Source organism: Garra rufa, chromosome 13 (assembly GCF_049309525.1).
Source record: "Garra rufa chromosome 13, GarRuf1.0, whole genome shotgun sequence".
Taxonomy (NCBI): domain Eukaryota; kingdom Metazoa; phylum Chordata; class Actinopteri; order Cypriniformes; family Cyprinidae; genus Garra; species Garra rufa.
Genome location: NC_133373.1, coordinates 22496450 through 22568538, shown reverse-complemented (window position 1 = coordinate 22568538; position 72089 = coordinate 22496450). Strand labels below are relative to the sequence as shown.

The following is a 72089-nucleotide window of genomic DNA, read 5'->3' as shown; positions in this document are numbered from 1 at the left end:
ACAATAACCAAATTAAAGCAATGGTAACATGATGTGATCATGTAAATTACAATGCAAGGAAAATTTGGCAGTTTTGTATGTTTATTCAGAGTTGGCTTCATCTGAAGTCCTCTCAAGGGATGGCATCATCTCTTCACAGGTGCTGGTCATCTGAAGTCTTCATAAGAGGCTGGATATATGCCGCGTTCCAGACAACCCATAACCCGTGTTTTTCCAACCTTCTACCAGTGAAAGTGCACTGGAACGGCAGTCAAACCCATGACTTCGGACTCGTGAACTCGTACTAGATCGATGTACTCCCAGTTCCGAGTTCTGATGTAACATATCCCGCGACACAACAATGTTGACTTGACTTGAGTCGTGGTTTGAAGTGGTGATTTACCAGTTAAAAAACCTGCCTGGAACACAGCAATAGTCAGCAAGAGCGATCTATAGATTACATCAACAAAATGTTTAATATACTTGGGAACTGGCACTTTTTCACAAAGACACAAAGAACAGGGAAAGACTTGCCAAACCCAGTGAAGAGATTCATTGTGAGGGAGCTGTCTCATTACAGGGAGTCTTCAGGTGGTTCTTGTTCTGAAAGCAGGATGAAGAAGGAGAAAACAGGAAAAATGGTTAAGTGATGCTCCATCACATTTCAGTCCTGTGACATCACTGCTCCTTCAACAGTAGTTCTATAGGCTTTTAGCTAAGACGTTTAAGTATAAAATACAGTAATAATGTATTCTATGATTCTAAATTCATGATTCTAAAATGAAATCTGCTCGCCAATTTCAAACTTTTCATTCTCACCTAGGTCAATCGGTCAATAAATTCAAGTCTATTATATAATTCCCCACCAGCAAAAATCACATTTAAAAGCCCTTATTACACAACGATGGATGAAACTGCATGAAGAGAATGAATAACATCCTGTAAATCTACTAATTAAGTGTGAAATCATCTAATAATAATCTGTTTTAATGCACACTGTAATTTGATTAGCTGTGCTGATAATGTACAATTTCATCACACAATATCCTGACACCTACTTGCAGGGAAGAAAGAAAAGGTCGCTGTGTATTAAGTCCAGAGCTGTACAGTTCTGACAAACTTTCTTAATTGGCAGCAAACAACATTCTAGTGTACTCTGATGCAAAAGTGCATGACGTCACTTCAGACACACCAATGCTGTGGGAGATCTCAAATTATGTGTAAAATAAATTAACAGACATGCAGAAAACTATTCAAGCAAGCTAATTATGAGTGATGGGGTATTTGTGGACTTTTACCCTACTAGTCCATAAAGACATTGAACATTGAAGACATTGAAACATAAATCTGTACATATTTACAGTTTTTATTAGTCGCTTTGGTAAATTTCTTAAATCATCCTTAAAGGGTTACTCCACCCCAAAATGAAAATTTTGTCATTAATCACTTACCCTCATGTCGTTCCAAACCCGTAAAAGCTTGGTTTGTGTTCGGAACACAATTTAAGGTATTTTGGATGAAAACCTGGGAGATTTGTGACTGTCCCATTGACTGCCAAGTAAATACCACTGTAAGGCCCAGTATATAAGACATTGTCAAAATAGTCCATCTGCCATCAATGGTTCAAGCATGATTTTACGAAGCTATGAGAATACTTTTTGTACACAAAGAAAACAAAAATAACAACTTTATTCAACAATTTGTCTCCTCCGTGTCACCGTAACGCCATTTTGAAGAGTTTCACTGGACGCAAACAGCGTACGCTGTTCTGTGTCAGCCACAACATGGATCCATTTTCTATGTTTATTTACACTTTGTTTCAAACGAAAACAGTGTAACCGCGTGACACAGCTGACAGAGAACAGCGTATGCTGTTTGCATCCAGCGGATACTCTCCAAAATGGTGCTGCGGTGACGTGGAGAAGACGAATTGTTACATTGGTTTACTCTGCATAGTTACAACAACATTTGAAATAAAATGTGTGTGTGTGTGTGTGGGGGGGGGGTGATAAACAAATGATAAACAAATAGCCTGCATGGACTGAAATCTTGGATGTATGCCAAATTCTTGTGCAGGCAGAGATATAGTTACTGATATAGTGACTACTGTGCACTTCCTGTCTCATCTGACGCTTCAGTAGTAAACTACTTTAATAAAATACTCCTCATCTCCAACCCAGACTCACTGTTTCTTTATTCTTAGTTGATCTAACACAAATATACTGAACAGATTTAAATGAAAGGTATTTTGGGTTTATGTTAATGATGTTACCGGTTTGTGTCACAGACGTCATATGTGCCACGTCATCAATCGAGACGGAATTTGAAGAGCAGGTCACTTGTCAAGTCGCCATTTTGCAAAACCAAAGTAATACGGACTCTTAAACATTAAGGATGGGAACCCAGGTATTCAGGTAAATATAAATAACACTTTTTTGAAAAGTCAGTGTATAAATAGATTCTTACAATATATCCTACATAATAAGCTAAAGTTTTATTTTTGTGATTACGCAAATTTGCTTAGGTCATGTTGATCCATGTGCGTTCAGCATGCTTGGTGTTTAGAGAGCTCGGTTTTACATTCAAAACAAGTAAAAAGTGCAGTTAATCAAAAACAAATCAAACTAAAGTCAAACAGTCTTTTCATTTCTGAAGCAAATAAAGATTCGAGGAAAGTTTTACTGACATTTTATTAATTTACCCAAAAAATACTCTGACACTCTAACCCTTTCTTCTCGTAGCAATGATGTGTTTTCACGGATGGAGCAAGAGAATGGCCAGCTTTTAAAAGAGGTATTTTCACATCAACATTTTAGGTTTTACAGATTTAATTTTAATTTACATTTTAAAACAGTCTTTCATTAACTGATGTTATGGTAATATACCAGAAGTTCTAAATTCAATTGTAAATACAACCCTAATGAATATAACTGGTAAGAAAAAACTAAGAGTAAACAGTGAAATGTAATGCCAGGAATTCTTGGAATGTCAATTTATGGTTTTACACTATAAACTGCACTTTGTTTTTTTCACTTCTAAAAACTGTATTTTCACCGGCGGTGACATCAGACCAGGAAGCTTATAAAAGCACATGGGCACAAGCGATAGCAAGCTTCTGTCTTTCAGCAGCGCTCTATGTGTGTCTTGTCTCTCTGTTTTTTGGTGCTAGTTCGCACAGCTTTATTTTGAGAGAGACATGTCTTCCAAAGGGGAAAAAAGTTTGAGCGGTGATAAGCAGCAGTACAGGTTGTGTGTGCCTCCCTGCCCTCGTTTCATCACGAGGGGGGACACACTCAAAATGTGTGTTGCATGCCTGGAGCGAAGCATGCAGAGTCAGCCCTCGAGGGGGCTGATTGCCCGCATTGCTTCGCTCCCGGAGGGCTTTCTTTGTGGAGGGAGCCCTCGCCACCCTTCCCAGTGGTTTTGGTCCCGCTTCTGCTGAGGCAGGGCAACGGCTGAGATCATGGGAGGAGGGAATGGAGACTGGCTCGTCCCTTCCTCCTTCCTCAGCCTCCAGATCCAGCCTTCAATCTGGGTCGGAAGCCCGCAGTGTGGTTCCTTTCCCCCAGAGAGAAGGCTCGGCACTTCATCTCTCTTCCTCTGAGGCAACCTCACCCAGTCTGCCCTGTATGAAGAGCTGGTGGAGGTGGTGACTCGTGCTGTGGCCAAATTGAAGATCGCTTGGCCAGATTAGAAAGTACATGAAGACATCGACGAGCTTCATCGTGTCTCTGACCTGGTTCTGCGAGCCACCAAAGAGACCGCCAAAGCTATCGGGCAGACTATGTCAGCGATAGTGGTCGCAGAGAGGCATTTTTGGGGGACCCTGTCGGAGATACGTGAGCGAGACAGGGTGTTCCTGCTGGACGCCCCGCTCAAGCCTTCTGGCCTATTCAGCGACGCCGTCAACTCGGTTGTCATTAGGTTTCAGGAGGCTCGTAAGCAGGCGGCAGCTTTCCAGCGCTATAATGCTAGCGACAGATGCGTCCCCCACAGGCTCTGAAGCACTTCATGTGAGAGATCACCATGTGCCAGTGCGCACCGACAGTACAGCGGTGGTTTCTTACATCAACCACCAAGGAGATCTGAGTTTGTGCCCCTTATACAAGTGCATCAGATCCTTTTGTGGTCCCAGGGGAAACTTCTCTCGCTGTGAGCAGTTCATATTCCTGGGTATGTGGGAGCAGACGTCCTGTCGAGGCAGGGGCTGAGGCCCAGGGAATGGAGACTCCACCCAGAGGTGGTGGAGCTCATATGGACCAAGTTTGGGCAAGCCCAAGTGGATCTTTTTGCGATGCAGGAGATGACGCAATGTCCCCTTTGGTTCTCTCTGAGTCATCCAGCTCCCCTGGGGATGGGAGATTCCAGTCAGGAGGGAACTTCTCTCTCAAGCGGGAGGTGCAATCTTTCACCCCCGTCTGGAGTTGTGGAAGCTGTGGGTGTGTCCTCTGAGGGGGCACAACTTGTAGATTCAGGTCTCTCAACTGAGGTTGTGGAGACCAACTCCAATCCACAGCTCCATCTACGAGGAAACTCTACGCCTTGAAGTGGAGACTTTTCACTTCCTGGTGCAGTAAATACCAGCTCGACCCAGTTCACTGCCCAGTTGGTCCAGTGCTGGGGTTTTTACAGTAGCGGTTGACTGCTGGGTTAGCCTACTCGACCCTGAAGGTTTACGTGGCGGCTATATCGGCTTTCCATACCCCTTTCGGGGATCGTTCTTTGGGCAGAGACCCGCTAGTAGTTCGTTTCCTCCGAGGTGCGCTGAGGCTGAGGCCTACAGCTTGATCTTGGTTTCCCCCTTGGGACCTGGCCATGGTTCTGGAGGCTATGTGCAAACCTCCCTTCGAGCCTCTCAAAGAGCTTTCTCCAAGAGTGCTGACACTAAAGACTGTTTTCCTCTTAGCTATTACCTCACTAAAAAGAGTGGGTGACCTTCAGGCCCTTTCAGTGACCCCCTCTTTCCTTGATTTTGCGCGTGGTATGGCCAAAGCTTTTATTTACCCCAGACCGGGGTATGTGGCTAAAGTCCCCTCCTCTGTGCCATGGCCTCGAAGCCTTCTGTCCTCCCCCTTTTAGGAAGTCAGACCAAGAGAAGCTTAACCATTAAAATCACGATAATGTTTTTTGTAAATATATATAAAATTAGTACATTAAATATTTACTCATGCTTCATTTTCTAACACAGCCGAAGAATTGAAACAACAAGAAATCCTGAGGTATGGAAAACTTATGCTTACAGTGTCTTGTGAAACTATTCATACTTCTTCATTTGTTTTGTTATGTTGCAGCCTTTTGTTAAACTGCTTTAAATCAAGTTTTTTCTGCCCAAGATCAATCTACATTTCATACATCTACAGATTTGTGACAAACTTGCAAATTTATTAAAAAAAAAAAAAAAAACTAATAACATAATTATTCACACCATAATTCAGTACTTAGTTGAAGCACCTTTACAGTCTCAAGTATTTTTGGGGCATGATGCGGCAAGTTTTACACATCTGCATTTGCCAGTAATCCGCCATTCTTCTCATCACCTCTTCACTTCTCAAACTCTGTCAGCTTGGATGGGGGCTGGCAAACATTTTCAGTTTTCTCCAGAAATATTTGATGGGGTTCAAGCCCAGGCTGTGGCTGGGCCACTCAGGGACATTCACAAAGTTATCTATAAGCCACTCTTGCTTTGTGCTTGGTTTTTGATATGATTTCAGCTGTTAGACCTTTTATTGAAAGGTGTGTGCCTTTTCATATCATACTCATTCAAATGAATTTGCCACAGGTTAACTCCACTCGCAATGTATGTTCCTGGGCTAAATTCCAAAGTTGTTACAAACCTGTTTTGTGCTTTGTCATTATGGTGTATGGAATGTAGATTTATGTGGGGGGAGGGGGTATTATTAGTAATTTAAAGCAGTTTAACATAAGGCTGCAACAAAACAAAACATGAAAAAATAAAGGGGTATGCATACTTTAGCAAGGCACTTTATATTAATAGTCATTTTTATATTATTACCTGTACTAAAATTTGTCTGTTTGCCCTTGTAGTTCTGATAATTTGCTCAAGGACTCAATCGATGACATCTTGTTGAATGCTGGTGGTCAATTTGGGTCATTCAAGTTTACAAACACATGTGTAACTGATTCATTCCTAATGGCCTTATATTTTTGCAGTACGCAGCATGAAGATATTGCCTCTCTTTTCGATTCTTTTGAAAAGATTAGAGCACCTATGGTCTTCTTAAGAGCTAGAATGTACAATGAGGCCAAAGCATCTTGGCTCTATGGGGGACTTAATTGTATGTGGGCCACATTTACAGTGACCAAGGTTAATGCTGAAAACCAAATGTGGGAAATAAATGCTCAGAGTAAGCCAAAGGATCACTTACACATGTTTAGTGATCTTGTTTTGCCCAAATATGACAACACTCCAGTTTCTCAAGACATGATCAAGAACACACTTGGGTAATTTCATTTGAAGCTCATAATTTTTTCTTTATAAAGATTTGTAAACTTTTGTAATTTTAGGTTTTTGATGCTTTTAAGAAACACAGCCCTGGTCTGTGAAGTGTAAAACTAATGCTAAAATTAGATTAAAAATGACTAAATTAGATTATACAAAATTACAGATTATAAAATTGACCTTTCTGTTGATCCAAATGTGTGCAGAGGTACATCATTTAGCATTGTTCTGTACTCTATGCCAGAAAATTTGAACATCTTGGAACAGCACATGGATTGGGTTTGAGCAGTCGTACGGTTTCACTCATTGTGGTTGACATAAATCAGCACATGGATAAAGCTCCACCGATGTATGTTGATGATGACTATAACAGGTAAAGGCAATATACAGCAGTTCTTAAATTTATTACAATAAGGGCCACCTCTGATCAAATCCAGGTATCATCCTGATCCCTTGTAAATCCCTTGTCATAGAAAATCATACTTCTATATATTTAAAAGTAGGGGAGACCGGGGGCAATTGTAACAGGGGGCAATTATAACACACTAGAGTGTTAACAAGCTAGAGTGATGGCAGTTGATCTGCACAGGCCCAGTAGGATTCTCTCTCTGCCTGTGAAAAAGCAGCACGATCATTCCACTTCAGCAGAATTTTTCAACAAAATACTGATATTGAAGTATAAAACTTTTTGGATGTACAGTATTTTTCTTTTGTTGTCTAAAGCTTAGATGATTGCAAATTTAAGAGATTTAATATAAAAGAAATTTTAGATTTTATCTCTAGGTTATGGATAAATAATTAACATGAATTATCTATGCTAATATAGGTAATATAGGTATTTTATCATGGCTGCAACATCGGGTGCAATTGTCACATTGCCCCCAAGCCACATGGTAAGTTTGTTTGTCTGTACTTTTCTGTTGGAAAATGAACATATTTGAATGTAAAACTACATTTAAAAATGATTCGTGTTACACATTAAACAATGTGTTGCTTTTAAATCTTTTAAAAAATATACTGAATATTATCTCCACATGATTTCATTGAGTTAATATGTTAATATGTCTATCTTGTACCATTTCATGAAAGTTTGATTAAAGATTGTTCTAGACTCATCAGCTGATTAATGTATTTGAGTAAAAAATATATTTAAATAATTAAACTCTAGTTAACACTAGAATAGTTACCTAGTCTTTTGAAAATATAAAAATAGATTTTTGCTCTTAAAGCATATGCGTCTTACATCTAAAATAATATGAATCATATAAAAATTGCTGCCAAGGGACAATTGTAACACTCTGACTTCTTGCATTTAATTTAATATTATAGTCTTGTCCTTATTAGTAAAAATATACAAATTGTATTATTACTTAGTGCACCTATAGTTGTTTCTTTTATCAAAAGATGGCTGGTATATTTCAAGTACACTATTAAAAATAAAGGTGCTTCACGATGCCATAGAAGAACCTTTTTATCTAAATGGTTCCATAAAGAACCTTTAACATCTGAAGAACCTTTCTGTTTCACAAAATGCTCTTTGTGGCAAATAAGGTTCTTCAGATTGTAAAAAGGTAAGCAAGAAATGGTTCTTTAAAGAACCTTTTAACTGAATGGTTCTTTGTGGAACCAAAAATGGTTCTTCTATAGCAATGCTTGAAGAACCTTTTGAAGCACTTTTATTTTTAAGAGTGTAGTCTGTGTCACACCCTCTACACGTTCCCTCAGCCCCAATCACCACGATCCTCCACCAACCAGCCAATCACCACCACAGCACACCCGTGAACCATCACCAGAATACTAATCACCGTCACCTGCACCAGCAATCACCACACCCTTTATATACCTACCTCTGCCACTCACTCATCGGCTGGTATCGAAGTTGCATGGATGCTTCTCTGTGGATCTTCTCCCCCTCCTGTTGTCTCTCCTGTGCTCCTCGTGGATTCTTCCGATGTTCTCCTGTGCTCCTCGTGGATTCTTCCGATGTTCTCCTGTGCTCCTCGTGGATTGCTCTGATGTTCTCCTGTGATACACGTTAATCGTGTTAAAGGGAAGTGACTATTGCTAATGCTATGATCCTTATGAACTTGAACTCACCTGTTGTGTTTGTTTGAAGATTTGACCACAGAGACCTTAATTCACCCGATTGCACGTGTGTTGTGCTGTGCACGTTTGTTAATAAATACCTTGAAAGATACTCACCTTCTCCCTTTGTGTGTGGTCGTGACAGGATACCAGCCCAAAAGTAATAACACACCACGTCACTCATGGAGGCGAGCGCCGCTATCACAGAAGATACCCCCGACTCCTTTTCGGATATGGTAAACGTCCTTCGTCAATCTCTACCGGCTGCTCCAACGACGATTTCCAACACGCCCCTCTCTCGCCCCATGAACTATTCCGGAGACCCGGGTGGTTGCAATGGTTTCCTCCTGCAATGTTCCCTCTATATCGAAGCCAACGCACACCAGTTTCCGAACGAAATTTCTAAAATATATTTTATGATTTCCCTCCTCACTGGGCAGGCACTTCAATGGGCGGTTGCACTCTGGAATTCACGGAGTGATGCGTTGATCTCCTATAATGCTTTCGCTGCCCACTTCAAGGACGTGTTTGGAGCTGCTCTCACTCCCCTTTCCGTGCACGACGAGCTGATCACTCTGAATCAAGGTGCGTCCAATATCCATGAATACACCCTGCGCTTCCGCTCCCTAGCGGCCACCAGTGGTTGGAACCAAGTAGCTCTCCTAGCAGCCTACCGTAAGGGGCTTAAACCCCAGATCCGCAAGCATATGGTTATTTACGATGACAACGTACCGCTGGAAACCTTTATTAAGAAGGCAGTAGGCATTTCTCAACATCTCTCAGCGTGTCCTTCTACAAAGTCTGTACCCAGCTTCCCTCCACTCCGAACACCGTCACCCCAACGAGACGCGGAGGAGCCTATGATTACTGACTCCTATCGCCTGGATCCTGCGGAGAGGAAACGACGAATTAATAATCATCTGTGCCTATATTGTGGAGAAGCCTCTCACTTCATCAGTGCCTGTCCAGTCCGCCCGCCTCGCCCAATGGTGAGTACCGTATCTATTACTCCGGCCATGTCTCTATTACCCCATATTACCGCTGAACTAATAGTAAACTCTCGTACTCTCCCCATCTATGTGCTCGTGGATTCCGGAGCGGCTGGCAATTTTGTTTCATCACACTTCATTGCTAAACATCGCATTCCCACCGTTCAAAATGAGGTCACATACCAAATTACCACAATCCAAAACTCACCATTGGGCGATGGTAAGATATCTCGCCGGACCAGAAAAGTGACCCTCGTCTCCCAACACAACCACCGGGAACATCTGACCCTCCTAGTACTCCCGCGAGCCAACGTGGATGTCATCCTGGGCAGACCATGGCTCATTAAGCACCAACCCCGCATAGATTGGAGCACAGGAGAGGTCCTGGAGTGGGGCGCAACGTGTGAGGACCACGGCTACCATCCTTCCTCGTCAGATACAGAGTCTCCATACCGTCCTATCCCTCTGCACGCCACCACCATAGAGAGCCCTGCCACTCAATCCGCCACCGCCATTCCCCCCGTCTATCAGTCTTTCACCGATGTCTTCAGCAAGGAACGGGCCACACAACTACCACCGCACCGGCCCTGGGACTGTAGTATCGACCTGCTGCCAGGCGCCAAACTACCCCACGGGAAGATCTACCCCCTCTCACGTCCTGAGCAGGAAGCCATGGAGAATTACATCCAGGAGGCTCTCCAACAGGGGTTCATCAGACCTTCCACGTCCCCAGCAGCATCCAGTTTCTTCTTCGTCCCCAAGAAGGATGGTGGGCTCAGACCTTGCATTGACTACCGGGTGCTCAACGACGCCACGGTGAAATTCGCCTATCCACTTCCTCTAGTGCCAGCTGCCTTGGAGGAACTACGGGAAGCCCGCGTCTTCACCAAACTCGACCTCCGCAGTGCATACAACCTGATCCGTATCCGAGAAGGAGATGAGTGGAAGACCGCCTTCATCACCCCCACCGGTCACTATGAATATCAGGTGATGCCCTATGGCCTGGCTAACAGTCCTTCCGTATTTCAGAATTTCATGAACGAAATCTTCCGCGACTACCTCCATCGATTCGTAATCATCTACATTGACGATATCCTCATTTACTCACGTAACCTAAAAGAACATCAAGACCACGTCCGTCAGGTTCTCCAACGCCTCCGTGAGTACCAACTCTATCTAAAATTAGAAAAATGTGAATTCCATCAGCCCTCCATCTCCTTTCTCGGATACGTGATCACTGCGGAGGGAGTTCGCATGGAAGCCGGCAAGGTGGACGCAGTGGCCAAGTGGGCGGAGCCCAGGACGGTGAAGGAGCTTCAGCGTTTCTTAGGCTTCGCTAACTTCTACCGACGCTTTATAAAGAACTATAGCCTCCTATCGGCTCCACTCACTTCCCTCTTAAAGGGAGGACGCCGGGTACTACAGTGGACTCCAGAGGCTCAGCAAGCCTTCGACCGTCTAAGGCTAATGTTCACCACCGCTCCCATCCTCAGGCACCCCGACCCTTCAAGGCCCTTCGTGGTGGAGGTAGATGCGGCGGACGTGGGCGTAGGAGCTGTGCTGTCCCAGTGGTCTGATGAACCCCGATCCCTCCATCCGTGTGCGTACTATTCCAAAAAACTCACCCCAGCTGAGCAGAATTATGGGATTGGAGACCGCGAACTGCTGGCCATAAAGCTCGCCCTCGAAGAGTGGCGGCACTGGTTGGAAGGAGCCCAGTTCCCCTTCACCGTAATAACCGACCACAAGAACCTCCAGTACATTCAGAACGCCAAGAGACTAAATGCCCGCCAAGCTCGCTGGTCATTATTCTTTGCCCGATTCAATTTCCACATTACTTACCAACCCGGCCACAAAAACACCAAAGCAGACGCCCTATCACGTATGCACTCACCTGAACCTACCTCTGACGATCCTGATCCAATTCTACCCCCATCTGTCTTTCTCGCACCCATACTATGGCAGCTGGATGAAGATATACGGGCCGCCACCTTCGAGGAACCTGCACCACCGGAGCTTCCCCCGGGTCGTGTCTATGTCCCAAGCCGTCTCAGACCCCTTCTGCTGGATAGTACGCACACGTCCCCCGGCTCAGGACATCCTGGCAGCAGGCGAACCCTCTCGCTCCTCCAGCAGAAATATTGGTGGCCCAACATGAGCAGGGAAGTGGAACGGTACGTCCAAGGATGTTCGGTCTGCGCCGTCAACACAACCCCACGCCGCTTACCCGAAGGTAAATTACAACCGTTACCTATTCCCCGCCGACCCTGGACACACTTGGGCATTGACTTCGCCACAGACCTGCCCCCCTCTCAGGGTTACACCACAATTTTAGTGGTAGTCGATCGATTCTCGAAAGCTTGCAAATTAATACCTCTCAAAGGTCTCCCCACAGCACTAGAAACCGCAGAGGCACTATTCCACAATGTATTCCGGAACTTCGGACTCCCAGAAGACATCGTGTCCGATCGGGGACCCCAATTCATTTCCAGGGTCTGGCGGGCCTTCTTCCAACTTCTGGGTACCACAGTCAGCCTGTCATCCGGATATCACCCTCAAACGAACGGGCAGACCGAACGGAAAATACAGGAAATCTCCCGCTACCTTCGGACGTACTGTTCCCAACATCAAAACACCTGGAGCCAGTATCTACCGTGGGCTGAGTATGCGCAAAATTCCCTCCGTCAAACCTCTACTGGTCTAACCCCATTCCAATGCATTCTAGGTTATCAACCAGCTCTGTTTCCATGGACTGGAGAGTCCTCCGAGGTGCCCGCGGTAGATCACTGGTTCCGAGAGAGCGAGAGGGTGTGGGACTCAGCGCACGTCCATCTCCAGCGGGCAGTACGGAGGCATACGGAACATGCCAACCGCCGTAGGTTACCCAACCCAGTTTACCTCCCCGGGGACCAGGTATGGTTGTCCACTCGAGACATACGCCTCCGGCTGCCCAGTAGGAAGCTGAGTCCCCGCTACATAGGGCCCTTCACCGTGCACTCACAGATCAACCCTGTCACCTACCGTCTAAACCTACCTCCACATTACAGAATCGCCCCCTCGTTTCACGTTTCCCTACTCAAGCGCCACACTGAACCCCTGTTCCCTTCCTCCACAGAGTCGGAGTCACCTCCTCCTCCCGACCCGCCAGAGATCCTTGGAGATAACATCTACCAAGTCCAAGAAATCCTAGACTCCCGGCGGCGGAACGGCCAGCTCCAGTACCTAGTGGACTGGGAGGGGTTCGGACCCGAGGAGAGATCGTGGATACCCCGTGACGACATCCTGGACCCGACTCTCCTCGAGGAATTCCACCGCCAACATCCCGAACGCCCAGCTCCCAGAGGTCGTGGTCGTCCCCGTCGCCGTTCTTGGGTGCCAGGAGTCACCCGTGGAGGAGGGGGTGATGTCACACCCTCTACACGTTCCCTCAGCCCCAATCACCACGATCCTCCACCAACCAGCCAATCACCACCACAGCACACCCGTGAACCATCACCAGAATACTAATCACCGTCACCTGCACCAGCAATCACCACACCCTTTATATACCTACCTCTGCCACTCACTCATCGGCTGGTATCGAAGTTGCATGGATGCTTCTCTGTGGATCTTCTCCCCCTCCTGTTGTCTCTCCTGTGCTCCTCGTGGATTCTTCCGATGTTCTCCTGTGCTCCTCGTGGATTCTTCCGATGTTCTCCTGTGCTCCTCGTGGATTGCTCTGATGTTCTCCTGTGATACACGTTAATCGTGTTAAAGGGAAGTGACTATTGCTAATGCTATGATCCTTATGAACTTGAACTCACCTGTTGTGTTTGTTTGAAGATTTGACCACAGAGACCTTAATTCACCCGATTGCACGTGTGTTGTGCTGTGCACGTTTGTTAATAAATACCTTGAAAGATACTCACCTTCTCCCTTTGTGTGTGGTCGTGACAGTCTGTGAGTTATGAAGGAAAATGTAAAAAAATGTTACAATTGCCCCAGGTCTCCCCTACTTTGTAAAAATATTAGTTAAACACAAACATAACGAAGATAAAAGGGGCCAGTTGAATATACAGCCGATATACAATTCTATTGGCCCCTTTTTTGATATGTGTGAATCTTTACAGAGATTGCTCGCCATATTTATATGACTGTTTTATTTCTGTTGTAAAAAGGAAAAGAAGAAATTTGAATAATTTGTTCATTGCTCTTGATGAATTTTCTTTAAGGACCTTTGAACTCCAATTCATGCTGGTGACAAAGACATCCTGTCCTTTTCACATGGTTGTGGGCTTAAACCTCTTTGACCGGTGGGTTCTCTATGATGCTGAAAAGCAACCCTGTGAGGATTTTTGCCCCACCAAAGCCGATTTTAAAGAAGATTTCACCATCCATTTCGCCGGCTATGTTAATCTAAAATCACAAAGACGGTATGTTTGTATTCATGGATTTATAATTTGTGTGCAATCTTTTACATTTCATAGTTTCCCTGACTTAATATTCTCACTATTTTCACCTTTTATCGTTACAGTTTTTCACTGAATGTAACGTAAAATTAGATGAACAAACTTTTCGAACAAACTTTGCTTGAGTAAACCTAGCCTGAAAGGGATAGATAGATTTGGAATAAATATATTGCATTTAATTGCCGATAAATATATGCTAGTAACAATTTAGAAAATTTATATCAAATGTAAATCTTTTAACATGTTTTTGTGTCAGTTCTACTGTGGACAAGAATGAACTTTCAGATTCTTGTCTGATTGACGGTGAGTCTGTTTACGTTTTCACGCAACCATTATGACATTACATTGAATCGTCATTTTCAGAGATTTTTGTCATGTTTTTTATTTGATTTATCTTATTAGAGTATGCTCTGTACACAAATGAGAGTCCAGAGTCAGGTGACCTGACTCCCTGTGCTGAGGATGTTGTCCTGGTAACAGACAGGGAAGGAGAATGGTGGACCGGTAACCAGTCTGGCCTCTTCCCTTCCAACTATGTTAAACCCAAAGAGCCTGATGTATGCATATTCAGATAATTGTATATTACCATGTATTTATACATTCCTTATAAATAATAACTGTTTTATCATTTTAGACTGCCACAGAAATCCCCTCTGAGGAACCTACCTCCCAGGGCTCCTCACTCCACCAGCACTCCGCAGCCAGTGGAGATGCCCAAGAAACAGGCTGGGCCCCCTCAAGGTGTACCACTCGTATCCGTCAGCGCTCCCCCAATGATCAGATGTCGATCGCTGCATCAGAGGGTAAGCTAGATCTCTTTGGAGAAGATGATGCGGCAGTGTTTCGGGCCAAACCTTCAGCCCGTGGTCAAATTATACATTTCTCTGGGCAAGAGTGCCCCTACAACAGGTCTTCAGGCATGCTGTGGTACACACGGATGCCTCCACCACCGGCTGGGGTGCTACATACAATGGGCAACCAGTGTTGGGGGTATGGACGTGCCCCCAACTGCAGTGGCATATCAATTGCCTAGAGTTGTTAGCAGTGCACCTTGCCTTAAACCATCTCAAAGGGCGTTTACGAGGTAAGCACATACTGGTCTGTATAGACCAGTAGTACGCTGTTGTACATCAACAGACAAGGTGGTCTGTGCTCCCGCCGCATGTCGCAACTTGCCCACCACCTCCTCCTTTAGAGTCAGAAGTATCTGAGGTTAGTTTGTGCCATTCACATTCCAGGTCTTCTCAACAGTGCAGCCGACGAGCTGTCACAAGTTGCGCTCACAGAAGAGTGGAGACTCTATCCCTAGATGGTTCAGCTGATTTGGAGATGTTTCGGGGTGGCTCAGGTAGACCTTTTCACCTCTCCAGAAACATCCCACTGCCAGCTGTTCTACTTTTGGAAACGCTAGAACTCTTGACATGGACGCACTGGCACACACCTGGCCATGGGGCCTGCACAAATATGTGCTTCCCCCAGTGATCCTTCTCACACAGACACTGCAAAGTCAGGGTGGAACGAGGAGCAGGTTCTGCTTGTGGCCCCCTATTGGCCCAACCCGGAAGTGGTTCTCAGAACTGGTGTTCCTTGCGACAGCCCCTCCCTGGCAGATTCTTTTGAGGAATGATCTACTGACTCAGAGATGGAGCACCCTGTGGGATGTAGGTGATCTACGTCAGAAGGTATCGGACACCATCACTTTTGCACAAGACACTCTTACACCTTAAAGTGGAACCTGTTCACTGAGTGGTGTCGAGAGGATGCTCGGTCAGTATCGTGCTTTCCTTTCTGTAGCAAGGGTTGCATCAAAGGCTGTCTCCCGGTCATCTGGTTCCTTAGGGGAGCGAGAAGGCTGAATCCTCCTTGCCCTCCTGGACTCTGGTGCACAAAGCACTCCAGCAGGTCCCATTTGAGCCTTTGCAGTCAGTCAAACTGAAGTTTCTTTCATTGAAAACTCTGCTCCTGGTTGCACTGGCCTCCATCAGAGGATAGGGGACCTGCACGCATTTTCGGTTGATGAATCGTGCATAGAGTTTGAGCCAGCTGACTGACAGCTGAGGCCCTGGCCCGGCTGTGTGTCCAAGGTTCCTACTACCCCCTTCAGGGATCAGTTAGTGAACCTGCAAGCACTGTCCCCAAAGGAGGCAGACCCAGCCCTAGCTTTGCTTAGTCTTGTCTACGCTTAAAGATTGTAAGTGGACCGGACACAAAGCTTCATGACCTCAGAACAGCTCTTTGTCTGTTACGGAGGCCGGCAGAAGGAAAATGCCGTCTCCGAGCAGAGGATGGCTCACTGGATAGTGGATGCCATCACTCTGGTTTATCAGGCACAGGGTGTCCACTGCCTGCTCAGGTTGCGAGCTCACTCTACCCGAAGACTTGCATCCTCTTTTCTGCCATAATAACTCAAAAGCAGGGGTGCCCAAACTCAGTCCAGGAGGGCCGGTGTCCTTTAAAGTTTAGTCATTGTTAGGTAACTTCTTGGTTACATATGTAACCCTCATTTCCTGAAGGAGGAAACAGGAATGTCACATCCTGTCGCCACAGCTGCTGTACCACCACGATAGCTCTTTCCCCTCCTTTCTCTTCCTCCTCTCTTTTCATTTTTATTTACATTATTAAAGGTTTTTTTGTTAACTTTATTGAACCCCAACAGCAAATATGTATCCCAATGTGCCAGACAACTACCCTTTAAGTCAGCACTGTTCATCTGCACAATTATATATTTGTATATCACAGCATTGTTAATCTGTCTTTGCGTGTTTAAATTTAGTTAAAGGGACTGATGACCAGTAACACGTTTTGCCCTCATACTTGACCAGCTATGCAGCCAGCTAACAGTCGTGACCTAAAAGATGTTAGAGAGTTCGTTCTTAATGTCATAACATTTGCTCTGAATGCATTTTAGTATTGAAAGTATTTACAATTATATAAAGCAGAGTTAAAATAAAGATTTTAATTGTGAGATGCTGTTGGGATGTGGTCGCTGATGAGTGCCTATTCATGTGTGTCCTGCATATGTGTGTGTAGGGTGTGCTGATCTGCTCAGTTTAGACTCTATGTGCACCGAGGAGAAAAGGCAAGGCTACATCCATGAGCTCATTCAGACAGAGGAGTCCTATCTGGAGGATCTGGAGCTGGCACTAGAGGTGAACCAACAGCCGTTTACACAATATTTATTATATGTACGCTTTTAGAAAGTAATGCTATTTGTTTGGAATAATTGACAACGGGCCGCTGAATTCTAAGAAAATAACGCACACCAGAGGTGGTGATGCATTATTTTTGCAGAATTCAATGAACCAAAGTAAATGATTTTGTTTATACTACGGTTACCACACCTCAAGACATCGATCAGATGATATATTTCAAGACGTTCCTCCAGTTTTTGTCCTTAAAACACTATTGTGAGTAGGATTAATGTCTTACGCAGCTCATCCAAAGCCTTCGTTGCTAATTCCAAAACGTCATTTTAGACCTAGTAACGACACTTGAGCCGTTGATAGCAAACTAATGCGGTAAAAAGTGAAGTTTAGACAAACCGACAGACAGGCAGACAGACAGAAAGAGAGAGGGAGATAGAGATTTAGCTCATGAATTACCTCTCTCAAGTCTATGCATCTCTCAAAAGGGATTGGCAGCATCGTTTCTACTTATAGTAAAAAGTTCATTTTCTTCAAGACCACGCTGTTGTTACCTCGCTTGTGAGAAATGTCATGTAGTTTTTAAGTTATTACTCGTCAGAACAGCGTTAACAACATTAGCTCGTATGCTAACGTGTGTACAAACTGTATATGTATGCGTCTGTGAGGGAGAGAGAGTGGGAGAAATAGAGTATATGCTTTCTGTACATAATAAACGTAATTTTGTGGCAAAAACTTGAAAATAATCTGTCATTTTTATCCTATTGTCTACTGTATTTATTTGTTGACTTTTTGTGCTACATAATGATCTCTAAGTGTGAAGTGTAAAACAACAGCTTCTATTATGTGTTATGGTATGAAAATATTTTTTGTAATTTTCTCATTTCAGCACCTCATTTTTAACTCTCTGACGAATAGCCTTGGCCCTCCAAAACTGCTGCACAGCGGAAAACTACATAAAACCAACAGCAGCAAGGAGCTCTGGGCTTTCCTGTTTAACGACTTCCTGCTCCTCACCTACACCTCAACACAGTTCTCATCTGGGCCTGACAAACTCTTCAATCCCAACTCAAATGCACAGTACAAGATGTATAAAACGGTAAAGCAGCATGACTAGTTATGCAGGTGTCCATCATGACCTTGTATTTAGCTGTATTCAGTTGTTTTGTAACATTCTGTCTCTCTTATTCTAGCCTGTGTTTCTGAATGAGGTCTTGGTCAGAATACCCTCTGACCCTTCCAGTGATGATCTAGTTTTTCACATTTCACACACTGACCATGTTTACTCTCTCAAGGCTGACAGCATTAATGAGAGGTACACATAGTGTACATAGTTAAAAATAAATTCCTCAGATAAATGGCTAAAGCTGTAATCATACACGCACATGACCTACTGATCTTTAAGTGAGTACAGGCTATAAAACATTCAGTGTATAGAGTATCTGTTGTCTGTTTTTTTTAACAATATTGATCACTTTCTTGTTAAATTAGGAATACATGGGTGCAGAAGATCAAAGCAGCATCCAACCTCTTCAAAGAGACTGGGAAGCCGAAAAGTGAGAAGGCATACCAAGGTTGGTATTTATTGGTGACTATTAAGAGTCAATGTGATTAAATGCAGTTTTAATGATGAAAGTTTTTGTATGTTGTCTAGCTCACTTACAGAAGAACAGTGGAATCGGGCGACTGTTAGTTACGGTCCTGGAGGCCACAGAGTTAAAGCCCTGCAAACCAAACGGTTAGAAAACACACACACAAACAATCTGGGCTCTGTTCATACAAACATCCCTTCATTCATATTATGGTTTTCAGTTTCTCTGTTTTTTTTTTTTTTTTTAAGTTTGTATGTTTAATTCTGTTTTAATTTTTTTTCATTACTTTTTACAGTTTTCGTAGTTTTATTATTTTAACTGGCATAATTTTAAAATGTTTAATTGTGCACAGTCTTATTATTGTCAGACCCAATGGCTGTTTGTTGTGTTTAGTTCCTGTTTGAATAATCTTAATGCAAATGAAAACAAGATTATTTTTCTTACCCCATTGGCAGATAATAAGAACAAATAAGAAAAATATACTAAAATGACTAATACCTTATGCAAATTTTTTGAATCTTTTGATAAATGTTTGATCGGAAACAAGACAATAATACTATGTAAGAAAAGCATTTTTGCTGTGCAGGTGCATTCAGTCATTACACATATTTTCATCATGCAGACACCGTCAAAGTGACAAATGTTCTTTTTAGGATTATTATATACAGGATTATTTAGATTTTTTTTGCCATATCCACATGCATGCTGCATGTATTTGAGCAGTAGCATTTTTAAATGGTAGTTTTCTATATAACATCAGGGATGCAGAACACATTAGTATGGCCGCTGTATGCAGAGCAGTAAAGAAAGTGTGCCTTTTACCTTTGATATTATAACAGTGATGAAAGATAAGCATTGACTCTAAGTATGCAGATGTCTTTTTGGCGGGAGCTGTTGCCACGGTGAATCGTATCTTCGGAGCACCATTTGATCAATCACTAAACTGGTGCATGCGCTAAACTCAGAGTAAACTTACTTAGAGTCTATCTCAGTTCAGCTGTTCTGAAACCAAAAACTCAGTTTCCCATCTCAGGGTAACTCAACTCACAGTTCAAGCATAAACTCAGAGTTGGTTGAACCCTCTTATTGAAACAGGCCCCTGGACTACTTCGACCCTACGTGTGTTTCCTGCCTGCCTGAAGTTACCCTTGTGGATTTAATAAAGACTATTTGCATCTACCCAGCAGGCACACAACGTCATAAGACGTTAATATTAGGTTAGATTTAGGTCGTGACGTCAGGTGACCAAAATCCAACGTCATATTGACGTCAAATACTGACATTTATTCGTCAAGTATGGCAACCAAAATCCAACGTCTGATAGACGTCATAGTGGTAACGTTCACCCAACGTCAAGCTGTAACATCATTAGACGTTGATATTTGGTTGTTTTTAGGTTGTGTTGGCAGAGGTGTAAAATCCAGGTTCAGTGAGCAAAAGTCCTCCCCAGTATTTAGTTCCAATCACCAGGATTTGCTAATTAGCACAGTTTTTCATCCAGGAGGACTGAGATTGGACCAAGTCATTTCTTTTGAGTCTCAAGGCAAATCCCAAGTCCTCAAAGAGTTAAAGTTAATGAGATAACTGAATGATGATAGTGCATTAGTGATGAACATCTGCTGTTATTACAGAGGATCAGATGTTGATGTGTTATTGGTTAAAATGATGTCACCATCGTATTTGTTTTAGTTGAGCTCTTGACCCTTGACTCCTGGGTAAGATCTTATTGTGTTACAATGCATATGTTGTTGTGAATCAATAAGATCAGAGCTGTACAGTGAGCAGCTAACAGTGTGTTTATATGGTGAACTGATCATCAAGAGCTGATTTGAACATGCACAAAGTAACATTCCTTTTATGTCTAGGTTTTGCACTACCAAATCTGCAAAACTACTGCAGGTTGAGCACCTCTAGTGTTCTTCTAACAGTTATAGTGAATAAATTTAAAATCTGTATAACGCATAAAACATTTTTTAACATCTGTACTAGTTAGACACACACAGACATCAAGAACCAGCATATGAATCTCAACAATGGTGACAATCAAAAAAACGCTTCATGCTGCAATGCATGTTGGGTAACAGCATAGTAAACACTCCCATCATGCACTAGCAGTATGAATAATTATTGTCACCACTGTTGAGGAGCATATGATAAGTGTTCATATCTTAAAGCTGAAGTGATGCAGTTTTTTCTTCCAATACTGAGACATTTAACAGGGTTTTGTTTTATTGCAGTTCTGCAATAGCTACATGTAACTCAATAAATCAAAGAGAGAGACCACTTCATGCTGTTTATCCAAATGAGTTAAACGGAGAGAGTGTGAGCTAATCTGCTGCAAGCTTTTGATTCAGCAATGCACAAATGTTTGCTGTAAAACAGCATTGAAATTACTTAGAAGTTACTCCAAGAGACAAACTAAAGCAACCCTTGAGCACAATGATGGTGGCATTGTGTTTTTTTTTCCTTTCTCTCTTCTTTTCTTGACCAATAAAACATCAACATCTAAACCTCTGTTAATTCTCAATAAGATATTCTGCAGACATGAAATAAAGTCAGTCTGGTTAATGAGTGAAGCTGGTGATGCTGTTTGTGGAGATGTTTAATCAGATTTTGAGAGATGAAATGTTTTTTTTTTTTTTGTTCAGTTGATTCAAGTCAGTTGTAGTTCTTGTGTTTCTCTTTTCTTCAATGATGCTGCTTGTTAACAGCAGGTGTTCATCACTAACTAAATCATCATTCAGTTATATCATTAACTCTTTAGGGGCTTGGGATTTTACTTGAGACTTGCTTGAGACTAAAAAGGAATGACTTTGTCCAATCTCTGACCTCCTGGCTGAAAAACTGTGCTAATTAGCAAATCTAGGTGATTGGAACAAAACACTGGCGAGGTCTTTTACTCACAGAACCTGGATTTTACACCTCTGTGCGTTGGAAAGTGACCAAAATCCAACGTTGAGCCAACATCTTAAGCATTGGACAATGACGGCCTGACGTTGGGTTCTGATGTCAACCTGATTTTCATTTCCAATCAAAATGCAACGTCTGATAGACGTCATAGTGGTTGGGGTACAACGTCAATCTGACGTTATGTTGACGTCTTGTGCCTGCTGGGTACCTTCATTTTTGTGTTCATTCCCACTGTAGCGTGACAATTATCTAGTGTCAGTTTAAGTTTGTTTCTCCCTTTGTTTCTCTGAAGAAAAAAAAGTAATATCTTACTTTTATACATTTCGTCAAATACAATTTATCCAAAGTGACATACATTGCTTTAAAGGTATATATTTGTTCATTTCCTCCATTCCTTGGGAATCGAACCCATGACATTGGCATTGCTAACTGTACTGTATGTACTCCAGGAAGCTGTTTGTATATGCCATTGTTTTGCTCCTCTAGTAAATGTATCTAGTTTTATGCATGTTGAGACACATTACAAATATACTGAGTAGGAAATGATGTGTGTGTTTATAGGGAAGAGTAACCCATACTGTGAGCTAACCATGGGCGCTCAGTGCTACACGTCCCGCCATCAGCCCGACACACTCAACCCCAAATGGAACTTCAACTGCCAATTCTTCATCAAAGACCTGTATCAGGATGTCCTCTGCCTCACCATCTTTGAGAGGAACCAGTTCTCTCCTGACGGTGGGATTCTACACTGCACCACACACACAAAACATACAGTACATACACAAAAACATTTTTTAACAGATTGTGCTTTCAATACAGATTTTCTGGGTCGTACTGAAGTTCCTGTAGCAACAATAAAGAAGGATCAAGATGGTAAAGGTCCACTGGTACGTCGTCTCCTGCTTCATGAAGTTCCAACAGGAGAGGTCAAAGTGCGGCTTGACCTGCAGCTCTATGAACAAACTTCTCACTAGTGAACTCCACATCTGTTTCATTAGCGCTACAACATTAAATGCATAATTGTATAATCTATAGGAATAGATTATGGGTTTGGGTGCAAATCATACAGTACACTGTATACCAAAGACAAAAATAAAAACAGGATGTTTACGATTCTTATCATAAAATATACGTTTTTTACTTATTTGTTTTTATATTTTATTTTTTACATGTATTAAATAAATGTAATGACATGTAAAAACATTTTCATAGGCAAAAAGTCGGACCCCAAAAGATTCTGCAGACTGAAATATTCTTAATTCTTAATATATTTTCTTAAATATCTTCAATTAAAGGAATAATTCACACAAAAATAATTTATTATTCAGTCATTAATTACTCACCCTCATGTCGTTCCAAACCCATAAGACCTTCGTTTATATTTGGAAAGCAAATCGAGAGCTTTCTGACCGTGCATAGACAGCAATGCAACTGAAACCTTCAAGGCCCTGAAAGGTAGTAAGGACATTGTTAAAATAGTCCATGTGACATCACTGATTCAACCTTAACTTTAGAAAGCTACAAGAACACTCTTTGTGAGCAATTTCTTCAATGTCAGTCTTCCAGACGTTCATGAGAGTACCACGACGCATATGTGTGCATTCATCTGCTTACAAACAAGGCTCAGTGTAATTTTTTTTTATTTATTTTTTATTTTTTGCTTTGTGCACAAAAAGTATTGTTGTAGCTTCATAAAATTAAGGTTAAACCACTGATGTCGCATTGACTATTTTAACGATATCCTTACTACCTTTCTGGGCCTTGAACATTGTAGTTGCGTTGCTGTTTATGCAGGGTCAGAAAGCCTCTTTTATTTGTGTTCTGAAGATGAAGGTCTTACAGGTTAGAAACACAGTGCTAGAAACACAATAAGTGAGTCTGAAACAAGTACCATGATCTAAACAGACTGTGGTTCTATTTGCTTGTTTAACTAATAATATTAAAGGGACAGTTATCATAACTTCATCGTCATTAACTCACCATCAAGTTGTTACAAACCTGTGCTAATAACTTTGTTCTGCTAAACACAAAAGAAGATAGTTTGAAGAATGTTGGTAACCAAACATTGTATTTTTTAGCAGAAACTCAGAGTGAGAAAATGAACTATCCTTTTAAAAACAAGATGCTATGACTCACTGCAATAATATAGTGTGTTGAAATGGCACAGGAAGGGTTGTAATTCTCCAGAATGAAAAAAAACTTAAAACATAGTATACATTTTAGTTATTAGGGAGGTTTTGGAAATGGTAACAAAGTTGGTTACTCCATAACAAGAGTAGGCCTAACATTTGATGAAGTGTGCAAAACACAAAAATGTGCAATTAAGTCATTTGTAAAACTATAAATGTATTCTATGATATATTAAAATATGCAGGTAAAATAATACTTCAAGTGACAATGTATTTCATACATATTTTAAAAACACAATTTAGATTATCTGCACAGCCAGTTATACTGAAGTACTGAATAGGTGATCACCTCAACCAAATCACCACATCTTATTTAATGAGGAAAAGTATAAAGCCACTGCTGTGACCATCACTATTCTTGCAATAGGACCAGGTGGATGGCAAAATCAGTGCTAGTAGTAAAAATAAAGTTTTGAACCAGTGAAAAAAAAAGGGCTCAATTCTGGCCTTACTGGAAGAGTCAGGTTGCTTTCATTCTTGAAATTTCAAAGACAGCGGTTCATAAGAATAAGGTCAAGCTGCAGACCGACAGGGTGAAACCGACTCCCTAGTAATTGGGATGACTGCCAGCTCATTTAAATGTCACTCAACAACAGAAGGAAGGCATAAACTGATCTACAAACTGGAAGAACTTGCTTCCTTACGCTCTGACAATGTTCCCCAATATTGAGGATTGTTTTTTTGAGCAGGACAATGCTCAATACCACACAACTAGGTCAATCAAGGTGTGGATGGAGGACCTCCAGATCAAGACCCTACATATATATATATATATATATATATATATATATATATAGATAGATAGATAGATAGATAGATAGATAGATAGATAGATAGATAGATAGATAGATAGATAGATAGAACATAAAAATAATTCTTTAGGAGTCTGAACAACCTCCTCTCAGAATCAAATCAAAGGCAGCACAACTTGGTGAGGAGACAGCCCCAAAAAAGATTGATAGTCACACAAAACATTTCTTTTGTAACATCTCTGTTCTGCCACCACAAAAAAACTGGGGTCCTCTTATGCCACCCGAACCTGATGAAACATTGTCTGTATGTCTCCCATGAAAGCTACCGACTCCTGTCTAACCCTCAGGAGGACACCTAACAATGTACTTGTAAAATTGGGACCTTGCAAAATGACTTGATTCAATGATGTTCCTTTGAATGCCGCTCCACAATTAAAAACCACCCGCAGGTTCCTCTTCCTGGGATGATGTAAATCAATGGTGAGGAATGCAGAGGTGGGACCAAGTCATTGTTTTGCAAGTCACAAGTAAGTCTTGAGTCTTTGCATTCAAGTCTCAAGTCAAGTCCCGAGTCAAGCCAGACAAGTCCCAAGTCAAGTCCCAAGTCAAGACGAGCAAGTCCAAGTCGAGTTGCAAGTCCTCAACTTTAAGCTTCAAGTCCTAAACAAGTCACTAGTGCTGTTTGCCCAAATAAGTGTCTCTGTATTAATTACTACAGTAAATTTAAAGTCAATAATAGTCTATAGTAGGTATAATTATAAAATATAGACTATAATAATTAGTGATGTTTTATTGAGGAATAAATCATTGTTTGTGATCAAATATAGGCCTAATTGAATTAATAATTTATTTTAAGTCCTCTTTTTCATTTGTTAAATATTCAGTGACTTAGAATAGTTCAGTTGAGTAAAATGAAATATAGCCTATAAGTATGAATATATATAAATATTTGAAAGGTTTAGCCAATTATTAGGCTACTGTTGTTTCTTCTTATAATTATTATTATAAGTGGTTTATAGTGATTATGTGTAATTTAAATGTCAAAGAGGCCGTTCATATGTCACGTCTTTTGCGCGCTCAAGTTCAAATTTCAAATGTCGACGCGCTCTTTATGGACGCGATGCGCTCGTTTTTTTCCAGGCCCGTCCGCGCCGCATAGAGATAAAAACATATCACCACAGGTCTTGTGACAAGAACCAACCGAACAGCTTTATCCTTTTGCTTATTAACATTGAAAGCACTGCCAAGTTGGAGAAACAGCTTATCATAGCTGTACAGGTCAGGAATAACCATTTTTAATGTTCCCCTCCCAAACGCGGTGTTTTATGAATATAAATTATAACGTGTATGTATATAGGCCTATATATATATATATATATATATATATATATATATATATATATATATATATATATATAATTTTGAAACACAAAATAAATGAGGCTCAAACATTATTAACAAACGTGCGTGTTTATTTTAGCACTTCAGTCAGTGAACAGGCAGCCAAAAAATGCAAAAATAAATTAAATAAATAATATATTTAAATAAGAAAGTAGCCCTAAATAACCATGTTAAATAGGCTATTAAACAAACATTCGTTGCAAAAATGTCGGACGTCTCATCTACTGGCCCGAGTCCGACTGGAACCTGTCTTTTTTCTCTTTCTCTTTCCCATTACTGCTGTTTTTAATAGCAAAGTGATTACATTTATTTTCGTTTCTTTAGTTTATGAAGTTAATTTAGAGATATTTTTGGAACACTTTTTATTTTTTAAAATTCAAGTTTTTTTTTTGTTTTTTTTAAGTAACGACCAATTGCGACCAGCGGCAGACAGATTAATTTAGCCTGCTCAAGTCATCACGATTTAAATTAAAATCCATATATATATATATATATATATATATATATATATATATATATATATATATATATATATACGTATCAAAAGCATATCACTATATTAGTTTAATCGTTCAATGTGTCGTTGCCCAACGCATTCATGGTAGCCTATACTTTTGCTGGGGCTTTGCGGCCAGGTGCATTTGAACACTGAACCCTTCCAGAGAGAGATCACGAGAGGTGCTCCCTCCAGCATTATTATCCTAATAATATCTTGTAGTGTGATGCGCCACAAATTTCAAATATTGTAGTGTATGTATGTTTAGGATTTCAGGTAAAATAATCTGCAAAGTTTCTCCGTACACTGCAACCAGATTTCATAATCGGTCAGGATTTTAAAACTCCTGTAGTGAGAGCCGGTGTTCTAACATTTCATCCTACCTATCCTTGACGCCAGTCACGCCACAGGAGCGCAAACTGAAAGAGCGGTTTGGAAAGAAAGACGAAGCGGCGTGCCTAGCGTTTTGCACGCGTTTTTAGGCTCGACATGTGAATGGCCGCTAAAAAACATTAAATATCCTTAACATTATGTGGATAAAAACATTACAAGCCCTCACTTAGCGAGTCCATCTCTGGCTCAGTGCCAAATGTTGCGCTAATCATACATTCGCTTCAGCCTATATTGATCAAAACTCTCCGAAGTTTTTCTTTAGAAGACTTGCCGAGTCACAGGGTTCAAGTCCAAGTCAAGTCTCGAGTCATTGCGGTCAAAGTCTAATTCAAGTCGCAAGTCATCTTTGATTATGTCAAGTCAAGTCACAAGTCATCAAATTTGTGACTCGAGTCCGAGTCGAGTCTCGAGTCATTGACTCGAGTCCACAACTCTGGAGGAATGTATCACACCTTGCTGCTGTCTCTTTTCAGCTGCTGAGTGGGCACTTTCTCTGCATATCCTTTTTTGATCATTTAATTGACAAATGCTACATACTCCTGATAAAACTGCCCGTCTCTCTGGAATCTCCTTTTCAATCCAAGTATCCACTGTTTTGCCAAAGATAAGTTGTTGGGAAAATACACATTTTCCCTTTTATATGACAACTTTAAGGTATAATGATTGTCCCCAAGCTTGACAGAACTCTCTGCAATCTCCAAAAATCTAATATCCTCTTTTGACAATCCTTGCTCTTCTACAGCTCGCTGATTTAAGTCATGGTTCTCTTGCTTAAACAACATCTCCAGTTTACATACAGAAATCCTGTTAACCACTGCAGAACAGTCTTCAGCTGCCTGCATGCAAAGGACCATTGATGACCCAACCTAATGCAGTTCTTATCGCATCAAGGCCATCCCCATGGCTGTTTATGACTTCCCAAGGCTCCAACATCTTGGGAGCATTGTTTCCAATCAACAACTCAATGTTAGCCTTTATACGGGAAGCTTTAACCTTTGCCAGGTAAGGCCACTTGGACAAATCTCCTTTAGATACCATGTTGTCAGAACTTACAAGCATTTGTTTCTGTGTGAGCTTTTGTTAAAGCTGATAGAAGATGTTGCCATCAATAGCAGATACTTCTAAACCTGAAAGCACGTATGCAAGTACAACTCTTTCCTGTCCCATAATTTGTAACAGAGTTTTTCTACCAGACATATTAAGCCACTGCATGAGGCTTTCAGCCTTGCAAAGCACTTCCAATAATCCACTTAATTCATTTCGGGAAATGATGAAGCTCCAACGTCAAGCAGGCTGAACACAGTTCCTTTAAAAAAACTCAATAAACAGTTGTTTGACTGAATGTAAGCAGCCAAGTCTAGTACTTAGCTGAGGGATGCTAGACGGTGCTTGTAAATGGGTGTGCATGCTTGGATTACTATTAACTGGAATGTCCACACAAAATGCTCACTTGTAGATTTATTTTACCATGACTGGTCTTCATTTCCATATAGGCAAGAATCCAAACAGTCAATAAATCCACAAGTCCTTTACAATACAAACAACTTGCATAGCATGGTACAATAGCCTAGCATAGCGGTCAAACAACTGTGTGCACCGTCCCTCCAGCAACACTTCTTACCTGAGGAAAGGTTCCCACCTATATTCTGTGAACAATTACCCAAGAGTGAGCCCTACTGGACATACATGTACATGACAATTTAAAGTAAAGGCTCTGGCTGCATCCGAAATCGCATACTTCCATACTATTTAGTAGGCAAAAAGCAGTAGGCGAAGAAAAAGTATGCATGAAATCTCAAACACCACAAAAGAGTAGGCGAGATTTACCAGGATGAAGCACTATTTCTCGCGAGATTCAGGCGTACGTATACCTAAGTATCGTTCAATATGCCTACTTATCTACTATTTAGTAGGCGAAATGGGTACGTGAGAAGAGTAACCACAAAAGAGTAAGCGAGAGATCCCCGGATGCCTACTGCGTCCCGCCCAGATTTCGAAGTGCCGATCGAGGGATACTTTTCTACTTTTCTATCCCAGAAGCCCACGGGAGATCAATAGCCTACGTCATCATCGAACGTGATGGAGAACAGCAACAAGGGTGTTTTCAAAAGTGAGTAACCTTACGCTGTTCCTTGTGTCACAATCGCGCAGAACAAACTGTTAAATCGCTTAAGGTGTAACAGTATAGTATATTTGTGACTGTTCTGTAAAAACATGTTTTATGTATAGCAAACAGGGGAGATCCAGTAAACACACGTATATCTCCAAAGTGAATGTACATAAACCATATACATCTTAAAGACCATTGTTAAATGTCTACAGTATTTAATATGTGACAGGAAAAAGTTCGCAAACAATTGCATATGAGCACGTAATAGACATCTGAGTGTTGTGTGCTGTTACAGTAGAATTCACTGTTGTCAACACTGTTTACTTTATATGGAATGTAAATAAACGCATTTACATAGTAAGTAAACATAACTGATCTTTTTTATTAATATAAATAAATAGAGGAGCATTTGTGTTGGATAAAATGCGAGTGTAAATGCAGTGTTGAGCACATGAATCACAGAGGTGACTTGAAACTTTTCTGGATGTTACAGGGACAGGGACGTGATGGACGACAGAGACAGGTGAAGGTGGACACGGTGGTCAGCTGCTTCATCAGAATAAAGCTGCAGAATTGGCACAGCTGTTGATGGCAGTTGTTATTTACAGGCTGTGAACACATGATTGTTAGAACAATTACTTTGAATAAAGCTTTGTTTTATGTGTCTTTGACTTGTACTTATTTAACATCAAGGTTACTTTTATTTATTCTTTTACAAATTTATTTGTGTTTCTTGTTGTCAGTTAATAAAATATAGCATTAATTCATTACTTGACTGAGAATTGAGAGGTATTCACATTGACTGCATAGTCATGAATATGCCATGCATATGGCGTATTAAAAAATGCATGTAGTTAATTTTACTAAAAATATAATTAATTAGTGGTTAGCATTTATCAGTATTATTGTTCATAAGGGTTGGTGTTGTCTAGCAATGCATTCCGAGGTCATCTTTAATTTCTAAGTAATACTTAATTCTTTCGAGTGTAAAATCAAAAGTCTTCTCCAAAGACGTGATCTTCCAGCAGCTGATTGACGTCTCCTTTGTGCAGATATTACAAACATTGCAAACAAGGAGGGCAACGTACTAGGTAGGGTTGTCGTGATGCCATTGGGTGTTCTGTGCATCCGTCGCCTTTATTTTATTTTATTATCACTGCAGAACTTATAAGTACATACAACCGCAGGAAAAGGCTGTTTTATCAGTAAAAAATAATGACAGAAAAAAACTGTAAAGGGTTTGCGTACATGTGATTCTCTACACGTGAAAAAAAAAGATTAAATATCTTTAAATTATCGTAATATTCATTTAATCATAATGCATTAAAATTGCATGTGTTGTTTTTTGTTATTTATAATCCTCGGGGATGAAATAAGAGAATTCCCACAATAAAAAGAGGAAAACAAAGGAGATTTTAAGCCAGTTTTAGGTGTGGATAAACAATTTTGCACATAAATAAATTAAAAACATATTAAAGTTACGATTTTAGGTTTTCGTAATAAAAAATAACATCTTTAAGGATTAAACTGGGTTATAGCCTAAAAACGTACTAAAAACGTACTCGGTTACTAACGTAACCTCGGTTCTCTCAGAGAGGGAACGAGTACTGCGTAAGCGTTAAGCTTACGCTTGGGGAAAATCCTTTCCGCGAGAGATATTGAAGCCAAAAAATTATCCTTAATTTTGTATTAATGTAAAACGCGTTGCCGCAGTGAGCAGACATAGGCGAGGCGTATTGCTTGCCTATTGGCTGCTCTGCAGCAACTGCAGCACCTATCGAGCGAGGCTTGGCGCGAAACCAGCTCCAATGAGAGCCTTTCGCGCCTAATACGTCATCTCCCGCCGAAAGTGGCGTGATCCAAGCCTATAAATATCGCTCGAAGGTAGCTACACTCTGGTTTTTTCATCATAAAAGCGCCCAGAGCACGCGCTTGCACGGCAAGGTACGCAGTACTCGTTCCCTCTCTGAGAGAACCGAGGTTACGTTAGTAACCGAGTACGTTCTCTTACGAGAGGTCTCTCGTACTGCGTAAGCGTTAAGCTTACGCTTGGGGACCCCATGTAAAACGCCGTGCATGCCAAGATCTGATGCCATAGACCCGAGGGCGAATAGCCCGGGGTTCATATAGTGTTTGAACGTGCTTGAACATATAAGGGGATTAGGACCCTAGAAACACTGGCTCCTGGTATATCCGGGCAGGTAAACGACCTGGATAAACTTGGAACATGGGTCTAGATATCTGTTAATATCTAGACCGATAGCAACTTGGCCTGTAGGGCGGGAACCTCCAAGTTGTAGAATCTTATGAATGTAGACGGAGAGGCCCAGCCTGCCGCCGTACAAATGTCTTGCAGGTTAATTCCACTCGACCAAGCCCACGACGAGGCCACGCCCCTCGTGGAATGTGCTCTGACACCCAGCGGGCATCGCATGCCCTTGGACTCGTACGCCAGTGCAATAGCATCCACTATCCATCTGGATAAAGTCTGTTTTGACGCAGCCATTCCTTTAGAATGCCCGTAAAACGAGACGAACAGCTGTTCTGTCTGTCTAAAAGCAGACGTGCGAGACACATAGACTCTTAGCGCTCTCACTGGACATAAGAGTCTCGCGTCAGCCTCTTCATCCCCAACCGGCAGAGCAGACAGTGCGATGACCTGTGCTCTAAACGGTGTGTTAATAGACTTTGGCACATATCCATGCTTGGGTTTGAGTATAACTTTAGAGTCGTTAGGTCCAAACTCCATGCATGTCGCGCCCACGGAGAGCGCGTGCAAATCTCCTACGCGCTTCACTGAAGCGAGCGCTAGGAGGAATATAGCCTTAAGAGACAGATATTTTAATTCAGCCGCCTGTAGTGGTTCGAATGGTCCGCCCTTCATAGCGTCCAGCACCACAGAAAGGTCCCAAGTTGGGACTGAAGGCGGTCTGGGTGGATTTAATCTCTTAGCTCCCCTAAGGAAGCGTATGATTAAATCATTCCTCCCTATTGACTGACCTAGCGTTGTCATCGAGAACGCTGCTATGGCCGCCACATAAACTTTGAGCGTGGACGGGGACCTGCCCTTGTCCAGCAGCTCTTGTAGGAAGGAAAGTACATCTGTCACTCCACAGTCTGTGGGTGAGGATCCGCGGGCTGTGCACCAGTCCGCAAATATCGACCACTTCGAGGCATAGAGCCGTCTAGTAGATGGCGCCCTAGCCTGTGTGATCGTTGATATCACTCCTGTGGGGAGTTCATCATATATTCCCTGGTGACCCATACATGAAGGGACCACAGCTCGGGGTGAGGGTGCCAAATCGCGCCGCCCGCCTGCGAGAGGAGGTCTCTCCTCACAGGTATTGGCCACGGTGCGATGCTCGTCATCTGCATCAGCGCTGGGAACCAAGGCTGGTTCCCCCAAAACGGCGCTATTAGCAGTATTGCACACCCTTCCTCCTTCACCCTCTCTATCACCTGAGGTAGGAGAGAGACTGGGGGAAAAGCATAAAGAGGACGGCGGGGCCACGCATGGGCTAGCGCGTCCTTGGCTTTGGAAAAGAATTCTAGACAATGAGCGTTGTCCTGAGATGCAAATAGATCTATCTCCGCTCTGCCGAATGTTTTCCATAATAGCTGCACCGTCTGAGGGTGCAGCGACCATTCGCCCGCCGGAACATTGTTCCTGGACAGTCTGTCTGGTCCTACATTTAGGGTCCCCCGCACGTGCGCTGCCCTCAGCGAGCGCAGGTTGCGATGAGCCCATACCAGAAGGCGTTCTGCAAGTGCATGTAGTTTTCTGGACCTGAGACCGCCCTGGCGATTTATGTAAGCCACTACCGATATGTTGTCGGAGCGGACTAATACATGACTTCCCTTCAATAAAGGAAGAAAATATGTCAGCGCATTCTCCACTGCCATCATTTCGAGGCAGTTGATATGCAGCGATTTCTCGCGTTCTGACCACTGGCCGAACGACGGTCTGCCGTCTAGGAGCGCTCCCCATCCCGAGGTGGACGCGTCCGTGGACACTACTTTCACCTTCGAGGGTCTCTCTAGAGTGACACCTGTTTGGTACCAGCCGGCTGTTCTCCACGGCATCAGGGCTGTAACGCATCTCTGATTGATCGTGAGACGGAGTCGACCGGACGCCCACGCTTGGCGCGGCACTCGCGCTCTCAGCCAGAACTGCAGTGGGCGCATACAGAGCATCCCTAACTGTAGAACTGATGATGCTGACGCCATAAGACCTAACACTCTTTGAAAGGTCTTGAGCGGGGCAGACGCGCTGCAGCAGAGCGCGCTCACTGCTCTCTGAATGTTCAGCGCGCGCTCTTGCGTTAGCTTCGCTGTCATTGACTGCGAATCCAGTTCTATGCCCAGGAAGGAGATATTCTGGCTGGGGTTCAGCGAGCTTTTCTCCCAGTTTACTTTCAAACCCAAATTCTCGAGGTGATCGAGTAACATGGCCGTGTGTTCCCTGAGCATTGAGCGAGATTGCGCTAAAATCAGCCAATCGTCCAAATAATTCAGTATTCGCACTCCCTTCAGTCTGAGCGGGGCGAGCGCTGCGTCCATGCACTTCGTAAACGTACGGGGTGCTAGGGACAAACCGAATGGTAGGACTGTGTACTGATAAGCTTGGCCCTCGAAGGCGAATCTCAAAAATCGCCTGTGACGCGACGCTATCTGTATTTGAAAATACGCGTCTTTCAGATCCACTGACACAAACCAGTCTCCTCGGCACACTTGCGCGAGGATTTTCTTGGTCGTGAGCATTCTGAACTTTCGCTTCACCAGCGCTTTGTTCAGTTGTCTTAGATCTAGTATGGGCCTGACTCCCCCGTCTTTTTTCGGTATCAGGAAGTATTTGCTGTATAGCCCTCTTTCGCTCTGACCTTGAGACAGGGGTTCTATGACTCCTTTGCTCAATAATGTGGTCACTTCGGCTCGTAGCAGGTGTGCTGCATCTGCCTGTATAGTGGTCTCGACGCGCGCCGTGTAACAGTGAGGGCGCCGTCGAAACTGGAGCGAATAGCCTCTTTTTATGATGTCCAGCACCCATTGTGAAACCCCCGGGAGCTTTTCCCATGCATTTGCATGTAATGCCAGGGGGTGGGTGCGAAGCGCGCTCCGATCTGTTAATAACGGGGCCGCTGTGACATGTGAGGCTCGGGGTACGCTGACCGCGGGGACTGCTATTCTTGTGTGTATATGTGGTTGCGTAGTAACGGGCACATTTAACACACTCAATGCAGCTTTTAGCCGCGTAGACGGGGCGTCGTCCGGTTTCGTTTTTACAGAAACCGTAAGACCTGCCTGATATGATATGTGTGGGCACTTTTGGGTGGGCACAAATATCACCTGTGAAGCGCAGTCGATTTTGGTCGACTTTATGTGCGCGGGGTTTGTATGACAGGATGTGCTTATGTGTAGTGATGGGCACTGGACAGTGGGCATGCGTGCTACACACAAAACACCTTCGGCTGTGGCCGGGACACCAGAAAATACACTCTTTTGAGGATTTATTTGGGTAGCCGTGAGAACGGCTTTTGAGTGCAGACAGGCGGGCTGCAGCGCCGGCCTGATGACTGCGGATGATGCTGGAACAGCCACATTTCTTGGAGCTGAGCGAGCGAATACTTTCGGTGGGAGTCTGGCAGCCGCGGGACTCGCGCACCGGCGTTTTCCTAGCTGTACTAGGCCTGCTTCGGGGGGTTAGGTTTCAACTCAACCCTGGGTCTCTGAGCGCGCGCTCCGTGGCGGCGGCCTGCAGAGCGGGAACGCGGTCTCGCTCCCTGCTCCTGGCGGCGTTGTGAGACAGCTGCAGCGGGCTGAGGCTGGGGTCTAGAGCTCTGCGCTGGCGGCTTTGGGCGACCGGCAGAGCTAGACCGCTTCGGCAGGAAGTGTTTCATCGCCTGAGAGGTCTTCTGAACTTCTGCAAAGCGCTCAGTGAAGTCCTTCAACGACGTGCCGAACAGACCAGCCGTGGAAAACGGCGCATCAAGAAAGGCTGTGCGCTCGGACTCCGCCATCTCTGAGAGCGTGAGCCACAAGTGCCTTTCTGCAACCGTCAGCGCCGCCATGTTGCGTCCTATGGCCTGAGCTGCCGATTTGGTGGCACGGAGTGCGAGGTCCGTGGCGCTCCTCAAATCTGGTACGCAGATCGCGTCAGGGCCTTCCTCATCCAGCTTTTGGAGAAGGTCGGCCTGAAAGATCTGCAGCGTGGCCATGGTGTGCAGCGCTGAGGCGGCCTGTCCCGCCGCGGTGAAAGCTCTGTGTAGCAGATTCGACGTCTGTCTGCAGGGCTTAGACGGCAGCGCCGGCTTAGCCCGCCGTCCAGCAGAGGGCGGGCATAAGTGGGCCGCGATCGCTTCTTCCACCGGAGGTATCGCTAGGTAACCTCTACTCTCGGCGCCGTCCACTACAGAGAACGCCGGGGAGGAGGATGGGCGCACTCTCGCTGAGTAGGGGGCGCTCCAAGACTTTGCGAGCTCCTGGTGAAGCTCCGGAAGGAAAGGGGCCGGTTTCGCGAGCGACGTCCGTTCTCCTTTCGGCAGGAACCGGCCATCCAGCCGGTTGTGAGCAGGCTGCTCGGGTGAGGACCACTCCAGGCCCAGGCTCGCCGTGGCTTGGGTTAAGATCCTCATGAGCTCTGACTCGATAGAGGCTCTCGCGCTGGGTGGAGCGCGGGCAGGGGGGGCGATGTCCGCAGAGCTCGCCCATTCCTCGCTGCCTGACGCTGCCAGCGAGCAAGAGTCCTCCTCCTCCTCCATCCCACTCTCCTCGACAGCGACATCGGCGGGCGCAGCGGCTGGCAGCGACTGCGCCAAATCCGGCACTGAGACGGTGAGTGTAGGTGAAGCTAGCAGGCGCACCGGCGAGCTTTGACGGCTGGAGGATGATTCCGGAAGCCGCTGGGCACGGCGCTTTTTACGGCGCGGCGCCGCAGCAGGCATAGGAACGGGCTGCGAGAAGAAGGCGAAGCGAGTCCTCAGAGTCGCCATGGCCATTGGCTCGCAATGAGGGCAACCTCCCTCGGCGAGCGCTATCGCAGCATGCTCCTCCCCCAGGCAGGAAACGCACACGGCGTGGCGGTCCCCGTCACTGAGTGCGACTCCGCACGAGTCGCAGGATGGCATCTTTAAAAAGACGCTAGCTCTTTTAGAGTAAATAGTTTGGTAAAAGGATATAGTCGCCGGAAAGCGCAGCAGGAAGGCAGGAAGGCGGCGTAGCCAGCAGCTTCAGACTCGTCCCGCTGATGTACTTCCAGTCGACGGCGGCTTCTTCTCCAGCTCCAGCGATGCGAAGGCGTCGCGTGAAGGATGAAAAAATCAGAGTGTAGCTACCTTCGAGCGATATTTATAGGCTTGGATCACGCCACTTTCGGCGGGAGATGACGTATTAGGCGCGAAAGGCTCTCATTGGAGCTGGTTTCGCGCCAAGCCTCGCTCGATAGGTGCTGCAGTTGCTGCAGAGCAGCCAATAGGCAAGCAATACGCCTCGCCTATGTCTGCTCACTGCGGCAACGCGTTTTACATTAATACAAAATTAAGGATAATTTTTTGGCTTCAATATCTCTCGCGGAAAGGATTTTCCCCAAGCGTAAGCTTAACGCTTACGCAGTACGAGAGACCTCTCGTAAGAGAACATAAAGGTATCTGTTTCTTCTGGAAGACCACAAAATGAGAAATTTGATCAACATCATAATATATACAAATAGATAATATATACAAATAGATTAATTAAACCTGTCGCTCATATCTTTTAAATTGTTGCTCTTGTCTTAACGTCGTAGATCACATGATAACGTCATCATGGCGGATCGCATTCATACTCAACGAGATTTGGCTGTAGAGTAGGTACTCTTTTAGCGCTTGTTAAGTACCTACTTATTGAAATTAAGTACCTACTCATGAAGTATGCGATTTCGGATGCAGCCTCTGACACTCATTTCGTTCCAAACCTGTAAGACCTTCGTTCATCTTAGAAACACAAATTAAGATATTTTGTATTACATACGAGAGCTTTCTGACCCTTCCCATCAACGCAACTACAACATATAAGGTCCAGGAGAACAAAAAGTATTCTCATTAGCTTTATAAAATTAAGGTTGAACAACTGATGTCACATGGACTATGTCAACAATGTCCTTACTACTTTTCTGGGCTTTGAACGTGTGAGGGTTTTATAAAAAATATAACATAATAAACATGATATGCATTGTTCAATAAGCACTAGACACAATACACACTGTACACCTCATAATTTATTGAACTTTAATAGTATAACAAGCACCATTCTCTTTAATGGAAGACCCGTGTGTCCATACAAACTTGTGTCAATAATGCCCTAATAAATGTTGTCATCAACAACAGGACCAGCACTGAGCGGGGAAGCACCGTCCCTCTGCCAAAGCCGCATGTGGAGTGCATGTACTCCTGAACAGCAAGAAATTACCTCAGTATTACTGAAAGAGAAGCGCTAGAAACACAGTGACTGACACAAAAGCAGCTCAACAGTGAGCCTGAAGCAAGTACCTTGATCTAAACAGTCTCTCTGAGGCAGTATCTCTGCAGGCTTTGGCTTGTGACTGTTTACGGCTCTGTTGGGAAATAGATGGACTCTGGAGAAGTTCTTCCACCTGTTGACGGCGATATACGTGACCTAGAATACAGAGTTTAAGTTCCCCCTCAAAGAAAACTCCAAAGCAGTGCAACAGCCTGATCATGCAAATAGATTTGTAAAACTAATTATTAATTGACAGCACCTGTTTGGCAGCGAAGTATTGCTGTTTTTTCCTTAATCCTGGCTCGTGACTGAAGAGACAGAGGATCCTCCAGTGCTGGGGTGGAAATCTACACAGAAAACATGTATGTTAAGTTGTTTAATGCTTCACTAAATCAATTGCATACCATTACTAATGCATTTTGTTTCATTGTTTAACTATTAACATTAAAAAGAAGATATGACTAACTTTGCGATAATGTGGTGTGTTGAAATGGTGCAGGAAGGGGTTGTACTCCAGAGGATCATAACTCTCTAGAAAAACAAAACCCTGAAAACACAGTACACATTTTAGTTATTAACAAGGTTCTGGAAATAGTGCAGTTGAAACTGGAAATACTGCAGTTTTCCATAATTTTCATCATGGAAAAAGATCAAACATTGTTTTTTGAGTTATTCCATGACAATTATATATTTTCTGAAGTGTGCTGAACACAAAATATGCAGTTATTGTACTGTACTGTTTTTTAACCTTACAGTGCCTTGCGAAAGTATTCACACCCCTTCGTTTTTTTTTTTGTTTACTTGGGGAAGAGTTCAGAAAAAATTCTGCTGCATTGAAGGTTCACAGAGGCATGCAGTCTTTGTTACCCTTAATAGAAGAAGTTTGAAACAACTGCGACTCTTTCTAGAGCTGGTCTCCTGGCCAAACTAAGCAATTGATGGAAAAGGACCTTGGCTAGAGTGTTGACCATAAACCTGATGTTCACTCTAGTTGAGCTTTATGATCATATATGCAGATGGGAGAAACTTACAGAAGGACAAACATCACTGCACCACTCCACCGATGTGGGCTTTATGGTGGTATGGCAGGACTCAATCCTCTTCTCAGTGAAGGCACATGAAAACACACTTGGTTCTAAAAACCTAGTCCAGAGCATTCAGAACCTCAGACCGGTCAGAAGCTTCACCTTCCAACAGGACAATGAACCTATGCACACAGCAAGAGTAGCTTATAGACAACTCTGTGAATGTCCTTGAAACATTACTGGAGAAACCTGAAAATGTCTGCCAGACCACATCCAAACTGACAGAGCTTGAGAGGTGTAGAGGTGAGCCGAAGAATGGCAAATAATTGCCTAATGTTGATGTGCAAATCTTCTTGCGTCCCAAAAAGACATGAGGCTGCAAAGGTGCTTCAGTTAATTACTGAGTTAAGGGTATGAATACTTATGCAATCAACTAATTTCAGTTTTTGTTATTTTTAATTAATTTCTGAAGTTGTTTTTGCTTTGGCATTATGGTGTGTGGAGTGTAGATTGTTGTGGAAAAAAGTTGAGGTGAAAAAAATGGGGTTTGAATACTTTCGCAAGGCAATGTAAACATACTGTATTATAATTATGTTATCATGAATATTTTAAAATGAGCATTTCAGCATTTTAATCTGTAATTATAAAATGTATGTGTAAAAAAATTATTTTTCAAATTTTAATGACACCAAAACTTGATAAAGTGTATTCATCTTCTCATCGGTGTTGGGGAAAGTTACTTTTAAAAGTAATGCATTACAATATTGCGTTAAAGAAGTAACTAATTGCATTACTTTTTATGGAAAGCATTACTTTTGTCACCTGAGCTGGGACTGCTTATTAATTTTTAATAACAAAAACACCTATTTTGTTCTATAACATAGAATATGTATCTTAAGGTTACAGTGCATTGGTACTGTAACAGTGTGGTTAATCTAGCTAAAAATAAGAACATGTACTGTACCTGTTTAGGTGTATACCTTAGCATTACAGTAGTTGATGTAGTGTGCATGCATGCTCCTCATCTTCTGTGTCTCAGTGTAGCCATTGTGTGCAAAATGTCGCTCAATGCTCTGCTGTACTGGCAGCGACACACTTTGTGTCCAGCGCTTATGGAGGAGTTTACGCTTCCTCAGGTCCAGTGTGTCTTTGTGAATAAGGTAGTGATCCAGATTCTGTACTGACACACAAACACAAATGATTCTGTGGTAACAGTAAGATTCAAGTCTGAAAAACAACACAAAATATTACCTTTATGAATCCAGCCTCAGTCACCAGCAGTGGCTGTATAATGGCATCAACATCTTGCTGTTCAGAGTGTAACTGTTCCTGTGGGAGAACAGACAGCGAATTTTATGAGTGTGCAATGCTAACAGTGGCTTGCAAAAGTATTCATACCCCTTTTCATGTTGCAGTCTTTTGTTAAACTGCTTTAAATTAATGTTTTCACACATCAATTTACACTCCATACACCATAATGACAAAGCAAAAAAATTATTTGTGACAACTTTGCAAATTTATTGAAAATAAAACACTGAAATAAGTACATTGCATAAGTATTCATACCCTTAACTCTTAGTACTTATTTGAAGCACCTTTACAGCCTCAAGTCTTTCTGGGTATGATGTGACAAGCTTTGCACATCTGCATTTGGCAATTATCTGCCATTCTTCGCCTCGCATCTTTACCCCTCAACCTCTGTCAGCTTGGATTGGGGCTGGCAGATATTTTTGGGTTTCTCCAGAAATATATGGATGCCTTTAAGTCAAGGCTCTGACTGGGCCACTCAAGGACATTCACAGAGTTGTCTATAAGTCACTCTTGCTGTGTGCTTAGGGTCATTGTCTTGTTGGAAGGTGAACCATCTGCCCAGTCTGAGGCTCTGAATGCTCTGGACTGTGTTTTAACTATTGCTATCTCAATTTTTTGGTGCATTAAGCTTTCCTTCTACTAAAACCCCTTAGTCGCTGCCGCTGAGAATCTTGTTTCTCACACTCTGGGGGTCCTTTAGGTGCTTTTTTTTTTTTTTTTTGCAAATTCCAAGTGTGTTTTCATGTGTCTTCACTGAGGAGAGAATTGAGTTTGGCCACACCGCCATAAAGCCCAAATTGGTGGAGTGTTGCAGTGATATTTGTCCTTCTGTAAGTTTATTCCATCTGCATATATGATCATGGAGCTCAACTAGAGTGACCATCAGCTTGGTCACCAGTATAACCAAGCCCCTTCTACATCAATTGCTCAGTTTTGCTCTGGTTGTTCCAAGCTTCTTTCATTGTGGATAATAGAGGCTACATGCTTCTGTGAACCTTCAATGCAGCAGATTTTTTTTCTGAACTCTTCCCCAGATGTGTGGCTCGACGCAGTCCTGTCTCTGAGCTCTACAGGCAGTTATTTTGACCCTTAGGGCTTTGTTTTTGCTCTGTTGCATTTTCTGCTGTTAGACCTTTTCTGAGAGGTGTGTGCCTTTGCAAATCATACTCATTCAAATGAATTTGCCACAGTTGAACTCTACTTGAAGTGTAGTTAAATTTTAAATGTCCTAGAATAGGGTATGAATACTTATGCAATAGAATCATTTTTTTATTTCTATTTCTTTAATAGTTTTTTTTATTTCTAATAAATTTGCAAAGTTGTTACAAACCTGTTTTGTGCTGTGTCATTATGGTGTATGCTGTATGGAGAGTAGACTGATGTGGAAAAAAATAATTTAAAGCAGTTTAACATAAGGCTGCAACATAAAACGTGAAAAAATGAATACTTTCACAAGGCACTGTACAGTATATACTGTGTATTGTGTTTATATTCAAGTGTGGGTGTACCAGCAGTTGTTTTTTGGAGTTGAGAGAAAGGGTGTGCTGCGTATCATCTGCCGTCTTTGTTTGTGTCATCATGCTGGTGTGTTGGAGCTTTATTCTGTATCTAAATAAATATCCAGTCTCACTGAGGTTCGTCAGTTCACTAATAACAGCTGTTTGAAGATACTATGGGCACAAGAGCAATAACACTGACATATGCATAGGTTTATGGCAGTGTTAAACATTCTGATATACAGTATCCTAAAAGAGTCTGATGTTCTCAAGTCACAATCATTACTCATCAAAATGCATGCATGCAAAAAAGTTCAATTGTTGATTTCTGTTCTAAAATGCAATAATATTCTGCTTAATATGTCGTTTAACCCTAATTCCTAAAGCCTCTAAATCAGGGGTGCCCAGCCCAGTTCCTGGAGATCTACTTTCCTGTAGAGCTCAGTTCAAACACACCTGTCTGTAATTATCAAGTGCTCCTTGAGATCCTATTTAGTTGGTTCAGTTGTGTTTGATCAGGGTTGGAGCTGAACTCTGCAGGAAGGTAGATCTCCAAGAACAGGGTTGGGCACCACTGCTCTAAATTATTATCATGATCAGCTACTACTTTCTACTTACTGTTAGTTTACAATGACTATTATTACATATGTTAGAAAACAATTTGGCACAATACAGTCAATTTACTGCTAATTTAAAGCTTAATTTGACGTAAACAAGTATTGTCTGTTTATGTTTCGAAATACAATAGGGCTGTGACATCATGGATCGAGTCTAGTTGTATTGAGTTCAGCGGGAATGTAACCTGAAGTGCAGCATCTAATTCCCTTAGGTTGTCAGCACAGAACACCCTGACACCACTCTCTACATGCACAGAAGAAAGAAAAGGTATCCATGCATGAAGTCCTGATCTGTACAATGTTGAAAGAGTCCACCTGGCAGGACCATCTATATATCATTTGTATATCTGCAGCAGACAATGTTTTATTGCAGCTGAACCACAAAAACATAGCACTTCAGGCACTTCATGCAACAGTGCCTTCAGTGCAGTGAACCACATAAACAATGTGTAACCCTAGGAACAGCAACAAATGTAAATACTGTCTTGAAGACACATTTCAGCAAGTTAGGAAAGTTTTCCAACATTCACAGGAACTTATATTCTGACAAACAGATCAGGCTTCCTTTGCTGCAACAAAACCATTTTAAGGTGTATTTCTATACTAGTCTAAACAAAAAGGTCCTAGATCCGTTTCAAGAAATTAGTAAATATTAATATTTAATATAAAGAACCTATGGGTTTTTATACCCTTTAGTTTTAGAATTTAATGTGGCTGCCAAATGTATTTGAACGACTAGATTTACACCTATCATCCCTCAAATTCTTTACTGTACTTTAGAGTTAAAATTAGTTTCAAATCTATGCAGGTTGGCTAATATCAAATTGCAACATGGTATTTGTAGAATTTGCACTACTAATCCATGGAGTCACTAAATTGAATAAGTCATTACGCACTTATTAAGCGGTGATACTCACGGCGTTGTCAAGCTGAAGCGAAAAACAGACGCAGCGACTAGTTCTAAGCTAGACGGACACGCGACTCCAAAAGCTCTTCCCTTGTTGTGTTGCTATGGGTGACGTCTCTCAAACGGAACGTAATCACGTGCGCGCTCCCTCACAACGTAGAGTTCAAAGCAGCTTTGTGTAACCAATAACTTGAAATGTCAAAATTGTGTGTCCATTCAATTGTGCTTCTGGCCTGTGTCATTTACTCCAGTAACAATCACTCTAATTTTATAGATAACATACAAATTTGTTGTGTATAAAACAGGAGTCAAGTTTCCTGTTTGTTCTGTTCTGGTTAGGCTAGATAGGAACTAAAATGAATACTAAAGAATACTAAAGTGAATAAAGCCCGACCAATATAACATGTTGGCAATCGTGTACTGATTATTTTCACCAGCAGAGGACGCTGCGAGCTATTACGTTACTTGGTCGCGCACCGCTTCTTTAGCGTTGAAGAACTGAATCGGGATGAGAGAAGAGCATTATCATTAAAATAGACATCGTTATCGGTTTCTAGGTAGTCACATACTAAATATAGGCTAGCCTACATGTTAAACAGTAAAACTGTTTGCACTACAAACTAGCGTACTCATAATTAAGATGATACATTAAAATAATAAGGTAAGAGTCGACACACCTATTTGCAATATCAAGCAGCAATTTCAGATGGCCGGAAGCCAGACCCAAAAATTTTTAAATGGCTGCGCCCACTCTTACAAGAAGAAAAAGGTGAAGGATTTTGCACACAGTGTCAAACATTCCTTTAAAATCACGTCACAACTGAATGAATGAATGAAACAATTAGATTTGCAGAAAGCACTTTGTGGTAAAATGAACCTAAAAAGCAAAAAAGCCTAATTAGGATAGTAAAGAACCACTTCCAGAAGCATAAACATAAAACAGATATAAATTAACATTTAAAAAATTGTTCACAGTTTGTTAAAATTATCATGTTAAATGCAGTTAAATACAGAAACATTTGTTAGAAATATTTGTTAACCCTTAAAGGAGTAGTTCACTTTCAAAACAAAAATTTACAGATAATGTACTCACCCCCTTGTCATCCAAGACGTTCATGTGTTTCTTTCTTCAGTCGTAAAGAAATGAGGTTTTTTGAAGAAAACATTTCAGGATTTCTCTCCATATAATGGACTTTTTCTCTCCATATCATGGACTTCTATGGTGCCCCCCGAGTTTGAACTTCCAAAATGCAGTTTAAATGCAGCTTCAAAGGGCTCTAAATAATCCCAGCCGAGGAAGAAGGGTCTTATCTAGGGAAATGGTAGGTTATTTTCTAAAAACATTTGCAATTTATATACTTTTTAATCTCTATACAGAGTACACACAGAGCTAGACAAGACGAGCATTTGAGGTTAAAAAGTATATATATATATATATATATATATATATATATATATATATATATATATAATTTTTTTTTTTTTTTTTTTTTTTAGAAAATAACTGATAGTTTTACTAGATAAAACCTTTCTTTCCACGACTATGATCGTTTAGAGCCATTTGAAGCTGCATATTGGAAGTTCAAACTCAGGGCACCATAGAAGTCCATTATATGGAGAGAAATCCTGAAATGTTTTCCTTAAAAAAACATAATTTCCTTACAACTGAAGAAAGAAAAGCATGAACATCTTGGATGACAAGAGGGTGAGTACATTATCTGTAATTTTTTGTTCTGAAAGTGAACTACTCCTTTAAATGCATACCTTTGGTATTTAGCTACCCAGGATGTCCCCTTTTCATTAAAGTTAGACATCCACTTTCTTAGTATTCCTTAATTTATTCATTAACAATAACAAAAGCAACAACAAGAATATATAAATATCTGATAACTCAGTACATGCAATTCACCTTTATTCCTGTTTAATAGACAATAATGACACATCTTTTACTCATATTTACCTCAGGTAATATCATCAGCAAACACTTAACTGGTCTGAATGGCTTAAAGGGATAGTTCACCCTAAATTAAAATATGATGTTTATCTGCTTACCCTTCAGGGCATCCAAGATTTAAGTGACTTTGTTTCTTCAGTAGAACACAAACAAATTTTTAACTCAAACTGTTGCACTCTTTCAGTCATATAATGGCAGTCAATGGGATCCACGGCTTACGATACATTGATGTCTTAACACATGAAACAATCGGTTGAATAAAGTACGCCTTAATAAATCTGCTGTAGGCTAATAGAGAAGAAACACATCCTAAAGAGCTCAATTGGCCACCAGAATCCGCTACCACCTTAATAAATGAGGTCAAATTCATAATTATGCTGGGGAAATTAATCAAGACAGAAAGTCAGGAGGCCAGTTTATGCCTCATATGAAGGACATTCCTTTTAACGCTTCATCAAAAGTCTGCGTCTAGTGTTAGGACCCATTCAAGTCAGGGATTGAGCACCCCCTGCTGGCTGGACTAAAACCACTTCAAGCAGCAAGCTAGTTTTCCAGAAAGGGTTTCGCACCAGTGTACTGACCAGGCTTTCACCTACTTACAGTAGCTTTAGTTAGGAACCAGGCTTGCGCTGCACATGCCTCTTCCGTTTTATATAACAGCACTTTCTCCACAAGCTGCCCAGCAGAAGCTCATTTGCCACAGGTGGTACGGGATAAAGCCACAAGCAATTATGGCAGAAAGACAGCGAAGGCCAAGGCCGAAGATTGAAGACTTGATAGGGCATACATGATGGCAGGAGACTCTGGCGTGACAGCCATGTTGTGAAGAGGCTCTGGCATGGCGACTATGACAGGACGAGACTCTGGAGTGGCACCCATGACGGGACAACTCTCTGAAGTGGTGGTTATGACAAGACGAGTTGGGATGAGGCTCTTGAAATTTGTTGTGGGCCAAGCACTGTGGCCATCAGAGTTTGAGGCATATGGTTCCCCCAAAAAAAACTTTTTAGGGGAGGGATCTTCCTTAACCCCCACTGTAAACCACTTAACAGAAGAGCATAATCCAGAACTCAGCCGGTGATCCTTGAGAACCATCACATATTAGTTTGGATTAGTAGTCAATAAGGGTGAAATCTGAAAACTGTTGAACTTGTAGAATATTCCAGGTCTAAAAAACTCTGGTGTGGTCCTTGTGGGGTCGGTCTCCTATGCAAAGCCAGATTAACCATTTTGCTGGATTCATACTAAATCAGTTGTTCTGTAATGCTGAGACAAAAGAGAGATGAGGCAGTTGCAGAGAAGGTTTATTCCTTGAATATCATAAAGCAAACACGGGCTAACCAGGAAAACATGGAACAGTAGCAGACAAGGAAACATGGAACAAATGCACCTACCTTTTTACATTTTTTATGGGTTTTTGTAAACATACTTTAGTGTTTTTCTTTTTCTTTTTAATAATTAAAAAAAAAAATTGTTTCATTAGTAGTCAGAAAAAAAAATAACCTAAAGAAATTTCTGAAAAGACTGTTAATGTGTAGAAATACCACCTTCCCAGGGTGTTTCCCATAATGTACAATATGTTACTGTTTAGTTTTCTCTCATTTGGAGGTATTGATTTAATGAATAAATACATAAAATGTATGTTCTTTATTGTGAAAAATGTTTTTCTAAAAAAGGAAAACAGACTAAGTTATGTCTATCCATCTGAGACCGGTTGCACAAAAGGTTAAGACTAGTTTTAAAAAAAAACTAAAAGTTAGTTTTCGAATCCCAAAAAATTATGCTTTGGTTAAGATATGAAACCCAGTTTATGCAGCTGGCTGTCACACTAACCATACTAACCATGCCCATATAATTAGACTCCACACTTATGTGACATCATTTACCAGAAATGACATCATTCAGGTCTCTTTAATAGTGGTGCAGAAAATGGTTAGTATTATCATACTTTTTATTCATATTTTTGAGGCATATTATAGTCAGGGAGGGTACTGTCAAGCTTAACAACTCAAACCTGTCACATAAAATTAAGATGGAAAATGATATTTTTTAACATTTCATTTTAATCCATAAGTATAATGTACTTTTTTTATTGCTGCCATAAATGGTCTTCTCTCCTACACTACATGAGGAACAGTGGCCATTTTGAGTGAAAAACCTATAGTTTTCATTGTTACAGGGTTGTAAACTTGTGACAGGGTTGAGTTATTTTCTTAATTTATTAATCATTTGTATGACAAAATATTTGTGTTATAAATATTTTTTTTATGTAATATGTCCACTTAAACTTTGACAAGTATCATACATCAGTAATTGTATCCACATATATATATATGGAAGACTACGGTGACACATTGCTGCCACACACACATATTTTTTTCCACTCAGCTATGTCATTATTATTATTATTATTATTATTATTATGTTTTATTTATTCATTTTAAAACACATTACAAAAAGATACAAAATAAAGGACAACAAAAACATGTAACAGTAAGCAAATACACTGAAGGGTATTTTGAGCAAAAAAAAAACAAAACAAAAAAAAAAAAAACCCTAGTGCAATCTCACATACAGAAAATACAGGTCTACAGTGTGCTGACCAAAACTAGTATCCAGTACCAAGCTGGGAGCTATGTCATTATAACGAAATCTTTTCTCGTTAAAACGACATCTTTTCTCCTAATAACGAGATCTTTTCTCGTTAAAACTACATCTTTTCTCATAATAACGAGATCTTTTCTCGTTAAAAGGACATCTTTTCTTGTAATAACGAGATCTTTTCTTGTTAAAAGGACATCTTTTCTCTTACAGTTTTTCTCAAGTGCTAAAACACAAAAGCCAATCCTCTAAACCAAATGACCAGTTATCTAAACACATTTACTAAATCTAGCCATCATTTTCCAATATCATAAACACATTTCACATGAAGACACAATTCACAAAACACAATCCTCCGTTCTCATAAATCTAAACACATTTTTCCTTGCTAAAACACAAGTTGCAAAAGAACTCTGCTCATATTCTCAAATGAAAGCTCATGTGATGCAAAATGCTTGCCACAGTCAGCAATATTTGAACACAATGAACACACCTGGCATCATACATTACACACGACTCAAAATTGAAGACACATGTTGCTAATGCTGTGACCACATGAATAAAAGCAAGTTCAGAGTGCACAGTTTGCTGAAGATTCCAAACAAACACAATGGATGAAGGCAGAGTCAGGGGAAGAGGAATTCGAGTCAGAGGAGGAAGAAGAGTTGGCCATGGAAGAAGTGGAGCAGGCCAATGAGGAAGAGGAGTTCAAATCAGAGGAGGAAGAGGAGCAGGCCAATGAGGAAGAGGAGAAGGCCAACAAGGGAGAGGAGAAGGTCCAGGAGGGAGAGCAAGACAACCTCGCACCACCATTACGGATGAGATGCGAGCAACAGTCATTGACCATGTCATTATACAAGCAGGACTAAGAGTCCGTCCAAACCTGAGTAGGTTCACCGTGGCCACCATTATCAGGGCATTCAGACAACACAACAGGTATTGTACTCTATTGCTTTCTTTGTCACATTACAGTTTTACAAGCCTGTGAAAGTAGTCTATTGGTTTCAAATCAGTTGTTATTGTAAAACATGTCAATTGACAACACATGTTTCTTTCTTTAGAGTTGAAAGAATGCCACATAGAGGTGGGAGGGTTGCCATATTTACAGCGGCACAAGAAACCCTCATTGTGGATATGGTTTGTGAGAACAACCTCATCAGACTCCGGGAGATCAGAGACAAAGTCATTGCCGATAATGTTAACTTTGAGAGCATTGATGATGTCAGCTTGGCCACAATAGACCGAGTTCTCCGGCGCCAAAAGATGCGGATGAAACAGGTCTATAGGGTTCCCTTTGAGCGCAACTCTGCGCGACACAAGGACCTACGTTACGAGTATGTGCAAGTAAGTATACATCCATGTTCACAGTACAGTTAGTGGACGTACTGTGTTGCTCAGTGGCCTACATTACTTCTGGACAATACTGTGCTACCTGATTGACTGTTGTACTGAACACCTGTGCACTTTCACATTTTCACAGAGGATATTACAGTTGGACGCGATGGCCAGACCTCATGAGTACCTCTTCCTGGATGAGGCTGGCTTCAACCTGCAGAAACGAAGGCAAAGAGGCCATAACATCATTGGCCAAAGAGCCATCACTGAGGTTCCTGGCCAACGGGGGGTAATATTACTCTTTGTTGTGGCCATAGGTTCGGAGGGGCTTGTCCACCGGCATGCTGTCCTTGGGTCTTACAACACCCCACGTCTCTTCACCTTCCTAGAGGAGCTAAGAGACATCCTCCTGGACCGCCAACAACACCATCCTGGGCCCGCACATCACATTTATGTGATAATTTGGGACAATGTCCGCTTCCACAGAACAACCCAAATCAGAGAGTGGTTCACCACCAACAGTAACCACTTTTTAAACGTCTGTCTGCCACCCTACTCCCCTTTCCTGAACCCTATAGAGGAGTTCTTCTCATCGTGGAGGTGGAAGGTTTATGACAGACAGCCATACACTAGAGAGAACCTCCTAAGGGCAATGGAGCTGGCCTGTGTTGACATCCCAGTGGAGGCCTTCCAAGGATGGATTCGCCATTCGAGGGCGTTTTTCCCGCGGTGCCTGGCAAGAGACAATATAGCCTGCGATGTGGATGAGGTGATGTGGCCCGATGCAGCTCAGCGACATGATGCCGCACAGTGATTGTGGTGTGAATAAAGTAAATAAAAAAAACTTCACACCCTGATCATGTTTTCAAGAGTACTGTTGTGTGCAATAGATTCTGTTTTTGCATTGAGTTGTGTTACAGTAGTGTACATGCAGTATTTTCTATAGATTTATACTCTTCATACGAAACTCACAAATCTAAATGCCTAATCCTCTGCAGAGATCTAAGAAGATCCGTTACTGTAAAGTTTCTAAAAATATGCATTGGCAGTTATGAAACAAAGAACCTTCTCACAAATTGAGCATTGTGTTTTCAATTGTTTTGCTGTAGTGTGTAATGATGTGTATAGTGTTACATTTTTGAAAGCTTCAAGCTGCTCTTTAGGAGTGAAAGTTTGAGTTTTGTGAGAAGGTGTGGTTGTGATTATGTAGCTTTAGAAAAGGGTGTTGTGTTTAGACATTGAGGAACATGGAGGAAACGTTTGTGGTGTTTTAGCATTTGAGAAAAACTGTAATAATTAGATCTTTTCTCGTTAAAACGACACAATTATCTCGTTAAAACCAAATCTTTTCTTGTAATAACGAGATCTTTTCTCGTTAAAACAACATCTTTTCTCGTAATAACGAGATATTTTCTCGTTAAAACGACATCTTTTCTCGTAATAACGAGATCTTTTCTCATTAAAACGACATCTTTTCTCGTTAAAACGACATCTTTTCTCTTTATAACGAGATCTTTTCTCGTTAAAACGACATAATTACCTCGTTAAAACCACATCTTTTCTCGTAATACCGAGATCTTTTCTCATTAAAACGACATCTTTTCTCATAATAACGAGATGTTTTCTCGTTAAAATGACATCTTTTCTCGCAATAACGAGATCTTTTCTTGTTAAAACGACATAATTATCTTGTTAAAACCACATCTTTTCTCGTTATAACAAGATCTTTTCTTGTTAAAACGACACCTTTTCTCGTAATAACCAGATCTTTTCTCGTTAAAACGACATCTTTTCTCTTAGTAACGAGATCTTTTCTCGTTAAAAGGACATCTTTTCTCTTAATAACGAGATCTTTTCTCGTTAAAACGACATAATTATCTCGTTAAAACTACATCTTTTCTCGTAATAACGAGATATTTTCTCATTAAAACGACATATTTTCTCGTAATAACGTGATCTTTTCTCGTTAAAACGGCATAATTATCTCGTTAAAACCACATTTTTTCTCGTAATAACGAGATCTTTTCTCGTTAAAACGACATCTTTTCTCGTTAAAACGACATAATTTTCTTGTTAAAACGACATCTTTTTCTCGTAACAACGACATATAATGTCATAAAAACGATCTGATGTTTCTGTTTTAGATGATATTATTATGTGAGCCAGCTAAGCGTTTGTCCGCGCTGCCTTCGCCACAGTCCTGGCATAAAGGAGGATCTGCTAAAGATATAATTTAATAATATATAATAAATCATAAATAAGCCTATACAGTGTTGGCAGTAACGCCGTTTAAGTATAACGGCGTTAGTAACGGAGTTCATTTTTCAGTAACGGAGTAATCTAATTAATTACTTTTCCCATCGTTGCAACGCCGTTATCTTTACTGAGAATGTAAAGTGTCGCGTTACTAAAATTTGGTTGAATAAAGCGCGAGGTGTCATGCTTTGGCTACACATCAGCTGCCTGGAGAGAGCAGGGGTGGGGATGATGACACCGTTGCAAATGCAATGATGATTGGCTGGGTGGGCGGTGCCCTGCTCACGCTGTCTCAGTCACTGCACGCTCTGACTACCAACACAAGACAGCGTGAGTGACAATGGCGACGAGCCGGGGAAATTCAAAGGTAGCGTTCGCGAACTGGAAGTACCGGCACTATTGTGCAGTAGGCCTAATATACAGTTACAGAGATTTGCACTAATGGCCAGGTTTTCCTTTGTTTTGTTTTTACCCAAGTTTACATTTGTGTGTCTTTATTTTGCACAATATTTATTTTTTATATGTTTTTATTTCTATGCATATCATATAGCAGGCTGCAATCTATTGAGCTCAAATAAATACCAAATGTTCTATAATACTGTATATAGTGTTTTTATTTTTCAATCAGTTAATATAAACATCTTTGATATTAAAGATGTTATAGAACGTAATAGCGTTATAGAACATAAAAAACAACGTCACAGTTACTTTGCTGAGTAACTAATTACTTTTACAATGTGGTAACTGAGTTAGTAACTCAATTACTTTTTGGGAGAAGTAATTTGTAACTGTAACTAATTACTTTTTTAAAGTAAGATGACCAACACTGAGCCTATATAATCAGACTGTATCAAGGCCGCCCAGGCATGTTAAACAAATATTAAAGCAATACGCTTATTTGTTTTACCCACAAACAAAAATATGAAAAATCAAGCTTAATTTTCGTTTTTCCGTTTCTCAAACAAAATGAAATAATAATAATAATTAATAATAATAATAATAATAATAGCTTATTATTTCGTTTTGTTTGAGAAACGGAAAAACGAAAACTGATTTTTTCATTAATTTTGTCCAGTTTTCAAACAGAACGAAATCATTTAGGCTATCATTATCATAATACAATCAAACTGTGTGTCATTTCGGTCCGTGTAACGGTTTGCAGTTCTTTGTTCAATTTGCACCATCAAAATTAAACAGATAAAATTTGGCTTCAAACTTTCATTTTTTCGTTTTTTTTTTTTCCAAATACCTCACAAACAGATATTTGTCTCTGTTTAATTTTCTGTTCTACAAGTTTAGGTTGTAGCATCCAAATAAGATTTTTTAACACGTAAAACATGAATCATTATTCTGATTTTGCGCTCGCGGTTGGTCCGTACCATTACCACCAGGGGAGGAGACTGGGTGGCTGGATTAGCCTATACAGCCAGAGCGCTGCCGCTTTATGTATTGGAATGAGGTTTATGGATTTGACCATGCAATAATTTAATGGATAGGCCAACTTCAGAACTAGTGGTGTAGTGCAGGGTATACATAGGTATACGGCGTCTACCCACTTTATCAGTCGCCTTTCCATATGCGTCAGCGTAACTACAGCGTTATTGCAGCTGCAGACTCGCAAGAGTATTCACATTGGAAGCGTTTGTAGAGCGTGCATGCAGCTGCTCCAAAGCATTTAGTAATCAGCTTTTTTCTATGAAACTGATTACAGGTAAATATAAAATTGATAATGAAACTGCAGAAGCAGCTTCAACCCAATTGGTGGGATCATAAAGCATATAGGGGAGCGCGGGCCACAAACAAAGCATTTTGGCTCGTTTATATGTCTTGTGTTCTATGAGAACTGTTTGTGGAGTGTTTTTCTGAATGTTTCATCTATTTGCGCACATTATTTTGAACTATACTGTACAGCTGTGTGTTGCGATTAGGGTCGTAACACGCATGGTTGCGATGTGTTCATTGTCAAACTCAAAATATATATATATATTATATATATTATAATTTTATTTTATTGACCAAATATTTAAGTTTGTCGTGTATATTTTTTTTCATTCGATCAGATAACATTTTAAGCTGTTATTTGGTGATGTTACAAAACGTGCTCCTCACGTGTTACATTGTATCCCACCAGCTTGGCATGTTGTCACGCTTACCTTCCCTTCTTTTGAGGTAAATAACAAAAAATACTGTAATTATGAAACAAAGCGACATATTTGTACTAGACAAACAAAAGTGTTACGTTGTGCTCCCGTAATCATAAAGCTGCACATGAATGAGGTAAAATATGGGTAGCGCTAGAGCCTACATATGTGTATAATTTTTATTTATTTTTTTACATTTTTTATTTATTATTATTATTATATTTTAATATTGTATTTTACCTTTATTTATATAGTACTTTATACAATCCAAGACTCAATCAAAGCAGCTTTTTCTCGATGCAAAATAAATAAATAAATAATAATCTGCCGTAAAACATTTAGTAAGTTTCTGGCTTTTTTTTAATACACCATGCTTGCCTTGCACCCAAACTAAATAATTGAAACACATTTATATCTTCTGTTGCCTAGGCGAACATATTTAGAATTTTTGAATTCTTGTTGAACTCAGTAGACATGCCTATTATATGTGCATTTTAAGCTTGTTCCGTGCATTTTATAAAACTTTTGTGTGAAACCATTTATTTTGGCCATCAAAAGTGTACTGTCCCTTTATTAAAGCGTGAGCAGCGCAGCAAAAATAGACTCGGCGCCGAAACCATCGCGTCAGCGCTGCTCACGCTACGCTCCTGCTTGACGCTCACGCGCTGCTCCTGCTGCCGGTGTGAATGCACTCGTTTGTTAACATGGGCGCCGAAAAAAATACGCGCTGCTCACGCGCCGCTCATGCTCTGCTCACGCTTGCGGTGTGAAACCGGCAAGGGACCATCTGACAATTCCGTATTAAGTATTTTAATTAAAATGACTTTTAACATTGAAAAAGCACTTTGTTAAACTGTAAAGCTTGTAAGAAAGAAGTACAAACAGCAAACAGTTTTTATGTTCCAGTGGTTGTACGATGTTCCTAGTGGCCAGAAGATTTTGCCAATAGCTCATTTACTGTGTGAACGGTACACAAATAATTTTTAGAAAACAAATGTAGTTTACCAAAGAGTTTTTTTTCATGCTCCAAAGGTAGTATATTCCTACTTACATGACTGACCTACTACAGGTGAGATTTTGTCAAGATCTCTCTTATTCTGTATGTACAGTACACAATTTATGAAAAACTTACAGTAAATTACCAGTGTTTTTTTTATGTTCCAAATGTTGTAGTATGTTTATAGAGACTAGACAGACTTAGTATAGGTGGTATTTTGCCAATAGCTCCCTTACTGTATGTACAGTGTTCAAACATTGTCATAAAAACCGACTATACACTCCCAAAATATTTTTTTTTTCATGTTCTAGGTTGTAGTATGTTCCTAGTGGCAAGATTAACTTACTACATGTGAGATTTTGCCAATATCTTCCTACAGTTTTCTTTCATGTTGCAAAGGTTGTAATATTTTGCAGTTACAAGACTGACTTATGAAAGGTGAAATTTTGCTGAAACCTCCATTACTGTAGGTACAGTGAATAAAAATACATTTAGAAAAAAATAGTTGTAGTATGTATGTTCCAAGATACACGACTTGAGATTTTGCCAATACCTTCCTTCATATGTGTGAAGTACACAATTACCTTTGGAACATAAAACCTTTTTGGTAAATTACAGTAATTATTTCTTGAAAATATTTGTATACTGTACATACAGTAAGGGAGATATTGACAAAGTCTCACCTGTAGCCCAAGCCATTCTGGCTGCTAGTAACTTATTACAACCTTTGGAACATTTAAAAAAACTTTTGGTAAATTACTGTACTTAAAAAATGTGTCTGCTGTATAAATAGTAAAGGAGACTTGGGCAAAATTTCACTATTAGTAAATAAGTCTTGTAACCAGGAATGTACTACAACATTTGGAACATTAAAAACCTTCTGGTGCATTACAGTATTTTTTTAAATAAAAATGTGTATACTATGCGCATACAGTGAAGGAGATATTGGCAAAATCTCAACTGTAGTAAGTCAGTCTGGAGTTGGACACCTACAGCCTTTATGAACAGCCTTCCATGTACTTACAGTAGATTTTAGTGTACATATGTGAAGGAAGGTATTGGCAAAATCGCACCTGTTGTAAGTAATTATAAGTATTAAAAGCTTTATGGTTTAACAATGTGTTTTTTCAATGTTAAAAGTCATTTTAATTAAAATGCATTGGACGTTTTAATCCAGTCGGTGGATTTGTCAGATGGTCCCTTACACCCTTACACTTCAAGTGCTGCAATAGCGCATCAAAGCTTTCTCCAGTTTAAGTTTGCTGTTGCAATACAACAGTTTTAAAATATTTTTTCATGTCTATATAATTGTTAAAACTAATCGTGATAGTGATATCTTTGAACAGTGGCAAATGAAAGCAATACGGCGAATATCGAAACTAAAACTAACTTTACCACACGACACTATCATACAGACAATCTGTGGCTGTTAACGCAGTCACAGTTACGGGGTTCTGATTTAGACAGTAAATTATACACAAAGCAGCAGCGCTCTGGCTGTAGGCTAATCCAGCCACCCCGTCTCCTCCCCCGCCGGTAATCGTACGGACTATGGCTCTGGTACGGACCAACTGCGAGCGCAAAACACACAAAAAATGGAAAATCAGAATAATGAGTTATGTTTTATGTTTGTTAAAAAAAATCTGCCACAAGCTAAAATTGTAGAACAGAAAATTAAACAGAGAGACAATTATCCGTTTTTGAAGTATTTGAAAAAAACGAAAAAATGAAAGTTTGAAGCCAATTTTTATCTGTTTAATTTTGATGGTGCAAATTGAACAAAGAACTGCAAACCGTTACACGGACCCATTTCTCTTTTATTTCTTTATGATTGTATTTCAATTTTCTGTTAAATCTATATTTCATCCAAATAATATTCCAAGTTCAGAGTCCATTATTCAGAAATAACAGTTTTGATCTGATCATCTTAAATCCTCTGGGTCTGAGGGCAGTTATTGTAGACAGATTGGAGATTAATCTTTATAAACATGCCGCTTCAATTGAAACCATTACATTAAAATTATTAAAACAGTGTATTTCTATATAACTTCAGCAGTGTGCAGATCCTCCTTTATGTCAGGATTGTGGCGAAGGCAGCGCGGACAAACGCTTAGCTCGCTCACATAATATATTCATATCATCTATAACAGGAACATCAGATCGTTTTTATGACATAATATCTCCTTATTACGAGAAAAATATGTTGTTTTAACAAGAAAAGATGTCGTTTTAACGAGAAAAGATCTCCTTATTACGAGAAAAGATCTCGTTATTACAAGAAAAAATGTCATTTTAACGAGAAAAGATCTCATTATTACGAGAAAAGATGTCCTTATTACAAGAAAAGATCTTGTTATTACGATAAAAGATGTCTTTTTAACGAGAAAAGATGTCGTTTTAACGAGAAAAGATCTTGTTGTTATGAGAAAAGATCTCGTTATTACGATAAAAGATGTCTTTTTAACGAGAAAAGATGTCGTTTTAACGAGAAAAGATCTTGTTGTTATGAGAAAAGATCTCGTTATTACGAGAAAAGATGTCTTTTAAAGAGAAAAGATCTCGTTATTACGAGAAAAGATGTCGTTTTAAAAAGAAAAGATCTCGTTATAACGACATAGCTGAGTGGGAAAAAAATGTGTGTGGCAGCAATGCGTCACCGTAGAAGACAATTAAGAATGAAAGCATTTCTTGCCGATTACCATCTGACATGTTAAGGACAAAAACCATAAAATTGTGGTTTAAAGGAGAAGTCCGGTGTGATATTGACCTAAAGTGTATTGAATCATGATACCGAGTGTGAACGTACCTTGCATATCTCATCTCGGTTTGTGTCCTGCAGTCCGAAATCTGGGGTCAGTTAGCCGACGCTAACAACAGGTTGTCAATGAGAGTGAATAGGGCATCGGAGTAGCCATGTAAATAAATCACTGTTTTATGCCATTTACGAGGTACAAAGTAGCTCCACACTTCATTGGTAGACTTCCAAGGGCCCTGTCATTTAAAACGAGACATTGAGAAAAAGCACCTCATTGCTGAGGAAAAAAGGTTTCTAAGAAAAACTGAAAATAATAAAAGGTTTGATATTTGCCTAATGATGTGGGGTATTTAGAAAATTAATCATAGGGTGCTGAAAAAAAAAAGTATATTCCAAGTTGAAATGTTGCCGAATTATTTGACATGATTTTGTTTCTGAATTGCATACTTGTACTAAAGTGTGTTTTAGTTGCAATGCAACTGCAAATAAGTAAAAACCAATGTATATATGCACATACATTGTAATACAAAGTTCACATTTCAAGCATTTTATGTGCAGTAGGTGTAACTGAATTTGCAACTGTAGTCCAAACAGTACTTATTACAAGTGATACTACTTTCAGTTACTTCAGCAACACTTGTTGGGGTACAGTTTGAAAAATCTGTGGGTGTGGCCAATAATAAGTAATTCGTCTATATCTTCAGAATCAGAATCAGAATTAGCTTTATTTGCCAAGTGTGCACAGACACACAAGGAATTTGTTGTGTGTGTTTTTTAAAGGTGCTCTTGGTACATACATGTATACATACATATCTGACATTAGAACAGAAAACATTTAAATACTTGTGAATGCAAATCTTGGTACACAGGGACATTCTGGGGAAGCATGCCAAATTTCTGTCAATTGAATTTCTGTCAATAGAAATAACAAAAAAAGGCTGTAATAGTAATGTTGTCCAAAGCAAGTCACAGTAGGTCTCATAAATTAAAATCTGCATACATCAGGGGCCAAACTCCTGGAGGACCACAGTCCTAATTAGAAAATTGATTAGAAATATGCATTGCTAAGAACTTTGGACAACTTTAAAGGCAATCAACAATTTCTCAATATTATTAATTTTTTGCACCCTCAGATTCCAGATTTTCAAATAATTGTGTCTCTGCCTAATATTGTCCTATCCTAACAAACCATACCTCAATGGGAAGCTTATTTATTCAACTTTCAGGTAAATTATGATCCAGGGTCACATATTTCACTTTTATTAGTTAATACATTCAATACTAATTGTTCATTGTTAAATTCATGTTTGTTCATAATGCAAAAATGTTATATTGTTCATTTTACCCCAAGGGGGCGTTTTCCCCCACTTTATTCTGTTAACAATGTAGGCTATTTGCTTGTAAGTTGCTAATAGTAGCTATTTGCTAAGTTTCATTAATAAAAAAAGTCAAAGGTGTTTAGCCTGAGCCACAGAGTGCCGCCTGCAGGAGCCAACTAGCTTTGCAGCATAATGGTGTATTAGGTGCAGCACTGGTTTCAGTTCAGTTGGCCGTGAAAACGACAGGTGCAGGTGCTTTGTGCCGTTCTTCTAAAATGCGCGAAATGTTTATTCTTCTTATAGTAAACTAATCATTTTAATCTCGTATGTGATGTGAGAAAAAGCGTGCTACTGTTTCCATCGTGAGAAACGAGCGTTTATAGCGCCATTATGTTTCCTTCGGCGCATCATATCCAGCGGGCGCTCATCTGTTGTGTTTTTCTCTTTATGACGACGACGGTCATGACGCGATCCTCTTCAACATCTGATCTCAAATCCAAAATATCTGGTGTGGAAGAACTGCTGGAGGAGTTCCGTAAGCAGTTACAGCAGGATGAGTCGGACTCGAGAGAGGATGAGGAGGATGGAGACCGCTGTATCAGTGGTTTCAAAGCGGTGGAGGAGCGCATCATTCGCGCTAGCGCATCCATCGAGCAGGGCGCCGCGTTCTTGTCCGCCCCGCAGAGGGTGTTTAGCTGGAGGGACTGCGTGCATGCCTGCTGCTCTCACCCGCACTGCACAGCCGCCATCATCCAGGAGGACCTCAAACAGTCGGACGACAGTTTACGCTGTTATTTGTTTAACTGCACGTACAGGGGCAGGAATGTGTGTTCGTTTTCCTTCCAGCCAGGATTCAGCACCTACAGTCGGCTGAACAGCTCTAGACCCCATGAGCCCGGCCGGGGATCTACTCCCACTGACAGTCCGAGCACTTCAGCCGGGAGACCTACATATGGGATCGATGAAGACGAGTCCGTAATGCAGGGTGGGTTTTTCAGATTGTAGTAATCACTGAATGGGTCGAGGCAAAAATCACAACTAAAGTTTGTCTTTATGTTACCCAGAGATATAATTTAATATAATAAAAAAAGTAATACGTATTTACTTATAATACTTATTTACTTATCAAGGATGCAATAAATAAATAAGTAGAAATTACAGAAATTCTATTTCCAATAAGTGCTGTCCTTTTTCACTTTCATTAAATAGTCATGACAAAAATATTTAATGGTTCCCACCAAAAATGAAAAAAATATTAGTCTTAGTATTATTATAGTCTTAATATTGACAATAATAGGTAATGTTTCTAGAGCTCTAAATCTCCAATCATAATGTAATGATGCCTGAAGGATTATGTAACAGTGAACGCTATAGAGTAATGATGCTGAATATTCTATTTTGAGGAATAAGGAATAAAGGGATAGTTCATTCAAAAATAAAATATGTGTCATTTGTTATCATTCATTCACCCTCATGATGTTCCAAACCTGTATGAATTTCTTGCTTCTGCTAAACAGAAAAGAACAGTTGCTAGCCAGTGACTTGCATGTAATTTTTGTGGAGGTAAAAGGTTACCAGAAACTGTTTGGTTACCTTCTTTTGTGTTCAGCATAAGAAAAAACTAATACAGAACAACTAGAGAGTAAGTACATTATGATAGAACTGTTTATGGATGAACTATCCTTTTAAGTTATAGTTAAGGTCAAATGTTTACATCCCCCTTTCAGAATCTGCAAAATGTTAATTATTTTACCAAAATAAGAGGGATCATACAAAAAGCATGTTATTGTTTATTTATTACTGACCTGAATAAAAGTTTAGTTTTAAAAAATGGCCCCGTTCAGAAGTTTACATTCCCTTGATTCTTAATACTCTGTTCTTACCTGAATGATCCAGAGCTGTGTTTTTTGTTTAGTGATAGTTGTTCATGAGTCCCTTGTTTGTCCTGAACAGTTAGGCTGCCTGCTGTTCTTCAGAAAAATCCTTCAGGTCCCACAAATTCTTTGGTTTTCCAGCATTTTTGTGGGTTTGAACCCTTTCCAACGATGACTGTATGATTTTGAGATCCATCACAGTGAGGACAACTGAGGGACTCATATGCAAGTATTACAGAAGGTACAAACGCTCACTGATGCTTCAAAGGTATAACAATGCATTAAGAGCCAGGGGGTGAAAACGTTTTGAATTTGAATATGAGGGTAAATGTAACCTGATAGATTTTTCTTAAGAACAGCATGCAGTTTAACTGTTCAGGACAAATAAGGGACTATTTGAACAACTATCGCTAAACACACACACACACACACACACACACACACACATGTTGGGTTTACATGTTTTATGGGGACATTCCATAGGCATAATGGTTTTCATACTGTACAAACCATACTTTCTATCGCCCTACACCTACCCTACACCTAAACCTAGCCCTCACAGGAGATTGTGCATACGTTTACTTCATCAAAAAAACTCATTGTGCATGATTTATAAGCCTGTTTCCTCATGGGGACCTGAGAAATGTCCCCACAAGGTCAAAATCTACTGGTATTCCTATCCTTGTGGGGACATTTGGTCCCCACAACGTGATGAATACCAGGTACACACATACACACACACACACACACACACACACACACACACACACACAGCTGTGGATCATTCAGGTAAGAACACAGTATTAAGAATTAAGGGGGTGTAAACTTTTCTCTTGGACATATTTTATGTAAAATATATTATTCAGGTCAGTACTAAATAAACAATAACATGCATTACGATCCCTCTTATTTTTGTAAAATAATTACCATTTTGCAGATTCTGAAAGAGGGATGTAAACTTTGACCTCAACTGTATACTGAAGCAAGAGAAACTCTTATCAGAAGAAACTTTGCTTCTTGCTCTGCACCCTCCTCCTGTGTGCGAGAGTTCACCCTATTGTAAATAAAACAAGAATATTTTATATTTAACGTTTGTGTTGTCACAAAAAAATGTTGAACTTGACTTTTTTGTGTTTTTGGGTTTCATAGGTTTGGATGAGCCGCCCCGTAGTGATGCGGGTCAGGACTTGGTGGTTCAACTGCCAACAGACTGGGCAGTGCTAGATGGCAGAGACAGCACTGATGATCATGACATCATACATTATGAATGGGCTATTTTGAAAGGAGAGCCCTTCGTTAAAATGAAGGTAAACCTTTAATATTCAACCATCTCTCAAAGTGTAACACTGTGACAGTGCTTGGTTTGAACATCCTGAACAGCTGGAGAAAGCAACATTGGCTCAACCAGTGGAAGATGGTGAGCCAATGAGTGTTTGAACAAACTCTTAGAATTCATTGAGGATTGCTGTACTGTTGGTTTTTGTAATATTTAGTGTTTTATAATTTTTTCCAAACATATCATCATATGAGCTTCAGTGAATACACTTTCAATTGTAATTACCACATACTGCATCTCTGCTCATTTTGACTTAAAGGATAACTATTGCCAAAATGCAACCTGGGCTGTTTATTTTACTGTAAACGAGAAAAACTTACATCTAAAAGCATAATTATGACAAACGAGCCGTTTTTGAGATTGACCGTGATTTCGTTTTGTGGTCAATGGCCGGTGAATGGGAGTACTAGGGGCATAACTTTGAGCGCATCAAAATCGATATTTTTACAACACTAAGAAGGCACGACACACAATGAAACTTTGCTCGAAGTATCGCCTGGGTCTCTACACATGAACTCGAGCATTGAGAACATTGTTTGTGCACAGAGAGTTTACTAAAAAGAAAGGTTTTGAACAACTCACTTACACTGTTTGGGTTTCCGCTCGCAGCCATCTTGCCAGTCAAGAAGTGTCGATCTCCAAATGCGAATGAATGGACTCCATAGGACGAAATATTAGGCTTATACGAGGCTCTTTTTACAACTAGAAGGTTAATATTGTTTTTCACTTGCGACAAAACAAAGAATTAGCCGTGCATTTATATGAAAATATGCTTTAGGAGCTATCCATCTTTACTCTCCTCGCATTCGGAGATCGACACCTCTTGACTGGAAAGACGGCAGCAAGCGGAAACTCAAACAGTCAAAGTGAGTTGTTCAAAAACTTTCTTTTTTGTAAACTCTGTTTACACAAACAATGTTCTCAATGCTCGAGTTCATGTGTAGAGACTTCAGGGTAAATGCACTTCTGGAGAGACTGCAAAATACAAGCTTGATTAATGACCAAAATATTCATAGCGTAGGTAGCATTCTTCTCCAATACTGTTCATTCTAATAAAAATATATTTGTGTGCCATCTTCTCTGAGATACTTTAGTCAACTTTAGGCGAAATAAAGGAGAAACTCATGTAACTGTCCACATCAAATCGTGGCAGGAAAACAATTTCAGAAATTGTTGTCAGTAAGAAAATATTTTGTATATTCCAATAGCTTTGAGTGGACCAGCTGTAATTATTTACAGTGATTACAGAGGCTCGGATACTAAGTAATATGTGTTCACAGGTCTTGATTATGTTGTCTGATTTCTGCAGGTGACTCACCCAGGTCTACTGAAACTCAGTGGTCTTAAAGAAGGAATTTACACCTTTGAGCTGACCGTCACCGACACGGCGGGACAGAAGAGCTCTGACAATGTGTCTGTCAGTGTGCTTGCCCCTGCACCAAATGCAGAAGGTCAGAAATTATTTGTCTGTATCCTCCTTGGCTATTTTTAAACCTTAAATGCATACCTCAGGTCTTTAGCGTCACTTTTGAAACGTTAGATATCAACCTTCTTAGTATTCCTCAATTTATTCATTAACAATAACAACAATATTTAAATATCTGATGACTCAATATGTGACCCTGGACCACAAAACCAGTCATAAGGTTAAATTTTACAAAACTGAGATATATACATCATATGAAAGTTCAATAAATAAGCTTTCTATTGATGTATAGTTTGTTAGGATAGGGCAATATTTGGCCGAGATACATCTATTTGAAAATCTGGAATCTAAGGGTGCAAAAAAATCAAAATACTGAGAAAATCACCTTTAAAGTTGTCCAAATTAAGTTCTTAACAATGCATATTACTAATCAAAAATTACATTTTGATAGGTTTAAAGTAGGAATTTTACAAAAAATCTTAATGTAACATGATCTTTACTTAATTTCCTAATGATTTTTGACATAAAAGAAAAATCAATAATTTTGACCCATACAATGTATTTTTGGCTATTGCTACAAATATACCCCAGCGACTTAAGACTGGTTTTGTGGTCCAGGGTCACATATGTGCAATTCACCTTTATTTATCAAGGTTCTTGATAGACAATGATGACTTGATGTTTCACTCATAATTACAGCAGGCATAAAACTGTATGTGTATGCGCTCAGAGACGGAGCAGAACACAGACATGTAAAGTTATCTTTTAGCTCAAGGTGCGCGCCTAAGTGGTCAAATACATGCGAAAATATTTCAAAATGAGGCGCTTGGTGATTATTCATGTAAACCGTTGTCAGTTATGTCTTAAATGATCATGAACTGTTGAGAATGAAAATACATGTGTAACAGTATATTGGATCCATGTGGCTCTTAAAGTGGACACAAATAATATTTCTTCTGCCATCTCTATGCTTAATATTAATAAAACGTAAAAATACAAAGAGAAAAATCACTCGCTGCTCTTGAATGAAGGACTTTTGTAGTTTTAATAAGAAACAAAGCATGTTTAATTCTTTTTATTTTACATTCAGAATTACATTCAATTTCTGTTAGACTTTAGACTTGCATAAAAGTATTCAGTATTTTTTTTTTTTCCCAAAAAAGCACTGTTTTATTTTTCATTTGTATATATTTTTTAGGTTGTATTGCTATCTTTAAATTAATCACTAATATAAAGTTTTGGACCCAGTCATAATCGTGTTAAATAATTGTGATTAAAATATTGACCGAAATAATCGTGATTATGATTTTGCCATAATCAAGCAGCCCTAATTTTAATTGCCCTTTGGGGATTAAAGGGTTACTCCACCCCAAAATTTAAATTTTGTCATTGATCACTTACCCCCATGTCGTTCCAAACTTGTAAAAGCTTAGTTCGTCTTCGGAACACAATTTAAGATATTTTAGATTAAACCGAAGGGCTTGTGTTCTTGTCGCTTCATAAAATTCAGATTGAACTACTGATAGCACATGGAATATTTTGACAATGTCTTTCATACGTTTCGGGGCCTTGACAGTGTTAATTACTTGGCAGTCAATGGGACAGTCACAAGCCTCCCAGTTTTCATCCAAAATATCTTAAATTGAAGACAAACGAAGATGAACAAAGCTTTTACGTGTTTGGAACGACATGGGGGGTAAATGATTAATGACAAAATGTTCATTCTGGGGTGTTGTAACCCTTTAATAAACTGTAAACTTCAATGTGAATCTGTATGGATATGACACAGATGTGTGTGTGTGTGTGTTTTTCTAAAGTGTGCACAGGTCACTGTTCGCGATATCAGTTCATGTGTGATGATGGCTGCTGCATTGACATCGGTTATGCCTGCGATGGAAAGCAACACTGCCCTGACCGATCAGATGAAGATTTCTGCCAAAATTGTAAGCTTAGACCAGCAAGCCACTGTCCTAACATCTTCTCAAAAGCCTTTTAGCATCTTAATTATTTAAAGATAGATAAAAAGTGTTGGGTTTGTTTTGTAGTTGATAGTGGTCGTAAGTCCAACCCCACCTCTAAACATGGACCAGATATGCAAACTGAAGCAGAAGCCCAGACACCCACCGAAATACAGCTCAATGATATCCTCAAACCTGAACAACATCAACATTATGGCTTCAATTCCGAAGGTAAGACACATTTAAAGGAATAGTTCGTCAAAAGTAAAATTAATTTGGTCATTATTTACTCAGTATCATGTTGTTCCTCATGAGTTCACTAAATTTCTCCACTGCTTCCTTTCTCTTCCAACGGCTCTTATTAACAAAGCCTCTCTATGTCTTGACATTGGATACTGTGAGAGCAACTGTGTCTTTCTCTCTCTGTGTCAGATCCCTGTGCAGCGCCACCAGTGGTTGGTCCATGTAAAGGTGTTTTCCCACGCTGGTATTATGATTCTAAAACAGGAGATTGCCAGCATTTCCAGTATGGCGGCTGCAAAGGAAACCACAACAACTTCCTCCAGAAGTCTGACTGCATGAATGAGTGCATTCAAAAGCCATGTGAGACTTGATTAATTTAGCGGATTTTTGAATGTATTAATTTATGAAATTGAATTTATTTAGTTGAAATTTATGTGATGCTAATTATTCTTTTGCCATCTTTCAGCAGTAACAAAACATCAGGGCACTGCAGCGCCGTTACCCAGCATGAAAACATACACATGTACGTACAACAATTTTAGTTTTGAGTTTATTATAGAATATTCTGTTTTCTCTATGCCTGAGGTATCCAATCCTGCTTTTGAAGGGTCCTGCAGAGTTTACCTCTAACCAGCTCAAACACATATGCCTGGAAGTTATAGTGAGTCTGAAGACCTCGAGTAGTTTAGGTGTTTTTAATTAGGGTTGGAGCTAAACTCTGTGCGTCAGTGGCCCTCTGGGAACAGGGTTGAACACCCCTGCTGTTGATGTCGTTACAGTTTGGAAAAGAATATTATATATATAAAACATATATATATATAAAAAAGTTAGGACACCCTATTAAATTCCATGTTTTTTTTTGTATCAAGACATTATAATATCTGATATATCTGGTCCTTGGCGCGTCTTAAAATTTGGAAAATAAAACCTCAGATGAACAACACATGACATAGTGCACCATGTCAGAATTTATTTAACAAAAATAAAGCCAAGATGGAAAAGCCATGTGTGACAAAGTTAGGACACCCTATGATTCAATTACCTGTAGATTTAGGAGCAAGCCCAAATTCATCACCCCTCCACCAGCATGTGAGGCTTTTGTATGGGGTATTTGTGCTGATTTGCTCTTTGCTCTTTTATGTGCATTATGGCCAAACATCTCCAGTTTGGTCTTATCTGTTCAAAGGGCATTGTTCTAGAAGTCTTATGGTTTGTTAAGACGCAACTTTACTGCGATGTTTTTTAGATGGACGAGGCATTCTTATGGCAAGCATTCCAAACATGCCATACTTGTCCTATATTTTTCTAATTATACTGTCATGAACTTTATCATTTAACATGTTAACTGAAGCCTGTAGAGTCTGTGGTAAAGTTCTTGGGTTGTCTGCCATTTCTCTAAGCATTACACAGTCTGATCTTTGGGTGAATTTACTGGGATGTCCACTTCTGGGAGGATTTGTGTCTGTTTTGAATGTCTTCCACTTGTAAATAAACTTCCTAACTGTGGAATAATGGACTTCAAATTATTTGTCAAATGGCTGTATTACTCTTCCCAGACTGATAGCAGCAACAATTGCTTCTCTAAGATTATTGCTGATGTCATTCCTCCTTGGCATTGTGTTAACATACACCTGAAGGCCCCAGACCAGCAAACTGCCAAAACTTCTATTTTTTAGAGGTGCTCACACTTGGTGATGATCAGTTAATCAAAGGAATTTGATTAGCAGTGACTGACCGTTACTTACACTCTTAATTTCTATGTTAATAGTAAGGGTGTCCTAACTTTGTCACACATGGCTTTTCCATTTTGGCTTTATTTTTGTTAAATAAATTCTGACATGGTGCACTATGTCATGTGTTGTTCATCTGAGGTTTTATTTTCCAAATTTTAAGACCTGCCAAGGACCAGATATTTTTTATTATGTCTCGATACAGAAAACCATGGAATTCAATAGGGTGTTGTAATTTTTTCAAAAAAGTCAAAACGTTTACATCCCCCTTTCAGAATCAGCAAATTGTTAATTATTTTACCAAAATAAGAGTGATTATACAAAATGCATGTTATTGTTTATTTAGTATTGACATGAATTAGATATTTCAAATAAAAGATGTTTACATATAGTTCACTAGAAAAAAATAATAGTTGAATTTATAAAAATGACCCCATTCAAAATTTGACATCCCCTAGATTCTTAACACTGTGTTTTTAACTGATCCACAGCTGTGTTTGATAGTTGTTCATGAGTCCTTTGTTTGTCCTGAACCGTTAAACTGCCTGCTGTTCTTCAGAAAAATCCTTCAGGTCCCACAAACTTTTTGGTTTTCCAGCATTTTTTGTATTTGAACCCTTTCAGACAATGACTGTATGATATTTAGATCCATCTTTCAAACGCTTCAAAACGCTCACTGATGCTCCAGAAGGAAAAAGATGCATTACGTTTAAAAACATTTTTGAATTTGTAGATCAGGGTAAATTTAATTTTTTTCGTCTTTTAGGAAAGCGCAGTACTAAATGAAAAAAATTATATTTAGGCAAAATAAGAAAAATGTACACATCTCCATTCTGTTCAAAAGTTTTCACCCCCAGCTCTTAATGCATTTTTTTTTTCTTTTTGAAGCATCATTTGAACCCTATATGAGTCCCTCAGTTGTCCTCAGTGTGAAAAGATGAACCTCAAAATCATACAATCATTGTTGAAAGAGTTCAAATAAACAAAAATACTGGACATTTGTAGGACCTGAAGGATTTTTCTGAAGAACCGCAGGCAGTTTAACTGTTCAGGACAAACAAGGGAGTCATTAACTATCACCAAAAAAAAAAAAAAAAAAACACAGCTGTGGATCATTCAGGTAAGAACACAGTATTAAGAATCAAAGGGATGTAAACTTTTGGAACAGGTTCATTTTTATAAATTCAACTACTAATTTCTCTTGTGGACTATATGTAAACGTCTTTTATGTGAAATATCTTATTCAGGTCAGTACTAAATAAACAATAACATGCATTTCTTGAACACCTCTGATTGACCATTGCATTCCGATTTTTTTCAAGATTACAAAGGAAGCACTGCATGTTTAAGGCTGCATATAATCCATTCAGAATTTGAATATAAGTTTTGATTTATTGAGCTGCTAAGAGGTCTAATAGCCACATTCATCATATACACAGCAAAATTTCAATAGTGACATATACAGCCAGCTCAGCTAAGGGGTTGCTTAGGGAACCCCTTAAGGAAATGCTAAGGGGTTAAGTTACCTGTTCAGTTACCCTCTAGCTGCTTTCATTGTGCTGCTTATGAGCTAAATGCCCTTCCCAACTCCTCCTCTTGTCCACAGTCAGGCTTAATGGTATTTTACTTAAGAACAATAATGTAATTCTGATATCATTAAAACTCATATCTATGCAAGGCTGCATGGATGGGCTGGGAGTTTTTGCCCACTTAATCAAAAATTAAGTTTTGACATATTCACGGTAGGAAATTTCAAAATATCTATATGGAATATGATGTTTACTTAACATTCTAATGCTTTTTGGAATAAAAGAAAAATTGGTAATTTTGACCTATACAATATATTTTTGGCTATTGCTACAAATATCCCATTCTACTTACCCGTGGTTTTGTGATCCAAGGTCACAAATTGTTGTGAAAGTGATTCGAAAAATATTATCCCTAAAAACTGCTTTTTTTGTGCAGCTCCCATTGCCTCTGTCCATAAGGAAAAACTGCAAAATCCTCTTACAGAGTCTCAAAATTCACTGCCATCATCTAAAATACATCGTGTACTGGAAGGACACCCACCCCCTGAATCAGGTTGGTTTTATTGCCCAAACATACAACATACAAATAAATGTCTATTGTACTTTTGTGTCTCTGTTTCTCAGTTTTTTCTCAAGTACTTCAGGTGTCACTCTGTGTATGTGTGTGTAGGTGCGATCTTACCCCTGGCTTTGGGTCTGATCATCAGCGTTCTGCTCTTACTGATGGTGGGCTGCAGGCTCTGGCTTGTACGTCGCAGACTGAAGAAAGCTTTGCCTCTCACCACAGAAGAGTCGGATTACCTCATCAATGGCATGTATCTGTAGCAGAACAGCCACCTGCCAATCAACCCTCCAATCTGCTGCACCATTTGTGTGACTGTGTGTGTAGAGGAGACATAAGTTGTCAAAGGAATCTAATGCACGACTAGCCAGCCCTGCTCATGGGGCTGGTTGCACCAGCTGTATGTAAGTAACTTAGCCTAGTTGTGACATAAAGGGACAATAAATTGCATCATTAAACTTAACTTTACGTATAAACTAAATATTTCATTAGCTTCCAACAAGGGAATAATGCTTTGAATTTAATTGAATTTCATCAGTAAGCTATGGAGCCCCTAAAGGGACACGGTGGTGGAAAAAATTGGGGTGGGAGGAAAAAATATTTTAACATTTTTTGGCATTCTCTGGCAAAACTTTTGCATTCTCTCACAAAAAAAGTTCAGTCAAACAAGTCCTGTTTACTTTACAGCTTGCTGTGGTTCATACAGCTCTGTACGTTCATGTAGTGTTTCATAGATTTTTTTTTTAACTTGGACTCAAGTATAAAGAAATACAGTCAGTTTTTAGGCTAGCTCAAGGCATGCTTTTGGGACATTCTAAAACGCTTGATGTGAAACACCGGAGGACCAAATTCAGTACACACTTTATTAATAAAGCATACAAGCAGAATAGCCCAGAATATGAACATAACCCACTAAATTGCACATTAAAGAAACACTCCACTTTTTTTGGAAATAGGCTCATTCTCCAACTCCCCCCGAGTTAATAAGTTGATTTTTACCGTTTTGAATCCATTCAGCCGTTCTCCTGTTCTGGCGATATCACTTTTAGCATAGCTTAGCATAGATCATTGAATCCTATTAGACCAATAGCATGACCAATGAGTTTCGGTATTTGTCCTATTTAAAACTTGACTTCTCTGCAGTTATATTGTGTACTAAGACCGGCGGAAAATGTAAAGATGCGATTTTCTAGGCCGATAAGATGAGGAACTGCACTCCCATTCCGGCGTAATAGTCAAGGAAGTTTGCTGCCGACTGCCGTAACATGGCCGAAGCAGGCGCAGCACAACGTGACCAACTGCATGCACAGGGAGCGTTCCTCGTTGGAAGTTACCCAGCTGGGAACTAATTTCAGGCGCTGCGTGATATTACTGCGCCTGCTGCGTCCATATTACAGCAGCAAACTTCCTTGACTATTACGCCGGAATGGAAGTGTAGTTCCTAATCTTATCGGCCTAGAAAATCGCATCTTTACATTTTCCGCCAGTCTTAGTACACGATATAACTGCAGAAGAGTCAAGTTTTAAATAGGACAAATGCTCCTCGTTGATCATTTTTGAACGCGATGCTATTGGTCTAATAGGATTCAATGATCTGTGCTAAGCTATGCTAAAAGTGATACCATAAGTACCATGTCTCAATGGAAACTCATTTTTTAAGTTAGTTATGTGAAACAAAAGAAGTTAGAATCAACTTTAACAAGACAATTCACATCATCCGTGACTATAACAGAGCGCTTACAACCTACTTGCTACATTCTGCCTTAAAAACAAATGGTGCAACCAGATTAGGTATAAAGTTGCAAACTAACTAGTAATTAATAAGCCCCAAGTGTGGATTTAATGTTCCAGTTTAAGTAAGAACTTACAAATGGCTTGTGCAACCATACCCTGGAGAGCTACTATGCACAAATGCTAATTAAACACACCTGAACCACCTAACCAGGGTGTTCAGAATGACTTGAAAATTACAGATGGGTGTGTTGGTGGAAGGTATTGTAGTTCTCCAAAAGCAGGGTTGATTTTTACTGATTGATTTCTTGCTACGAAGATCCCATTGAGTGCAAAAAGACACAACTATCTCTTCTATATGGAATGCCAAATTAGGTTTAGTGAATATCAAATCATGGTATCTAAACAAAAAAAATCAAACATTTGAATGGCACACTATTTTTGGGAAATTCATAATTTTGTTATTTTGGCAGCAATTATGCATATAATATATGAAGATGCAGTTTGTATGATTTGATATGTCTAAATACTGGCATACTGTCTTAACGCATATTTAAGAGTATATACTTCTTGTTGAAGAATTGGATTCAGCTTTATTTTTTTAATGAAGCATGATACACTACAAGCTTGCCTGATATTTTTTGACCTTAATAGAATAAGAGCATTTGTCTGTTAAATTTGGGAGAATTTCTTTAAAATGTTCAGCCTTAATAGGAGAAACATTTAAGCAATTATGTTTCTGTATTCTTATATGCCATATGCTTGACAGTACAACTGAGTTCACTAAGCCCTGTATCCATTAATAATTTCAGTCCAGGAAATACAGCTTTAGATACTTAATTATTGGTGCCATATTAAAAGTTTTAGATTGCAACTTTAAAATGAAAAAGGCCCTGACAAGATTCTTTGATTTACAAAAACATGGCCTTATATCTGAGAATACCTGGTTAGAGCAATGTTTTCAATGTGGTTTAATGGCTTACTGTGATATTAAATACTAGTATGTATAATCAGTGTAACTGTGCAAAAATGTTTTGAAACCAAATTATATATATGATTGTTAACTATCAGATTTAATAATCTTGGAGAAATAAATTGAAAAATATCCATCAAATGTGGACCAACTATACAAGTTCCCAGAGTGTTTTTTGAATGTCTCATGCAATGTGTACGAAAATTTCAAACACTTAAAGTTTTATGGTATAACAAATTCATATAAGAAATGGTAAATAAAACGGTTACAAAAATTAACTAATAGTTATTGCCTTACTTACCAAGTTGATTGATTACATTGATAATTGCAAAGTTTTCTAAAATCTCAGACTTAAATATGCAAATAAGGCATTATTTAATGAAATATGCTGTAATTTGCATACATTTCTAGTACAAAATTTGAACACTGGATGAAGTTAATTGCAAAATTCTGATTTAATTTTTTTTTACATATTCAAATGTTTTTACAGAGGAAGTATCTAATTTTTGTCACTCCATAATTTAAAAAAATACTTGCAGTACTAACAAAGTTTGGTGTGTGTAAGTGCTAGTT

At 40.2% G+C, this 72089-nt stretch overlaps 3 protein-coding genes across 4 annotated transcripts; 2 read left to right on the top strand and 1 right to left on the bottom strand.

Annotated features, from left to right (window-relative positions):
• The first annotated feature begins 16177 nt into the window (after positions 1–16177).
• Positions 16178–22580, top strand: LOC141348444 (intersectin-2-like). Its single transcript, XM_073852749.1, has 8 exons — positions 16178–16295; positions 16992–17110; positions 17994–18203; positions 18298–18419; positions 18596–18678; positions 18759–18842; positions 22168–22341; positions 22426–22580. The coding sequence occupies exons 1-8, from the start codon at positions 16178–16180 to the stop codon at positions 22578–22580; spliced, it is 1065 nt and encodes a 354-aa protein (XP_073708850.1).
• A 14632-nt stretch (positions 22581–37212) lies between these two features.
• fam228a (family with sequence similarity 228 member A) lies at positions 37213–42828 on the bottom strand. The gene is made up of 7 exons (XM_073817160.1): positions 41285–42828; positions 39717–39794; positions 39446–39640; positions 37907–37987; positions 37700–37787; positions 37470–37596; positions 37213–37370 (listed from the first exon to the last, which is right to left on the bottom strand). The coding sequence occupies exons 1-7, from the start codon at positions 41354–41356 to the stop codon at positions 37298–37300; spliced, it is 714 nt and encodes a 237-aa protein (XP_073673261.1). The 5' UTR covers positions 41357–42828; the 3' UTR covers positions 37213–37297.
• A 15196-nt stretch (positions 42829–58024) lies between these two features.
• lrp11 (low density lipoprotein receptor-related protein 11) lies at positions 58025–71794 on the top strand. Of its 2 annotated transcripts, none has more exons than XM_073816463.1 (9): positions 58025–59139; positions 61178–61335; positions 62674–62815; positions 64608–64733; positions 64836–64979; positions 65181–65351; positions 65461–65514; positions 68687–68803; positions 68921–71794. In XM_073816463.1, exons 1-9 carry the CDS (start codon positions 58545–58547, stop codon positions 69073–69075), a joined length of 1662 nt encoding a protein of 553 aa, XP_073672564.1. In that variant the 5' UTR covers positions 58025–58544; the 3' UTR covers positions 69076–71794. The 2 variants fall into 2 exon arrangements, with proteins under 2 accessions (XP_073672564.1, XP_073672563.1); XM_073816462.1 differs by having other exon boundaries at positions 58027–59139; positions 65458–65514.
• Positions 71795–72089: the final 295 nt, after the last annotated feature.

Excerpts from the sequence above, each read along its gene's own strand:
- lrp11 (XM_073816462.1), top strand. The coding sequence starts at position 58,545 with ATGTTTCCTTCGGCGCATCATATCCAGCGGGCGCTCATCTGTTGTGTT. Across the intron at positions 64,734-64,835 it reads TGAAGATTTCTGCCAAAATT|TTGATAGTGGTCGTAAGTCC; the intron begins GTAAGCTTAGAC and ends TTTGTTTTGTAG. Across the intron at positions 68,804-68,920 it reads ACACCCACCCCCTGAATCAG|GTGCGATCTTACCCCTGGCT; the intron begins GTTGGTTTTATT and ends ATGTGTGTGTAG.
- fam228a (XM_073817160.1), bottom strand. The coding sequence starts at position 41,356 with ATGATGACACAAACAAAGACGGCAGATGATACGCAGCACACCCTTTCT. Across the intron at positions 37,788-37,906 it reads ACACACCACATTATCGCAAA|ATTTCCACCCCAGCACTGGA; the intron begins GTTAGTCATATC and ends TTTTCTGTGTAG. Across the intron at positions 37,597-37,699 it reads AATACTTCGCTGCCAAACAG|GTCACGTATATCGCCGTCAA; the intron begins GTGCTGTCAATT and ends TCTGTATTCTAG.
- LOC141348444 (XM_073852749.1), top strand. The coding sequence starts at position 16,178 with ATGACCTCAGAACAGCTCTTTGTCTGTTACGGAGGCCGGCAGAAGGAA. Across the intron at positions 16,296-16,991 it reads TCTGGTTTATCAGGCACAGG|GGTGTGCTGATCTGCTCAGT; the intron begins GTGTCCACTGCC and ends ATGTGTGTGTAG. Across the intron at positions 18,420-18,595 it reads GCTGACAGCATTAATGAGAG|GAATACATGGGTGCAGAAGA; the intron begins GTACACATAGTG and ends TTGTTAAATTAG.